The following is a 72,089-nucleotide window of genomic DNA, read 5'->3' as shown; positions in this document are numbered from 1 at the left end:
AATTTGCATAGAATTACGCATAGTAAATGGTAAACAAGTGATTGAATTAGATAGGCTTGACACGAGATCCATGCCTTGTATTTAATCGGGACATTGTAGGGTAGAAGGAGTTTATTGTACGGTAACTATTCACTGAATAGGTTCTTGGTATTCTAAGCAGTGAATTCATATTATCCGGATAGTCGCGATATGCTGAGAAGTATCCCTCACGATGTAGAATAAATATGATTAATTAATTAATCATATTTAATAAATTAGAGAATTTATATAAATAATGATAAAATAGTTTTATTATTATTTATTTCTACTACCGGCTTAATATTGAACCTAAAGGGTCACACCATAAAAAGAGAATGATTTAAAGGTGGAGGAATTAATTAATAATGGCTAATAATTATTTATTTGTGAAATAAATAATTAATTGGAAAATTTAATAATTGATTAAATGAGATTTAATTGATTATAAATTAATTAAGAAAAGTTCTTAATATTATTAATTAAGGATTTAATTTTTGGAAATTAAATCAAGAGAGAGAATTATTTCTAAAGTGTTTAGAAAAAGGATTAATAATTAAAAGATGTTTTAATTATTAATGAGAATAATAAATGGGATAATAATAATAATATTTATGGGAAAATTTCAGCTGAAAATTTTGCCTATAAATACACTATTATAGACCCTATTTTTATTTGAACTCCATAAACTCAAAAAGTTTGAAAAACCCAATTCTTTCCACCTCCTTCCTCCTCCTTAACATCGTTTTCTTGGTGGATACCGGTGGAGTGCTTCACACTTGAGGAGCAACTGCTAAGGATCTCTGATCGTTATCTCCAAATTATTTTAAAGGTTAGATTCGATCCCCGAATTTTTATTCATAATTTGTATGCTTTTAATTGGATTTTAAAAGGTGATCTTCTTTAATCAGTTGATTCTCATAGGGGGGGGGGAAGCAAGAGAGATATGGGCTTCTCAACAGGAAATGTGGTTGTACAAATGAAGATGGAACTACTTGAAGATATGTTCAGTCTAGAGGAACATCTACTTGGAATCTGGAAAATGTTAAATCTAGTCCAGAACTTTTCTACTATTTACTTTGTATTTCTTTTTATATCTTTTTCTTATTTGTTAGTTGAGTTATCCTCTAGGTATTTGTGTGTTATTGTCTAACAAACAAATAGGGGGAGATTGTAAGTCATATGTCATAGCCTATTTGTATATTCGAGGATTCAACTCAACTCAAATAAGAATGTAATAAGTAAATAGTGGATCTACCGTCAGAGAGATCTCGCAAAGTAACATCTGTCAGAGGATTCAGAAACAAAGTTCATCTACAGACTTGAGGAGTTAATTCACTGGAAGAAGTTCAAGAAATTGATCAAGCCTCAGTGTTATAAATCAAGATCCTGGATTTAATCAAGTGACAGAGATCTCTTCAGAGTATCAAATAATTACAAGGATTTAATCTGAAAAAAATCAATTATCAAAGTCAAGACATGAAGAAACGTCACGGAAGTTAGTCACTCATGAACCAGACAGTACATCGAGTGTCAATGTTGAAGTGGTGGAATTGATTCATAATTCTCAGTGATTTTCAGAAGATATTCAGAAGATTGGTTGCTGCTCGGGGTTAGTATTAATTCTCTATTAATTAATTAAGTCATATAATTTAATTAAGAAAATAAATTATATTTGCAAAGATTAATTGATTTGATTAATTAAATTTATTGATTAATTAATTCAGAATTAATATTAAGGTTTTTCAGAATTTAAATTGGATTAAAATTCATTTAAATTCAGCAAGTCAAACTGATTGTACTAGTATGACAATCGGTATGACAATCAATAGTCATGCCGAAAGTCATGCTAGTACAAACAATTGTCTTGCCGAAAGTTACACTGGAAGAGAATTGTCTTGCTAGTTCAATCAGATTGTCTTGCTAGTACAAACAATTGTCATACCGAAAGTCTCTCCAGTTCAACAGATTGTCTTGCTAGTACAATTGGATTGTCTCACCGATTGTCATTGCAGTTCATTCTATTCTGTTGTTTGATTAAAAGAAGCAGAAGCAGAACACAATCAATCATCCAACAAAAACAGAATTCGAGAACAAAAGAAAAAGAAGCAGAACAATATTTCATCTCATCTGCAAACTTCATGATCAATTTCTAGATTGTAAAGTTAAATCCAATCAACTAGAAATCTTTATCTTGTTCTTGTGTAACAATCTAGCGGATCAAAATCCCTAGAACTTAATCTCAAATCGCGTTTAGCATTTGATTCTAATTATTGCAAAAATAGAAAAAGTTCATGTCGAATTTATTCTAAATTTGTGATAATTAATTTGAGATTAATTCCTTATAATCGATACAGTTGTTGTAACACCTTTCAAGTTTAATAATATTCTTATTTAACTTGAATTTTGTTTCACACTTTTTTATCCCGCATTTATTCGATTATTCGGTACCGTTTATATTCAACCCCCCTTCTACAAACGCATTGGGACCTAACAAGTTGATAGCGAGCTTTCCCGGTTCAATGAACGAGCTAGGACCCCAGATTGAGTTGGATCGAGCTAGCAGGAGTTTATTGCAGTAGTGAGATAGTACGATTGTAAGAATAATTCCATTATCAGTTGTAAATTAAATTAGTTGGGATCTGGTGCGTTGTAATAAAAGTTAAGATTGTGGCTTGTTTTCATACTTTAACCTGTTGCGATCCATGGTTATGTAAAACAGGGTCATTCCAAATAATATTTCTTATACAGGTTTTTATATGGTGTATTTGTTGTGGACCCCAAACCTCTGACCCAGATTTGGAGGGCGCCACACTTAGTATTGGGGACCCAAAGGTTAACATTTTTCTAAACTGGGAGGCGATGTTCCCGAGTAAATTATATATATATATATAAATAGTTTTCAAAACTATTAATTGAATAATGTTTATTCGATAGTTTTATATTATAAGTGAATATTATTTTTTGAATATTCATTTAATATTCCTATTGCGATCAAAGACTAGTTTAATTATTGAATAGAGTTTCTAGTTATGAAACTTATTTTATTTCTATTAATAACTGAATATTAGTCTGAATATTTATTCGAGGACTTATGACTCTGCTTATTTTATTTAATGAATATTAGTCTGAATATTCATTCGAGGACTTATGACTCCGCTTATTTTATTTAATGAATATTATTTTGAATATTCATTTGAGGACTTATGACCCCGCTTATTTTATTTAATAAATATTATTTTGAATATTCATTCGAGGACTTATGACTCCGCTTATTTTATTAAATAATATTTTTTATTTTCCTAAAGAATAATGTTTCGACATTTGCCAAGTATTCGGAAAATAATTGATACTTTCTAATCATTCTTACTTTAAATCTTTCCAGAGATTATCTTCAAATTTTATCAAAACTATTTTTGGAAAGTTAGAGCGGATCCCAAAACTCGTTTTCAAATTTAAGATCTTCCTTTCGAAAGGGATTTAAATACTGGCTCAAAAATCTGAGAGATCCGGCTCTGTGATGTATTTTTATATTCGCAACAAGGTTTTGTTTTGATAAAAGAGTTTTTGATTACTTACCCAACACTCGGGAAGTAAAATTCTTGGAATAAGTTAATCTATTAACAGGCATCGCCTGGGAAATATTGGTGAGTTTTCATTTCCATCTAGATACGACTTCTTGGTGGAGCCGTATCAACAAGTTTCTACTTGGGGAAAGGGGGACGAGCTTTACGTTTCAAAGTCATGGATTTCATCTAAACTAGGAGTGGCGTAAGTGGTCAAGTGGCGCCGGCCCAGCCTTATTATATTGGCCAAAATGTCCCGGAAGTTTCGCTAAGACGGTCCATTCCTTAGGAGTCCAACGTTCGGTCGACAAGTAAATCTGACTGTTCTCCTCTACATGAAGAAAATGGTGGGGTTGCACTACTGCGACTGATCATCGTGAGTGGTCTTCCTGGCGCGGTGAACTCCCGTAATGAGTTCATCATCCAGTTGGATATTTTTGCAATACTACCCAGAGCACTTCGATAAAAAGGCTACGGCTGGGCGATTGTTGAGTGTTGGCAGGGTCGAGTTTTCAAAATGATGTTTTCATTAAATGAAGTATCTCGTAACTTTATTTTATTTTGATGATATTTTAAAGATTGATTCTATACAAGTTTTGTCTTGTAGCTTCATCTATGTAATAAACTATTTATACCTTGAACGGTGGTAGTGCAAGTAGTATTCAGATAAAGATATAAGTATATTGGAGTATCTTGTAACTTCATCTTTTCAACTTATATCTAGTAAATGATTATCTTATGCATGACAAAGATTTTCAGAAAAACGTTGAGACAAGGTTAGATATATGAGATCACCTTACAACGATATTTTTATACAGTTATAAACTTGAACTCTGTGTATAATATACATGTCAGAGGATTTCAAAGGTTTTGAAAAGTATATATGTATATATATGCTGAATATTTTGCGACTTCGTCACATTAAGATATCAAACTTGGTTCATATATGCTTGACCAAGACTTTCATGAGTACTATGAGAAGGCTCATATATTGTTAATTATAATACATGTTATTTTGGTGGGCTTGTTTCTCACCCTTGCTTTTTTCTTTCATCACACAACAACAGATAGACAAGATGGATAGGACCAAGCTCCCAATTCACGAGCGGATAGGAAATGTTCTACAGTTTCCTGTAGGTGTTATGGCCATTGTAGCTGAGGTAGGAACTACCAATAGGCTAGGATTTCAAATTTTGATATACCAGACTTATGTATATTATGAATTGTAATAATGGCAAAGAAATGTAAATTTATTCAGAAACCCTTTTTGAGGTGTAATGACTTATAATTGTGGAATAAAATGACTTGTGTTATTTTGGTATTCATCTCTGAGACTATAACTTGTGGTGTGTGTGTTTATTGTGGGGTCACAGTACCCAGTAGTTGGTTGTTTATTAAGATTGGGTGTTATTAAGGGAAATAGAACTCGTGGCAACCCGGATCCCCGACCCCGGATTGGGGGGTGTTACAATACAGAGGTGGCTTGAGTGGTCATCTCAGATTTCTTACTCTTCTTTGATCTCTTGACCAATGGTGACTCGGGTTCTTTTTGGTCCTCACCACTCTCAGTCAAAACAGTTAAGGTTACCTCATTTCTCTTCCTTTTACTCACCTCATCCTTTTGAGAAGATAAGGTGGTTGGTTTCCTAGCTACTAAAGATTTTGAAGGAACAGGCTCAATATGGGTCTGTGTTTGTGCTTCCACAAGCTCAGGAACCATTATTGCACTAAGTTGACTTGCACTAGTTCTCATGTCTGGCATAGAATAAAAGTAAGTCTTAAATATTTCAAGTCATGAAAGGTGTTAACTTAAGACTTACTGGAACCTTATTCTTAGTAAGAACTGATCCAAATAGAATTTTAGATACTTGCTTACAGTTGCCAATTAATGACCTGTTTACTCCTTCTAGCATATGTATGTCATTGACTTTATAGTTTAAAGATGACATAATAAATCTAGGTAGGAAAATTTCCTTACCTCTTGATTCCAATGGCATTGTTAGCCTGGTGCTCAATTCCTCCAGTATGTAGTGTCCTGCATTAATCTGTTTGTTGGTGGCCATTGAGTAAACCAGCTTCTGGACAACACTAGATATGTTGTCAAACCCTGACTTCCTGCAGGTGAATTCCCTTATTACTGAGTCAAAAAGAAAGGACCATTCCCTCCTTAGATGCTTCTTATTCATGCTGGCCAGGTTGATCTTCTCGGAATAATTGATGAAGTCCATGAATTCATACAGTTCATCCTGATTTGGAGCCTCCACCAGCTTGTCAGTAGGAATACCCAGTGCCAGATTTACATCATTTTCAGAGATCTCGACCTGTTGTTTCTTGATTGTGTAGTTTATCACAATTGTTGCAGCTTGGTTCTCATGCACAATTGTCCTTGTTGTAGTTGTGTTCCAAAAGTCCCCTAACACATCCAAATACAACACAGGATTAGCAGTGAGAGCACCTACAAAGTAGGTCTCAGATAAGAACTTGACAAAGCATTGGAAAATCTCAGACGCTTGGTTTGCATCCAGAAATGCAAGGAAGTTGGTCTCCTTGGGGATGAAGGGTACAATATTGTTGGCTGCCATTGATATGAGTATGAAGTTTAGTGGGTAAAAGAAATTAGTGAGAAAATAGTGAAAATGAGAGAGAAATTTGTTTGAAGTGAAAAGCTAGGTCACTTGAGATCTCGAAAGTTGTAAGTATATATATGTATCGAGATGTCTGGGTATTTATAGTAAAAGCAAATGACTTGTCGAAAACTCAAAAATAGATATTTGGGATTTGTCTATCGAGAAGTTATTTTGAGAAATGAAAAATATATCGATAAGTCATTTTATTTATTCTTGTAGAGAACTAAAAAATAAGCTTATCGAGATGTCAAATAAGTTTAAATGGACTAAATTTGATTCCAATTTTTATTTGAATAAATTCAAAGTAAAATCAGAATAATTTTTCCAAAAGTATTTTACCAAAATAATTTATTGAATTAAATTATTTCAGTTTTGAGATATTTATAAGTCTAAAAATATACTTGTAGAGAACTTTGTAAGTTTACACTACTAGAGAACTCTATCGAGAAGTCATAATAATACTTATCGAGAAGTCAGTAAATTGACTTATCGAGAACTCACTCGAGAAGTCTTAGAATGACTTGTCGATAAGTCAGTTAGACTTATCAAGAACTCAGTTCTCTATATACTTTTGATCATTTTTAAGTCCGTCTTGTGTTAATTTTACATATTAATGATGTAAATTAATAACTAAGCAGTTTACTTAGAATTTGAAAATTTCCAAGTTCAATTTTTGTTTTTGAAAAATAAATATGTAGAGATTTCTGAAATATTTATAATTCATATTTCAGTTAATTTCTAATTAAATCAAATTAATTTTAATTTACTAGAAATTAATCTGCTGCAACACATTAGCTGAGTTCTTGCCTTAGGATGAAGAATTAAACATTCCAATTTCACCTACAAGTCTAGTGAAAGTTGCTTCATCCAAAGGTTTAGTAAAAATGTCAACTTATTATTTTTCTGTTGGAACAAAAATGAGCTCAATGGTACCATTTGTAGTATGTTCTCTAATAAAATGATACCTTACATCAATGTTCTTTGTTCTAGAATGGTTAACTGGATTAGCTACTATAGATATAGAACTAGTATTGTCACACATAATAGGAATTTTGTGTAACTCTAGGCCAAAATTCATTAGCTGATTTCTAATCCGAAGCACTTGAGCACAATAACTTTCTGCAGCTATGTATTCAGCCCCTGCTATAGAAGTTGATACAGATTATTGTTTCTTGCTATACCAGGATACAAGTCTTTGTCCAAGAAATTGACAGCTTCCCCTAGTACTTTTTCTATCAACCCTGCATCCAGCAAAATCTGCATCTGTGTAGCCAACAGCTTCAAAACCAGTTCCCTTAGGATACCACAATCCCAAGTTTGGAGTCCCCTTCAAGTATCTGAAAATCCTCTTTACAGTCATCAAATGTGATTCTTTTGGATTGGCTTGAAATCTTGCACATAGACATGTTGCAAACATGATGTCTGGTCTACTTGCAATTAAGTAAAGCAATGATCCAATCATTCCTCTATAGCTTGAAATATCTACACTTTTGCCCTTTCTATCTTCATCCAACTTTGTTGCAGTAGACATAGGTGTAGACGCAGGTGAACAATCAACCATGCCAAACTTTTTCAATAAGTCTTTGACATACTTAGTTTGGCTGATGAAGATCCCATCACTTCTTTGACTAACTTGAAGTCCAAGATAGTAACTTAATTCTCCCATCATACTCATTTCATATTCACTTTGCATAAGCATAGAAAATCTTTGGCAAAGCTTTTCATTTGTAGAACCAAAGATGACATCATCCACATAGATCTGAACTAGGATCATATCTTCACCATGTTTCTTGTAGAAGAGAGTCTTGTCTATAGTACCTCTAGTGTAATATCCGGGATATCGCGTGTAATTATTTTATCAATAAATGATTATTATATAATTATTATGTGAATTTTTGGTGAATTATCTGTTGATTGATATTGATAAATAGATGTATATATGTCATTAAATGTGAGTATGTTAATTTTAATATGTCCGGAATAAAATATAGATAATTGTGATATTTTTCTGGTAATTTTTGGATCGTTATATGATTTTATAATGATTTACAGATTCAATAATTATTTTCCGAATAATTACAAAATTATTTTATAAAGCTGGGAATTGTCCAACCTCAACCATTTTTACGTTTTTACAACCTGAAACTCTTTTGAAAACTCCTTTCTAACCTAATCTGGTAATTCCGGACATATTCCGTGTTTTGACTTTTTCGATCCGGATTACGATTTGACTCGTACGCGTCCTGGCGTACAATTTTCGATATGATAATTATTTCGATATATCAATAAAACCCGTATTTTTGAAAGATGAAATAATATTACATTGTTTTCATATAAAGTGTTTTATAAAAAGTCCAGTTGGATAATTATCCAATAAGGGTATTAAATCGGATCATTTTTGCAGTTACTTAGCGGCTAAGTAACTAATTTATCGATCTAGAATTATCTAACACGAACCAATATTCCATAAATATATATAGCCTTTTTATTATTACATTTTATTCGTAAAATCATAATCGATCAGTAAACATATAAGAAATACAGAGAAAACCCTAAAAACGTTACGTTTTTTAGAATCAAACGTACGAACGAAGATGTTATCGAACTCTGATTCAGGCGTGCAGTATATCAAAACGAAGTTCTCGAAACCTCTTTCTGAATCCACCATCTATTTTTTACCAGAAATCAAGGTATTTTTCTGATTTAATTATTTTAATTCAAACTATTTATGGATTAAATTATGATTTTTGTTCTTGATGTTCCTGATATGATTTGATAGCATAGTCATGTAGATCTTTTTTTCCTAATCATTTTGGTATATTATATGTCAAAAACCGAGTTCAATAACATGTCTAAATTGTGGTTTGATTCTCGGATTCATATATAAGGGTTTTAATAATTTGAATGTTCTAAATTGAAAATTGGGTATTTCTGGGTTAAGGATTATTGTTTAAAATTGATGGTACCATCGTGTAGACCGTTGAAAGATGATTTGATTGATATATGGGTAGTGATCGGACGATAGCCGGAAGGGCTTCGTCGGAAAATTTTTCCAGGCGGCGGCGGAAAATTTCGATGAATTTTTCGGCCGTTTTATTGATAGTATGAATGATTGGTGATTGGAGACGTGATTCTGGGAAGCTGGGAAACATTTTCTGAGTAGCTGGAGTCGAATGGGGTTAAAACCAGGTCGCCAGAAAAACTTCCCGCTGGCGACCATGGTTTCCGGTGGCCGGGAAGACGAAAGGGGTATCAAATTGCTATTTGGCCCCTGAAGTTTCCCCTGGCTTGCAAAACTAGTACCATAGTTTTAGAAATTTAAAAATTTCGGATTTCTGTTTATAAAATTTATAAAAACTATATTTTTATTTATATATTATTTTCAAAAAATTGTTTTAATTATTTAAAATTCCCAAAAATTCATTATTTAATTTCTGATTTTTTTAATTTAAAAATAAATCTTAATTATTTAATTAATTAATTTTAGTTGATATTTAATTAGTCAATTAATTTAAATATTAATTGATTAATTAATTTAATTAGTTATTAATTAATTTTAATTGATTTAATAATTAGATTTAATTATTTAAAATTGATTTAAAAATCCTGAAAAATAGTTTCGAGCTTTAAAATACTATTTTAAATTATTTTCAAAGCTCAATAATTATTATAAAATTATTTTCAAGTCAGATTCGGGTGTTCGAACCCTATTATTTAATTATAAAATGATTCAGAGACCCGTTTTAATTCCGAAAAATGTTCAAAAATTCGTAATAAATATCTGGAAAATCATTTTAACCCATAATCTTCTTTGAATAATTATTTTAATTGAATATCTTAGGTGCTAATTTTTTATATGTTACCTGATTGATGCGTAATATGATTTTACGTGCATTATTTGACTGTTTTATTCATAACTTTCAATCCGTACGTCGGATTTGGGTGAAACTGTAATATCCGTATTTTTATTTTAATTATTATCTATTTAATATTTGTATTAGTTAGAAATAGATTAGAATTAGTAATAATAGTAATTTTTAATACAATTTGATTTGGAATAGAATTAGTAATTATATTATTAATTAGATTAGGGATAGGATTCTATTAATTGTGGGCTTGTGGGCCTATAAATATATATATATACAAGTTATGTCCTATTCTATGTCTTTTTAATTGGAGCCGCTCTTAGAGGCTAGGGTTTGAGAAGACAAGAAGATCTTAGAAGTTTATTCTTGTGTTATTCGATTGATCAAGGTACGAGAATCGATCTTTTCTTCTTCATAATCATATCATGTTCATCTTCTTATTTGTTTGTGCTGAAATTCGTATGTGATAAAATCAGCATCTCGTATCTGTTGTAAAATCCATAACTTATTCGTTTGTACACGGAATTCATTGATTCTTGATTTTCTGGAAAGCTTGTTTCGATACCTACAACTTCCATGTTTACATATTTTGTGGAATCAGCCTCTAACTATGTGCAAATATCCATTCTTTGTGACCCTTCAGATTTATGACGTGAACAGTTTTTCATACCTTCTAAAATTCGTTATAAATCGATCTTATGTCGGAAAATTACTCATGATATCAATCTGGAAAGCTTATGAAATTCTCTTTCATTATATGGTATACCCATTATATATTTAAATCTTTTAAATTGCCTAAATTGCCTTACAAATATTCTGGTCTGTTTATACTTATCAGCATAGTTGTTTCATGTTCAAAAATTCATATCTTCTTCATTATTCGTCATAAAATTATGATCTTTATAAATTATGAAACCTCTGAGAATTCTCTTTCATTGTCTAGTTATAGTCGAAGTGAGATCAGATTGTCTTTATTGTCTAAATTTGCCTTCTTTGTAATCTGTTCCTGAATAATTTCTGCTGTGATACCTGAACTTCAAAAATTCATAACTAATTCGTTATCAGTGCGTTTTTGATGAATCTTATCATTTTGGAATCCTTGTTAAATCTACTTTATTTCTCCAGTTGACCATTATTTCAAATCCTTAACTTATCTGCTGTTAAAATTCGAATTAGTATAAGTTGTTCACTTTCAATCGTATTTCAACAATCCGATTTAATGGTCCATCAGATGAGGTACGGATTTCGTCCCCTTTCTTTCAGTGCTACTCCTTTTATTATTAAATATATCTGATTCTTTCCCTTCATATTTTTATTCATTCCGTTCTTATTCGTTTGATCTCTGAAAATTATTTTAAATCTGTTCTGGAAGTTTTAAATATTTAATCTTGCGAGCTTTAAAATTATGTTTGTTAAATATCTGTTTAGAATATTTGAAATATCTGTTGCAAGTGATTCTTAAAATTGTGAAAATTATTTTATTTGAACCCTTAGAGTGAAATAGGGTATACCGAGTTAACCAGCTGTAGGGGTACTACAGCCATGTCATTGCGGCACCATTGGCATGACACTTCCATGGCAGTGTGATTGGTCATGGCGTATCCTTTTGATAGCTCAGGAGGAGAGCTTTGGCCATTGTGATATTTGTTTCAGGATACGTGGGTGCACCCAGAGTTTGATTTGTGATTTGATTCGACAGTGACGTTGTATATGCCGTACTCGTTAACTGGTTTGTTGCACACATTAGGTACCCTATGATGTGTGTATTTGTTATTTGTTTTGCTCTCGGTATGAAATATCTTAGCCCTCGTTGTTTCAGCCTGTTTTATTTAAACTTGCTGTTTTATATTAAACTGTCAAATGTTCATCTTGTTTTATGTTTTATAAATTTATTCCAATCCGTACTGGGCATTTGGCTCATGCCGTATTCTTCTTCTGGCAGGTACTTAGGGGGACTTTTGGGGCTGTGTGATGGAGAGCTACCCTTTATTTCGTTTTTAGGATTTCAGACTTCTATCATTATTTAGACTTAATTTCTTATTAGAGATTTCAGCATTTATATTTTTGGTTTAGATATTTTGAAGATTTAATATTATTTTTTTTTGAGATTTTAGACTGTTTAATTATTGTTAGAAATATATTAGTGCTCTGTTTGCAGGTTTTGGATTTTAAGTAATATTTCCCTTCTATTTTAAGAAGGGGGTGTTACAGAAACGAAGGGTAGTTAGAAGCTTGTAACGAATAAAATATGATGAGAAGTAGTATTGATAAGTACATGTGATGTTTAACAGAGGAAGTTAGATGTAGAAAAGGAAAGCAGATATTCAGTGAGTGGGAACCACTTGACAAGTACTAGTAAAGTGAAAGCGAATTGATAAGGCAAGTATTTCTATTCTTCTGGATAATATTGCAAGTATTTTGAACCCCCTTCATTATGTTGCAATTATTCCAAACAGTTCTTATTCTACATTGCAAGTACTTTGAAGTACTTAACCCAACCCCCGATTCTTATTGATATTGAGCCATAAGCCTAATTTCATAAGACCATTGATTTTCGAATTCTCAAATACAAACCACACTATACGATACTACTCCACATATACATATCTACCACATACTGATTCTCGATACGAGATTCCTTAACATACCAGCCATTATATCTTGTGTAACAGAAGACCAATTCTTGTAACCCTTGAACCCTCGGTTTTTCTGCTTTCTGATTATTTCCTTGATTGAAACCCAATCTTTATGATTTCCTTGTTATTTCATGGAATTACAGATCATCCTATACTTCAAGATATATGTTGTTTATGATTCAACTATTGATTTACATTGCTTATCATATTGTGGTTCTAGAATTGGATTATTTTTAAATATCGACCAGATTCGTGGTCATAATAGGCAATGTGTGCCTTGGATCCAATATATAGAGCAAAGCTGGGAGCCTTGCTCGGGGTTAGTGCGTGACTGATCAGCAACCTAACCTTGGTTTTTAAAATGAAATTGAATATCCAATTCTAATCATTGCTTATCAATAAACTTGATTTCTTATATAATTTCAACTGATCATGGTTAATCGCAGTTATTGTCATCACGACTTGCTGAGCTAGTTAGCTCACTCTTGCAAATCTGTTTATATTCTTTTCCAGTAATAAAGGAAACTGGTGGTAGCGAGAATCCCCAGACAAGTGTGCGAGCTAGGTATCCATGTTGAGGTGGAGTAAGCTAGCAGATGATATTTGGCTTAGTTTTTGTTGATAGTTTATAGTAAAGTTTAAACTTCCGTTGTAAGATAAATAAACTGGGATTTGGTACGTTTGTGTAATAAATAAGATTATGGACATACTTTAAACTGCGTCGATCCGTGGATTATGGTAAGTAGGGTCATTTCATGTATATTAGTATATTCATAAACAGGTTAAAATATGGTGTATATGTGTGTGTGTATGTGTGTTGTGGGCCCCAAACTTCTGACACGGGTTTGGAGGGTGTTACAGGTTTGGCATCAGAGCTACGGTTTAAAGTCACTGCCACAAGCCTAGATTGTCGGGAAGGGGTAGAGGGTTAAGATTAGTATTAGGAAATAAAGAAATAGAGCATCAAGAAGTTGAATACGACTGAATAGTAGGTTTAAGTATGATTTGTGCCGAGATTCGAGATTCTTATCTAACAACATGATTTTTAGATAGCAGCGATGGCAGATTCTTTTATTTCGATATCATCTGATTACTCAGAGCTTTTCATCGTAGGACCGTCATCTGATCCACGTCCTACTCTTCCTCCGGTGTCAGCCATAATACCTGTTGCGACGGATGCACCAATGTGAACTATTCTACCTCCAAATGTGAGACCACCTATTTAAGGACCTCCACCTGCTGATTCTGACTCTACCAGACATTCGGCTGCGGGTGCGTCTTAGGATTCTGTTAATCCCATTATAAATCAGATTCTCTCCTTCCCTATTTATGAATTTTTCTCTTTAAACATTGTTTCTTTTCTCAGTGATTCTATTGGACGATTGGGGCAGACAATGCATATGCGTTGACTATTTTTCTGTGTGACAAAAGGGTCTGGTGGGATGCTACCGAATTATATGTTGTGAACTATGCAGTACTAAGACTGGCCATCTTATGTACTTATATGGTTGCTCTTAGTCATACTTACATCTTTTTCACTATTCCTTCTCATTCGATTTCCTTGATTTTGAAATTTCATTTGGTATTCTATGATAATGAATTTCTTCAGTAATCTCTAGTATAAGGCTATTCTTTTGGAGCGAGAAGCCCTGTAGGGCACAGATCCGGGAACTAACACACGTTATCAGGACTATAGATGTCGACAGGAATGTGAAGGAATTTCAGAATGAGATTCAGGTTACCCGAGGAATACTTGAAAATAGATGACAGAAATGATGTGACAGTTGATATATGTATAATAACGTGTGATATGTAAGATCAGACTTTTGGTGGGAATATAAATAAATAAGACTTGCTTACTAATGGATAGGCCTATTATACCTTTGCCTTCAATAAAACGTTTCGCGCTTGTACCACCATACCTTTCCTTTTTCCAGCATTGTCATTACTTTACCTGTTTTATCTTACTGCACCATCTATAAACTTTTGTGATAACATGTACCCTTTTTCCCTTAACTGTTTATATTCTGTAAAGAAGCATGCAATTTACTTAGTTCAACTATTAAAAATGTTTTTAAAAAGGGATATTTTTGTTTTACAAAAAAATCTTTTCAAAAAAAGGGATTTGATTTAAAGGCTAAATAAGTTGTTTGATTCTTTACAAAAAATGCCTCTTAGAAGAAACACCCGTGCTACCAACCAAAATGAAGAAACCAACAACAACAACAATACCCAAGACAACAATAACTAGAATGTGAATCCAGGTCCCATAGACCCAACTGTAGCTCAGATTCTTCAGATTCTTCAGATCTTGGCTCAACAGACAATCCAACTGACTCAACAACAGCAGAGGTAGACTAACCCTCAGGTAACCAATAAGACCTTTCAGGCGGTGAATCCACCAGAGTTTAATGGTTCTGTAGATCCGATTGAGGCAAGGGTCTGGCTGAAAGAGATTGAGAAGGCATTTCCCTTAGTCAAGGTGAGGGAGGAACATAAGACTGAGTTTGCAAGTTATTATCTGAAGAATGAAGACACCTATTGGTGGGAAACGGTTAAAGTGTTGGAAGGTACCGATGATGTTGCATGGGATATATTCAAGGAGTTGTTTCGAGAAAAGTATTTCCCTCAGTTTGTTCAAGATCAAATGGAATTGAAATTTCTGGAGATCAAGCAAGGGAATATATCAGTGGCAGATTATGAAAGCAAGTTTGAGGAATTGTCTAGGTTTGTGCCATCCTATATGGACACTGATAGGAAGAAGGCTAAGAGGTTTCAGCAAGGACTCAAGCCATGGATCTGAGGGAAGGTGGCCATATTTGAATTGGACATGTATGCGAGAGTTGTGCAGAAAGCTATGATTGCGGAGACAGAAAGTGAAATGTCTCAGAAAGAGAAGGAAGGTAAGAAAAGGAAGTTTGAAGGGAGTGAAGAACAGTTTCAAGTAGGGAAGTTTCCAAATTTGAATAAGAGGAAAGGTAAGTTCCAACCCGGAAGATATTTCAACAGACAGAATGCCTGCAACGGAGGACAGGGTAACCGTCCTGCCACTGGGAACCAGCCAACCCAGTTGAGGCCAGCTCTACCAGATTGCCAAGTTTATGGAAAGAAACATGGTGGAGTTTGCAACAAGTTGAATGTGGTCTGCTACAGATACAACCAGATGGGGCACTATTCAAGGGAGTGCCGTAATTAGCTAGCCAGGGAGCCAGCCAACAAGGATCAGCCTACCAGGAATCAGGCAGGAAAAGTTCCAGCAATTGGGTATACCTGTTTCAAGTATGGAAAGCCAGGACTCATAGCAAGGGATTACAAGGCACCAGTTCCAGTCAATAATATACTGTGAATCATGGGAGCCCCTCCAGTAGTGAATGAACCTCCCAGATCTAGAGTTTATGACATGTATGTGAAAGATGCTATCATGGACACTGATGTTGTGGCAGGTACGCTTATTGTGAATTTTTTATGTGCTAAAGTGCTAGTAGATTCAGGAGCAACTCGATCATTTATTTCTCAAGATACTGTTGATAAGCTGAATTATCCAATTGAATTATTAAGTGAGATTATGACGGTAAAATTAGCAAATCAGGAGCGTGTATTTGTGAACCAAGTATGTAAGAACTGTGAGATTGAGATTTCTGGAAATAAGTTTGATGCTGACTTGATACCATTTAAGTTAGGAGAGTTTGACGTTATCCTAGGAATGGACAAGCTATCTAAGCATGATGCTTAGATAGACTGTCGTAACAAGAAGGTAATCTTGAAGACGCTAGACGAGAAAGTGGTGACGTTTAAAGGCCTGGAGCAAGCAAATAAGTTCTTGACGATAATTCAAGCCCAACAAGGGTGTGAACACTTCATTGCGTACGTTATAGATAAAAGTCGAGAGCCAGCAAAATTGGAAGGCATTCCAGTTGTAAATGAATTTCCAGACGTGTTTCCAGATGAATTACCAGGGCTTCCTCCATATAGAGAAATTGAATTTACGATCGACTTAGCACCCGGAACGGAACCGGTATCTAAGGCCCCGTACAGAATGGCGCCTGTTGAAATGAAGGAATTGGCAAAGCAATTGCAAGAGTTATTAGAAAAAAGAGTGATTCGACCCAGTGTATCCCCATGGGGTGCACCGGTATTATTTGTTAAGAAAAAAGATGGAAGTATGAGGCTATGCATCGATTATCGAGAAATCAATAAGCATACGATCAAGGACAAGTATCCATTGCCTCGAATCGATGATTTGTTTGACCAGCTGAAAGGAGCCAAGTATTTTTCTAAGATTGATTTGAGATCCGGATATCATCAATTAAAGATCAAACCTGAAGATATACCGAAGACAGCTTTCAGAACAAGATATGGTCATTACGAATTCTTAGTGATGCCTTTTGGATTGACCAATGCCCCAGCAGAATTTATGGACTTGATGAATAGAATTTTCAAGGAATATTTGGACAAGTATGTAATTGTGTTTATTGATGATATTTTGATCCACTCCAAGTCGGCGGAAGAGCACGCAGAACATCTAAGGACAGCTTTAGAAATTCTGAGAAAGAAGAAGTTGTATTGCAAGTTTTCAAAGTGTGAATTTTTGTTACAAGAAGTTCAATTTTTAGGACACGTGGTAAGCAATGAAGGAATCAAAGTGGACCTAGCGAAGATTAAAGCTATTACGAATTGGGAAAGGCCAAAAACACCAACAGAGGTGAGAAGTTTCTTGGGATTAGCGGGATATTATCGATGATTTGTTCAAGATTTCTCGAAGATTGCGACGCCTTTGACAAAGCTTACCAGGAAGAGTGAGAAGTTTATATGGAACGAGAAGTGTGAAGAAAGTTTTCAAGAATTAAAAAAGAGATTGATCACGATACCTATTTTGTCACTTCCAGATGATCAAGGGAACTTCGTAATTGATAGTGATGCTTCTCATAAGGGATAAGGTTGTGTTTTGATGCAACATGATAGGGTCATTACATACGCGTCTAGATAACTGAAACCTCATGAGCAGAAGTATTTTACTCATGACTTGGAACTAGCAGCAATAGTATTCGCCTTAAAGATTTGGAGACATTATCTATATGGAGAAAAATGCGAGATATATACGGATCATAAAAGTTTGAAGTACATATTCACGCAAAAAGAGCTCAACATGAGACAAAGAAGATGGTTGGAGTTGATTAAGGACTATGATTGCACGATTAACCATCATCCAGGAAAAGCGAATATGGTAGCTGATGCGTTAAACAGAAATGAAAGACTGAACGTGTTGACAGTACCCGAGGAATTATACAAGGAATTTCAGAAATTGGAACTGGAATTCAGAATTTGCAAGCCTAATGAAGCGAGGATGTATAGTATGACTTTTCAACCAGAATTGCTAGAAAATATAAGAAGATGCAAGGAGGAAATAATGGATCAAGATATCAATCATTTGGTTGGACAAGAGTTATGCACTTAGAAGGATGATCAGGGTATTCTTATATTTTCATCCAGAATTTGGATTCCACTAGTGATAGAATTGAAGAATGAAATTCTACAAGAAGCTCACAACTCAAGGTATTCCATCCATCCAGGAACTACCAAGATGTACAAAGATTAAAAGAGAATTATTGGTGGCCAGATATGAAAAGAGAAATTGCGGAATGGGTTAGCATATGTTACACGTGTCAAAGAGTTAAAGCAGAGCATCAGAGACCAAGTGGATTACTATAACCTTTAGAGATTCCAGAGTGGAACTTGGAGCATATGGCTATGGACTTCATAGTTGGCTTACCAAGGACGAAAGCGAACCACGATGCTATTTGGGTCATAATAGACAGACTAACCAAATCAGCTCCTTTCTTGCCTATTAATGAAAGATTCTCGTTGGACAAGTTGGTTCACATGTATTTGAAAGAAGTAGTAGTGCGTCATGGAGTCCCTGTGTCTATTGTATCTGATCGAGATCCACGATTCAATTCAAGATTCTGGAGAAGTTTTCAAGAATGCTTGGGAACTAAGTTGAATATGAGTACGGCTTATCATCCGCAGACGGACGGCCAAAGCGAGAGAACGATCCAAACAATTGAAGATATGTTGTGTGTTTGTGCCATTGATTTCAAAGGAAATTGGGATGAGCATTTACCCTTAGTGGAATTTTCTTATAATAACAGTTATCATGCTAGCATCAGAATGCCTCCTTATGAAGCTCTTTATGGACGCAAATATCGATCACCGGTATATTGGGAAGAAGTTGGAGAAAGTAAAATGCTTGGACCCGAGTTGGTGCAACAAACAAAAGAAGACATGAAAGTCATCCAGAAAAGGCTAATTGCAGCACAAGATCATCAAAGAAAGTATGCAGACCAATCAAGAAAGGATATGGAATTCAAAAACGGAGATCTAGTGTTGCTAAAAGTGTCACCATGGAAAGGATTGTTGAGGTTCGGAAAGAAAGGAAATCTGAGTCCTAGATACGTTGGACCTTTTGAAATTTTGAAACGTGTCGGTAAGGTAGCTTACGAATTGGCGTTACCCCCGCATATGGAGCACATTCATAATGTTTTTCACGTATCAATGCTTAAGAAGTATAATCCAGATTCTAGGCATGTAATCGAGTATGAGCCGATAGAACTCTAGAAAGATTTATCGTATGTAGAGAATCCAATAGAGATTCTAGAAAAGAGAGAAAAGGTATTGAGAAATAAATTTGTGAATTTAGTAAAAGTATTGTGGAGAAACCCAAAGGTTGAAGAGTCAACCTGGGAACTAGAAAGTGATATGCGAGAAAAGTACCCTCAGTTGTTTACTTAGCAGATTCTGAGGACAGAATCCTTTTAAGGGGGGAAGGATGTAATATCCGGGATATCGCGTGTAATTATTTTATCAATAAATGATTATTATATGATTATTATGTGATTTTTTGGTGAATTATCTGTTGATTGATATTGATAAATAGATGTATATATGTGATTAAATGTGAGTATGTTAATTTTAATATGTCCAGAATAAAATATAGATAATTGTGATATTTTTTATGGTAATTTTTGGATCGTTATATGATTTTATAATGATTTACACTTTAAATAATTATTTTCCGAATAATTACAAAACTATTTTATAAAGCCGAGAATCATCCAACCTCAAATGTTTTTACGTTTTTACAACCCGAAACTCTTCTAAAAACTCCTTCCTAACCTAATCTGGTAATTCCGGATACTTTTCGTGTTTTAACATTTTCGATCCAAATTACGGTGTGACCCGTACGCGTCCCGGCGTACAATTTTTGATACGATAATTATTTCGATATATCAACAAAACCCGTATTTTCGAAAGATGAAATAATATTACATTATTTTCATATAAAATGTTTTATAAAAAGCCCAGTTGAGATAATTATCCAATACGGGTATTAAATCGGATCATTTTTGCAGTTACTTAGCGATTAAGTAACTAATTTATCGATCCAGAACGATCCAACACGAACCAATATTCCGTAAATATATATAGCCCTTTTATTATTTCATTTTATTCGTAAAATCATAATTGATCAGTAAACATATAAGAAATACATAGAAAACCCTAAAAACGTTACGTTTTTTAGAATCAAACGTACGAACGAAGACGTTATCGAACTCCGATTCGGGTGTGCAATATATCAAAACGAAGATTTCGAAAACCTCTTTCTGAATCCACCATCTATTTTTGTGCAGAAATCAAGGTATTTTTCTGATTTAATTATTTTAATTCCAATTATTTATGGATTAAATTAGGAATTTTTGTTCTTGATGTTGTTGATATGATTTGATGACATAATCATGTAGAACTTTTCTTCCTGATCATTTTGGTATATTATATGTCAAAAACCGAGTTTAATAACATGTCTAAATTGTGGTTTGATTCTCGGATTCATAAATTAGGGTTTTAATACTTTGAATGTTCTAAATTGAAAATTTGGTATTTTTGAGTTAAGGATTATTGTTTAAAATTGACGTTACCATCATGTAGATGGTTGAAACACGATTTGATTGATATATGGGTAGTGATCGGATGATAGCCGGAAGGTCTTCGTCGGAAAATATTTCCAGGCAGCGGCAAAAAATTTGATGAATTTTCCGGCCGTTTTATTGATCGTATGAATGATTGGCGATTGGAGACGTGATTCTGGGAAGCTTGGAAACATTTTCTGAGTAACTGGAGTCGATTTGGGTTAAAACCAGGTCATCGGAAAAGCTTCCCGCCGGCGACCATGGTTTCTAGTGGCCGGGGAAGATGACAGGGGTGTCAAGTTGCTATTTGGCCCCTGGAGTTTCCCCTTTCTTGCGAAACTAGTACCATAGTTTTAAAAATTTACAAATTTTGGATTTTTGTTTATAAAATTTATAAAAACTATATTCATGTTTATATATTATTCTCAGATATTTTTTTAATTATTTAAAAATCCCAAAAATTCATTATTTAATTTTTCAAAATTATTTTTAATTTAAAAATAAATCTTAATTATTTAATTAATTAATTTTAATTGATAATTAATTATTTAATTATTCAATTAATTTAAATATTAATTGATTAATTATTTAATTAGTTATTAATTAATTTTAATTGATTTAATAATTAGATTTAATTATTTAAAATTGATTTAAAAATCCTAAAAAATAGTTTAGAGCATTAAAATAATATTTTAAATTATTTTTAAAGCTCGATAATTATTATAAAATTATTTTAAAGTCATATTCGGTGTTCGAACCCTATTATTTAATTATAAAATGATTCGGAGACTCATTTTAATTCCGAAAAATGTTCAAAAACTGGTAATAAATATATGTAAAATTATTTTAACCCCAAATCTTTTTTGATTAATTATTTTAATTGAATATCTTAGGTGCTACGTGTTATATGTGACCTGATTGATGCGTAATATGATTGTACGTGCATTGTTTGACTGTTTAATTCATAACTTTCAATCCGTACGTCGGATTTGGGTGAAACGAAGGGTAGTTAGAAGCTTGTAACGAATAAAATGTGATGAGAAGTAGTATTGATAAGTACATGTGATGTTTAACAGAGGAAGCGAGATGTAGAAAAGGAAAGCAGGTAGTCAGTGAGTGGGAACTACTTGACAAGTACTAGTAAAGTGAAAGCGAATTGATAAGGCAATTATTTCCATTCTTCTTGATTATATTACAAGTATTTTGAACCTCCTTCATTATGTTGCAATTATTCCATATAGTTCGTATTCTATATTGCAAGTACTTTGAAGTACGTAACCCAAACACCGATTCTTATTGATCTTGAGACATAAGCTTGATTCTTTAAAAAACCATCGATTGTTGAATTCTCAAATACAAACCACACCTATACGATACAACTCCATAAATACATATCTACCACCTACTGATTCTCGATATGAGATTTCTTAACATACCAGCACTTATATCTTGTGTAATAGAAGACCAATTCTTGTAACTCTTGAACCCTTGGGTCTTCTACTTTCTGATTCTTTCCTTGATTGAAACCCAACCTTTATGATTTCCTTGTTATTTCATGGAATTACAGATCATCCTACACTTCAAGATAAATGTTGTTTATGATTCAACTTTTAATTTACAATGCTTATCATATTGTGATTCTGGAATTGGATTGTTTTAAATATGGACCAGATTCGTGGTCAGAATAGGCCAATGTGTGCCTCGGATCTAGTATATAGAGCAAAGCTGGGAGCCTTGCTCGGGGTTAGTGTGTGACTGATCAGCATCCTACCTTGGTTTTTAAAATGAAAATGAATATCCAATTCTAATCATTACTTATCAGTAAACTTGATTTGTTATATCATTTCAATTGATCATGGTTAATCTCAGTTACTGTCATCGTGACTTGCTGAGCTAGTTAGCTCACTCTTGCAAATTTGTTTATATTCTTTTCCAGTGAAAAAGAAAACTGGTGGTTGCGAGGATCCCAGACAAGTATGCGAGCTAGGTATCCAGGTGGATGTGGAGTAAGCTAGCAGATGATGTTTGGCTTAGTTTGTGTTGATAGTTTGTAATAAAGTTTAAACTTCTGTTATAAGATAAATAATCTAGGATTTGGTACGTTTGTGTAATAAATAAGATTATGGCCTGTGGACATACTTTAAACTGCGTCGATCTGTGGATTATGGTAAGTAGGGTCATTTCATGTATATTATTATATTCATAAACAGGTTTAAATATGGGGTGTGTGTGTGTGTTGTGGGCCCCAAACTTCTGACCCGGGTTTGGAGGGCGTTATATCTAGTAAAACCATGTTTCGGTAGGAATTCTGACAATGTATCATACCAAGCTCTAGGTGCCTGCTTTAGTCCATATAGAGCCTTGAGTAACTTGTAAACAAAATTTAGAAATTCTGGATCTTCAAATCTAGGTGGCTATTGCACATTAACCTCTTCTTCTAACTCACCATTTAGGAAGGCACTCTTGACATCCATTTGATACACTTTAAAATTTGAATGTGCACCAAATACTTGAAAAATCCTTATTGCATCAAGTCTTGTAACTGGAGCAAAAGTTTCATCATAATCAATTCCTTCTTCTTGTGAGTAGTATTTTGCAACCAACCTTGCCTTGTTTCTGGTAACTATACCATTTTCATCCATCTTGTTCCTTAACACCCATTTTGTTCCAATAATGCTTCTATTATTTGGTGCAGGAACTAACACCCAACTTTGTTTCTTTCAAACTGATTGAGCTATTCTTGCATTGCAGATATCGAATCAGGATCCATTAGAGCTTCTTCAATTTTCTTGGGCTCTATTTGAGATAGAAAGCATGCATGTAGGCACTCATTAACAGTTGCATTTCTAGTCCTCCCACCGACAGTAGGATCACCAATAATTGCTTCTTTAGTGTGAACTATATCCCACTTCCTTGTATGAGTTTGTTGACTTGAGCCTTCATCATTTTCTTCATTATTGGTATGACTGCTAGATAATTCTTCTCTTTCTCCCACTGAGTTGTGCTATCAAGTTTAGGTGTTTGAGATGGGCTTCCATTCCCATGAGTTTCCTGTTCAGTAGACTCTTCATTCAACATCTGTTGTGCATTGACTTCATCTTCATCATCATAATCACTATCAATATTGAGGTTTTCAAATGTAAGGGGTCCAACTTCATTTTCATCAAGACATTCCAAGCCTAGACACTTGTCATCATCAAAAGTCATATATGTGCTTTCCATAATCTTCTTTTGATCAATCACATAGACCTTGTAGGCAGTTCTCTCCAATGATTATCCTAGAAAAATTGCTTCAAAAACTTTTGAGTCAAATTTTCCCACATATTCAGAGTTGTCTTTTAAAATGTAACACTTTTTCCAAATACATGAAGATGCTTTACAATAGGCTTTCTCTTAGACATGATTAAGTAAGGTGATTTTCCATAAGCCTTGTTAATGAGATATCTGTTTTGAGTATAGCATGTAGTTTTAACAGCCTCTTCCCGGAAACTTGTTGGCAACTTGGCATCTTGCAGCATTGTTCTAGCAGCTTCAACTAACGTTTTATTCTTTCTCTCAAATACTCCATTTTGTTGAGGTGTTCTAGCAGCTGAAAATTCTTGTACAATGCCTTTGTTTTTGCAGAATTCACTCAATGTTGCATTCCTGAATTCTGTTCCATTATCACTTCTCAATCTCTTTACACAATTATGATCTTCAGCCTGTTTCTCTACCTTCTTGATGTGCTCAATTATGATGTGTGGAGTCTCATCTTTAGAGTGTATGAACTCTACCCAAGTGTATCTTGAGAAATCATCCACCATCACAAGTGCATATTTATTCCTTGAAATTAATAAGACATTTACTGGTCCAAACAAGTCCATGTGAATAAGTTGCAATGATGCACTTATAGAATTCACAGTTTTTGACTTGTGTCTTGATCTTTTCATTTTTCCTTTCTGACAAGCTTCACAAACTTCAACTTGAGCAAACTCCAGATTAGGCATGTATCTTACTAACTCCTTTTTGACCAAGGTATTGATTGCCTTGAAATTCAAGTGAGACAGCTTTTTATGCCATAGCTTGCTTTGTTCTTCTGATGCCTTGGAGTAGAAGCAACAAATACCATCCTTATTTGTTGAGTCCAAGTCTGCAGCAAACAAGCTTCCTTTTCTTGCTCCCTTCAGAGCAACCTCACCAGTTTTCTTGCTGATAAAAGTGCATTCTTCTTTGTTAAATAAAACTTCAAAGCCTTTATCTGCAAACTGGCTAACACTAAGAAGATTCACTTCAAGACCAGCTACTAGTGCTACATCATCAATGACAACATTTCTAGAAACAATCTTGCCATATCCCATTGTGAATCCTTTGTTGTTGTCTCCAAAGGTTACCAAAGGGCCAGCCTTCTCCTCAAAATGTGATAACAGGGCCTTATCACCTGTCATATGTCTGGAACACCCACTGTCTATGATCCATATGACCTTCTTCATTTTGCCCTATACATAATGAGTTTTAAGTGTGTTTAGCAACCCAAGCAGTGTTGGGTACTTTCTTCTTGTTAACTGATTTAGCAGAAGTAGAATTAGTTGTTTCAGATAAAATAGAATTCAATGACTGTTGTGCATTTTCCCTATCTGACGTAGACCCAATTTTTGTTTTTTAAGGTCTACTCTCAGTTTGTGGCAACTTTTCATCACTTTTAAGTTGCAAGGGATGCAATCAAACTTGTCACAGAATGAGTAGGGATCTTGTGCATCTGTTTCATTACATTTGCATGCTCCTTTAGTGGCTTACTAACAACCTTTCAACAAAGGTAAGTTAGGTGATTCATAGAGTCATATTTTTCACATTTCTTTCTTGGATCATCTACAACATAAGCAAAATTATTGCTTTTGTTTATCCCAATTTTCCCGTTTCTATTTTTCTTTTTCTCTCTTGCATCTTCAGTTTTGGTTTCTTTGACAAGTATCTTGGAACCTTGGTTATCCATGAGCTTCTCTTTAGCTTGAAAGATCGAGTTGCTTCTGCATCTTTCTTCTCATTGTCTTCATCAGCAATTTCTTGCTTGATAATCAACACTTCTTCACTGAAGTTAACTTCACATGACTTGAACATAGGTGAATCAACCTTTTTCAAAATTGTTGGAACATTTTTATTTTCTGTTGTTTTTCCTTTGTCACCTATATTTTTCTTCTTGTTGTTCAAGGTATCATAGTCAAGACCAATAGCAATATTTGCACATGGTTTGTTTTTCTCATGGTATTGTCCAACCAGCTCAGATGCATTCCTGAAGGACTTCAACTTCATCTCATTCTTTTCCAGCTTCTTCCTTAACACTGCTTCAATCTCACTCGCACACTTAAGCTTATTCTTTAGATATGCATTCTCTTGTCTTACAGCTTCAAGCGCCACCAACAACAATTCAGCTTTTTGTTTCTCATTTTCAAGCTTCTCATTTATCTTTGTCAGTCTATTAACTTCTTCATTAGAAGCAACCATACTTGTATGTATGTGAAACATTTTTGTGCTCATCTTCTCTACAGTTTCATTATACTGACTAACATTTAAATTAATGGTAGTGAGAGTTGGTACCCGTGATTTTTATGAGGATGATTTTCCTTGTTCCAAGGCCATTAGTGCATAATTTCCAACTTCCTCATCTTCATCATTATCAGAATCATCCCAACTTTTTCCCACTGCAATATAAGCTTTGCTTTTGCTGTTTCTTCAAAAGAGCTTCATACTTTGCTTCCAGTTCAAGATAAGCTTTATCTTTCTTTGCTTTCTTGGGTTTCCTTCATTCTGTAGCAAAATGGCCTAGTTCATCACAGTTGAAACACTTTGTCTTTGATCTGTCAACATATCCAGTTTTGTAACCATTTTTGCTATAAGATGTGTACTTACCCTTTCCTTTTCAGCTGCTGTCTTTGTTGAATGATTGTCCTTTACCCTTGAAGAATCTTGGCTTCTTTACTTTAATGTTAGAGAACTTTCTTGCCAGATAGGCCATTGACTGATTAAGCTCATCAAGTACATCTAGGGTGTAAAACTCATCTTCTTCCAATTCTAGAATGACTTGTTCCTGTGAATCATTGGTTCTTTGCTCACTTGTTGAGGTAACTAGAGTCTAGGATCTTAGCTCATCATTAGAGGTCTGGCTTTCATTGACAATTAGAGTACTTGAACCATCTACAACATGCCCTTGACCAGCTCTTAATGATTTTCTTTGAATCATTTCTAATTTATATATTTTTAACATTCCATAAAGAACTTCCAGTGTTATCCTGCTTAGATCTCTCCCTTCTCTAATTGTAGAAATTTTCTGTTCCAAATGGTCAGGAAGTGTAAGCAAAAATTTCAGATTCACTTCTTCAGCTTTATAGTATTTTTCATGGAGCTGCAAGTCATTTATCAGCTTATTGAACCTTTCAAACACATCAGTGATACTTTCTTTTGGCTTGGCCATGAAACCCTCATATTTTGAAATTAGTATCCTTCTTTGATTAGATCTAACTTCCTCAGTTCCCTCACAGAGTATTTCAATCTTTTCCCAGAGATGCCTGGCACTGTCACAGTTAATGTTATTATACATTACATTGTCAAGTGACTCTATCAAAATCAGCTGCATGCCACCATTTATAGATTCCTCAACTCTAACCATAGGAGTGAAGGGCCCATTTTTGAGAATCTGACTGTAGAGTGGATTGGCCATCCTGATAAACAACAATATTTTCTTTTTCCAAATAGTGTAGTTAGCTTTGTCAAAAGTATGAATTTTTATGCTACTGAATTTTTGTGTATTCATTCTTCCAAGATCTTGAATCTGTTTTCTTTCAGATTTTGCTCCGATACCACTTGTTAGGTAATGAATTACACACAAGGGGTGAATGTGTTTTATTATTTTTATGCTTTTCTTGAACTGTTTTGGTTTTGAACAAAGTAAATCAAATCTTGTGGTAAGATGTGTTATAATAGGAATTAAACATGCAGCTATGAATAACACAAATCTTTCAAAACTCACTTAATTTTTTATTAAAATTAAGAATATTTTTCTACAAAATTTCTAGGCTCTTTGTTTTTAAAGAGCTTAGCTTCAATCTTGAGAGAATACAAGAATTTCTGATCTAATTGTTACAACTAGCAAAGGACCAGTGTTAACTTTATATCACAGTTAAGTTCTGGTTTACATAGTGTATAATAAGACATGCTTTTTACTTTAGTGAACTACCACTTATCATTTCCATTTTAGGAAAAGTATATCTTCCATTTCTGGCTTGGTATATCTTTGCATACTATGTTAAGTTTGATCTTCCCTTATCAGTTAATTTTCACCCTTGATCTTGCACACTCTTCAAGCTGCTTTTTGTAGACTTGTCAATCCAACTGGTTGGGTTGTTTGTTGATTGATAATCTTGGATATTGAACTGGTCTGCAATTTGTACTTTGAGATTTTCTCGAGATCTCCAGTTAGGCATATAGAGATCTTGACATCTCGATAAGTATAATGACTTATCAAGATCTCCAATACTCCATAATTGATTTGACTTGTAGAGGTCTCTGAGTTCTCTATAAAAGAATTTGGCTTATCGAGATCTCTAATCTTCATATCTTCACTTTGACTTTTTGATATCTATGAGTTCTCTAGTGACTTATTGACTTGTCGATAACTCAGAGTTCTCTAGTCAAATTTAACTTGTCGATAACTCAGAGTTCTCTAGTGAATTTTGGCTTGTCGATATCTCTAAGTTCTCTAGTGGAATTTGACTTATCAATAACTCAGAGTTCTCTAATCAATGTTGACTTGTCGATATCTCCAATCTTCATGTCTTCAATTTGACTTGTCGATATCTCTGAGTTCTCTAGTAGCTTTCCTGAGTTCCCTATAAGTCATTTGGAGTTCTCGAGTGACTTCTCTATAACACTAAATATGTGACTTGTAGAGATCTTGACTTAGAATATTTTTCTCAAAACAGATTTATTCAACTACAAGCTTCTTCATAATTCTTCTAAGGCATGATCTTTTTTATCTTATTTCAGATATAATTCTTAGGCTTGACACTGTTTACAGAAAAAGATTCCAATCTGCTCTTTTGACATTTTTACAGACTTTAAATGTTACAAGTACAACATACAAATTAAGATTACAATACAACTTACTTAGGGTTGTCAATTTGACTTAGTCTTGTTAAAGTACATGCATGTCTTGCAAAATATTAAGGAAGTAGTTGACAATGGGTTTTGATAGTTAGTCAATAAGAATTCAAATAATTATAGAAAGATTTTGTTACAGTATTGGCCACATAATGGCTTATGTAATAATAACCAAATCAGTACAATTAGAAAGAAGGAATCGCCTATGTTAAGAAGAGACAATGAGTCATGAGAATGGAGAACTTGATTAGAAAGGAAAGTGGAATCAAAAGGATGAAAAAGAAATTATATAAGATTGTCCAAGATATAAGAAAGTTATGAACGTCAGGGTGCTAGAGCTAATGTAAGGCATGGAGTCAGACGCCTATATTTGGAGATAGGAAATTCATTCTAAGACTGTGATTAAATATGGAAATTTAAACGAATATATTGATTGACATGGCATAAGAGTGGAAATAGACGAACATATAAGTAAATTTCATATTTATTGAAGAATCAAAGCCAGCATCAGAGGGTGAACCTATTACTGTAACCTTTTAAAAAATGAGTATAGCTCATTAAGAAGCGATATAGAGAATCACTTGAAAGCCAGAGATAAAGCAAATGTTATTTAAATTATTAAAAATATATTAACTAAACCTAACCATCCTTTTATTAACGAATACTTTACCTAAGGAATAAGTTGATATTGCTAAAAGGAGTTTGTGGTACGCTACCAGATTCAACTATGGATTGGAATTGATCGATATTATCACTTAATCTAATACTTTTGGACAGCAATAAAGTGAAGAATTTGATAAAACAATTGTAAATTGAGATAGAGAATACATCCCAGGAATACGATTAAGTACCGAGGGCTAAAAGAAATATCTAGTGACCAGACATGAAGAGAAAATAGGGGAATGTTGCCCAGTAATAATACAATTGTATAAGGGGGTTGGATATAATTGTATAAATGTTTCGAACAAGTATTGAAAATATAATAGTTCTTTATATTTCTGATAAAAACTGTTACAAACTCTCTCAAGAAATACTGATGTTCTTGAGAGCTTCTAAGTCGTACAATGCTTGAGTTAATCACTATGTGATGACCTAAACTGTGTTTATATAATACACAGCTGCTATAAATCAGTCTAAGATATGTATTATCAATTACTAACAGAAAATGATACATATCTGTAACTAAATATACAAATTCCTATCACTCAAAACATAACAAATATCCATCCCTCAAAATAAGGAACATAATCAATCTTTACAACAGAATGCCTTCAGATACCGATGATCTACAGATAATGATGATGCATCAAATCCTAACGACACATCAAATACTGATGACATCTAAACACAGTCAGATCCTGAGCTCCTCCTGATCATTGAGAATCAGCACGTAACAATCTCCCCCAATTTATGCTTAATGTAATGAAGCACAAATTCCATTCTCAATGATGCCAAAACCAATTACAAAATGTACAAGGAATAAAGCTTACTTTAGTATCCTAAGATAACTGATAGTTGTTTCCAGAAAGTTGTTCAACATTTCTTCCTCCTTGTCTTAAAGGATTTTGATAAGCTTTTTCTTTAACTCTCTCTTCTCTTCAATATCTTCTCCAAGCTGATAAATGGTTGATCTTAATTTAGAAATCAAACTTTTAGTTATTTAAAGATCACCAATCAACATAAAGCTTAAGCTAACATCTTCATGATCAGGACTGAAAGATAACTGAGGATTGTTGAGAAAAACTTTTAGAATTGTAGCTCCCTTTCCCATCTTCATTTCTTGACCAGTATAAGTTCTGTACATAGGAACATAATTACCATTATATTTATCTTCTTTGTTCATGACTCTTCTTCTCATACTCTCAAGTATCATAGAAGACCAGTTTCTGGTGATATTGTCCTCAACTCTAAGAAGATAATGAATGTATTTTAACTCTGTCACAGTCTTCATCAAGAGTTGCTGTAGAGTAAACTTTTTACTTTACCATCTCTCAAGAAGTACAGAATCTCCTCTCTGACATCATCAAGATTTATCTTTCTATATACAATCTTTACAGCTTTAACCTTCTTAAGATGTGAATGAGTAACTCTTTCACCAAGATTGTCAGTCATAATTTCTATGTTCAGTAAATCAGTCCTCAAAGTCTCCATTGCAGAATGACCAATACATCCTCTAGTCCGAATTTGATAAGCTTAGCTTTTCATTATGTTCCCCCCAAGAAGGTTTCTTGATTGACTTATCAACATTTTCCTGTTCTGAAATAGGATCCCTTAGTCTTGCTGACATAAATTTAATATGCTTGAATCCTTTAGGATAATTGAAAGAATAAACATCTTTCCATCATTTATCTTTCTTGCTGAGAGGATCATAGTCTGTAGATAAATCATAAATCTTTCCTTTTGTTTTCTGCCATAGCTCTCTCTTTAAATTTAGAATTCTTTGCACATAATCACTGCAAGCTTGATTAACTTTCCTTTTCTCAATTCTTTCTTGTTCATCAACCTCTGAATTATGAGAAGTAACTATTATAGTAAAAATTGATTCATCCAATGCTTTGATCACCTTTTCATCGGTGTCAAAATCTGTTATTCCCTAACAATACAACAAGAATTACAGAATAGGGGGGTTGAATGTAATTCTGGCTTCTTTTCAAGATTTTAAAATAGTTCTAACTTAATACATATAACAGTGTTTGATTTGCTTTAGTGCGGAATACAAAGATAATGGAATTCAAATCACTAAGTAATAAAACACAAGCTTTAAAACTTTTTGGTGGATTAGAAAGTATCCACCAGATATATATATATATATATATCAGTTTGAGAACTCTGTGAAGCTTTTAATGGCTCACAACTGCTTTACAAATAGAACAAACAAACTACAGAGAAATCCTTACAGAATACATCTTGATATTTTTTCTCTGGAAAATGTATTTGCTTCGTTAGTCATTCTACTAGCTACACTTGGTTTATATATCACCGAGTTTACATGACAGTAGGACAAGATAATAAAACAAAACATATCTAGTCTAACTTCATGCTGCTTCACTACTCTATCCAACATCTTTGAATATTTTCACATTTTCATGGAAATGGTAATGCTTCTTTGTTCTCAAAATCCTGCTTAACAGACTGCCACATTCCTTTTGCAAACAACCAACGCATGTGACTGTGTTGCACTGTCAACAACTATTTTAAATTTGATCATCCACCGGGACTATGTTTGTCATCCATCGGGAACTTTGTTGATCATCCGTCGGGAGTCTTGTAGATCATCCATCGGGAGTCTATTTGCCACTTGACTCTATTTCACTTATACAGAATTATAGGACATCTCATATTTACAATTAGTCAACCTATTCTGCATATCAATCTAGTAGTCAATATGACTTATACACTCCTACAGAATCTACACATTGTTGCTTGCAGAAATGTGCTACAATCTCATTGTTACATAAGCTACACTCTCGATGGATGTCAAATTGTTATCCTTCGGGACTATAAAGTTCATCCGTCGGGATTATATTAGATCATCCGTCGAGAGCTACAAAATTTCACTAAGTTAAATCTATTAAGGTGTTTTGTTTAACTTATCATAAAGTTCACAATATATTCCTAACAAAATCAGCTATCAGGTTCGCAGTATCAAGATCTGCTTTTTCCTCAAGATTTGTGTCTGCTTCAAGAGACATATTTGCATTAGTTATATTAACTTGAGCAATGTTAGAGGTTGACTTCTTCTTCCTTTGGACAATCACCTCTTCAGTATTCTCAGCTTCTTCTGATAAATCATGTCCTTGTACAGGAACATAACCTTCTCTGGATAGAATATTTAGAAATGCAGAATCAATTGAGAGCATTTGACTTGGTTTAGGAATCCTTCCTCTTCCTCTTCTTCCTCTAGCTCTTGTAGATCTTCCACCTTTTTTTCCTCTTCCTTTAGAGGTGTTGGCTTCAACTTCAATTTGAGCCATTAACTCCTTTTATTGCATAACTGCCTCTTCAGTTGTTAGATCAGGGAATTCTTCAGTTATCAATCCAAGAGCACTCCTAGCATTCTTTTGCTCAAACCTTTTATCTTTGTAGTACAAAACAATCTCTTCACATGTTTCCTTGTTTCTGTAAGGAAAGAATAACCCTTTAGCATCTGCTAAGTTAGAGATTGTAACATCACCAGTTTCAGGATCATCAACATTAGTCTTGTGCTTGTCTTCATGCGCACCAGTACACTTTCCTTGTCCTGAAGAACCAGATATTTTAGAGTATTGAGGTTGTTGAGCAGTAGGAGCAATTGAAACATTTGCAACTGGATTTTTAACACCATCACCATCAGTATCTTTAACTTTCAACTGAATAGAGTTAGGTGTACATTTTGCAGCAACTATCTTCTCCTCCTTTTTGGCATCAGTATTTAAAAGAAGAGAAAACATAGCATCTAGTGTAGTAGCCATAGAAGATACTTTATCTTCCAAAGAGGAAAGGCGAGAATCCATGCTTTGCTGAGATTGAACTACACCTTTAATAACAGTTCTCACATTAGTGAGTTCAGCAGAAGTAGGTGTATTAATCATGAATGCATCAATCTTATCCTTGACCGTAGCATGAGATTTCTTTATTTCAGCAAGTTCAGAATGAATTCCTTTGACAGAAATGGTAGAGGCCTTAAGATGCAATTTTAGATCAGGATTATAAATTTCATCATAGGCCCTGTAAACATGTTGCATACCAACAGCAGAGGAAATAGAAGTATGTGCATCTCGCCATGCAAAATCCCATTCAGTCTTTCGAAAATTCACAGCATCAACATTATAATAAGAAGGAATTGCATTGAAATGTGAAGAAGAACCAACATTGGACTTCTTAGATGCATCAATAGCAGTCTTAAGCTGAGGTTTGTCAGAATCAACATGATCATTATCATCATCGATATCAGAATTAGACAGACCCTTAGAAGAATGTGTAGAGCTAGGCAGAATTGCTTTGCCTTTACGAGGATCTTTAGCAATATGTGTCTGTTCCTGATGAGATCCTGAAACATAAAACAAGGTAACACCTAAATCTATCTTTTCTTTTCAAGTGATCTCATCACTTAAGAGGAATATGTTTCTCATATAAGAAAGTTTATAAGTAAAGAAATACTTATAAAATTCTTTTCTCAAAGCTACCTCTCCTTTTGCCAGTACAGGAGACTGCCACTCAAAATGTAATTTTCTCACATAGTATTTATACACAATCTCATAGAAAGGCACATGCACACATTTTGTAAGGAAATAAGAGATGGCTGAGAGGAGTAGTATGCTTGTCATATAAATAGAGGTAACCTCAACCAAGAGACTATTTATAATCATACAAATGTTAAATACAACATAGGAAAATAAGCAATACCTGAAGGTGAGTCCTCAAGTGGAAGTGATGATAGTGGAGGAACAAACAACACATCAGGATGCTTTAACAAGCTAGTCAGCAGCAAGGAATCATCAGTAGATGTTGCTTGAATGGATATTTGATCAACACCGGGATTTGTTGTAGCATCAGGATTTGGTTTTTCAGGAGAATGAACTAGGCCAGCATCAGTTCTTTGAACTGATGGTTCTTGTGGGACCTGAGGAATATGAGCTAGTTCAGCAAGTATTGGTGAAGGTTCTTGTGTACTCTCCTCAAACATAAGATCATTAATAATTACATCAACCTTTGACAATACATCCTGATGAGCCTTCTTTTCTTGCAGCAGTTGTTCAGAATCAGCTAGAAGATCATTTTGAGCAAAATCAACAATAATTTGTGCAGCCTCTTCGTCTCCACTTCCCTTTTGAGAAGATGGTTCTTGTGTGACTGGATGTATCTCAGTTGCTAAATCCCGTTGAGACTTAGGTTCTTGTGGACTGACATTCATCGCAGAGGACTGAGCCATTTTCTTCTTTCTAATGTACCTAACGATATCTTCAGCTTTTCTTTTCAACTTGCTCTTGTCAGCTGTCTTGGGCACAACTATTTCTTTGATCACTAGACACTTTTTGATCAGAGCACTAGCATCAGTAGTTGGCTCATTGGTTCCAGTTGTGTCAACAGAGTCATCAGGAATTACAACTGTTGATTTCTTTATCTTCATCCTTGGCCCAATGGGCATCTGATCATCAGAGTTAGAATCATATTGTTTGATCAGCCTTCTCTTTTGAACTGGAAAACATTCTTCTTTCTTCTCACTCTCACTCGGTGAGGCCTGTTGAGCTCTCTGTTCAGATTGAACAGATTTCTTAACCAGCCTTTTTTTTGGTACAACGGATGCCTTTTGGGAGACACCAGATGAGGCTAATTTAGGAGCTGGACTGGATTTCTGTTTGGGAGAAGGAATGCTTGGATAAGAAACAAGATGGGTAGTGTCTTGTTCCACAGCATCAGGAAATGTTACAGAGGTGCCAGCATCAGGATTTGCAGGCACTTGTGAAGGAGTAGGTCTATTTCTCAACATAAATTGCCTGACCTCCTGGGACAAGAAAGGAGGTCCTGAAAACTTATTCTTTTCATCTCTTTTAATATGATCAGTGATAGCCTTCTTAGAAATTTGAAATACAAGAAGCAATTCATCATTAGCAAATTCAGCATTAGGGCATAGAAAATTAAAAATCAGTTGAAGAAATCTAGTATACCCTATTACTCATGATGTATCTGTTCTCCTAGCAATTATGAATTGAATAATGGTGTTACCATAGTCAAAATTACCAGAGTAGAGAAGAGAGTACCCAATTTTCAGAGAAGTAGACGGAAAAGCATCAAAATTTGTTATCTTATTCAAGAAACATCTGCTGATGCAGTCAAAGAAGAAATTCCATTCTCTATTTAATTTTGTCCTTTTCAATTTTCCAATTGTTTTGATGTCACCTTTATAGCTCAGAGTTTTTAGCATATCACACAGCTACTCAGTTGCATAATTATCAGGAACACCATCACAAATAGGCGATCTCAATGCTTGAACTAGAACATCAGCATCAACCTCATACCTGCGTCCCTTATATTCAAAAGAGAAAGCAATATTTGTTTCATTAACTAGAGCTGTGTTCCATACCTGCATTACAGCCCTGTATGATACCTTAGTAGGATTTGTGAGAGTGTACCCAATTGGACATTGGAGTAAGAAATCCTGTATATCATGAAAATATTGAGGAACCTGCTGATGTGAAAGCGGAGCCAAGTAATTATTGGTTCCAAAAGTGTTGGCATGAATAATAGTGGTTTGGATGAAGAGAGGTGGAACCTCAGAAGATGACATAATGTTTGTAGGCATTGAGGAAAGATATTCATTAGATGTGAATAGTGAGGCTGTGTGTATGATGATTTGTGTCACAGAATTTCTTGTGCAAATATAATTTTACAAAGCTTAGTTGTATGTAACACACATGAAGAAGGAAGCTTTGTGAATTAGACTTCTAATTACTGAAGAATAGTAGTGGAAAGTGGAGTAATATGTGGAATTAGCAACAAAATATGCACAACTCTTTCAATAAACTACTGTGTGAATTTGTTCAACAATTTATCCACTATTAAACAGTAATTAAAATAAGAAATTTAATTGGAGCACTAAACAATTTCGAAATCATTTTTCAATAATATTCTAAATGAAAACATGTTGACCTGTCGTTAGTATTTGGAACCTCTTATCTATCAGGATTTGACGTCAGGATTTGGCGATTCAAATTCATCAGTATTTGTCAAAACAACTCAAGCTTATCAGAAAACCACAATTTTAATCTCAAGAATCATCAAAAGATACATGTTAAGTGAATGATTTAGAGATTAACAGGCTACAATTAAGAACAAGCAATGCATACACAACTAAAGAACAGATAGTAGAACTTGTAAGAAAAAATAAACAAAATTTCATTAATAGTTCAAGAGAGTACATTTCATGAAATTTTAATTTACATGCATAGGTGATTACAAGAAAATCCTAGTCTAATAGACAAAGATTAGCGACAACAACCTTGGTCTGAGAAGCCTGACAAGGATGATGGTGAAGAGAACCAGGTAGAAGATGATAATGACTTGGTCTTGCTTTCAACAAAGAGAACAGCAAGACGAATAATTTCTCTTACTGACGAAGGTTGTGTAGATGAAGTTCTTTCTGAAATCCAAGAAAGTCATTTTTGGTGACTTCTGAAAGTTGAATCCAAATTTCATATGGGATGGCGTTGATATGCCACTAAAGTTGTACTCCAGCTCGAAAGAGTTTTACCAAATTTGTGCCATAACAGTAGAACCAGCCGAAATTCTCCATTGTTTCAGAAAGGAAGAAAATGTGAAAAATGAAGAAGATTTGAGAGTTAAGTGTTTGAAAGATATGACTAGACAAGATGATGAGTGATGGTTTAAATAACCAAGAGAGAGAGGGAATATCAAGGGACTAGGGGTTTGATTAATTATTAAGTGCAGAGTAAACTTAATGACTTAACCAAAAAATATATTATTGAAGCACATCTTCATAGACTGATTTGCAATGATGACAATGATATATATTCATACATGAACATTTAGCAAATAAATTTACTTAATTTATCATGCATATAATAAAATACATCAAAAATTCCCAACGTAATATTTTCAACAGCATTTAGCACATATCAGGATTTGATCAATATACATCAGGATTTGATCAAATATTAAAAGAAAATTATTTGTCCCAACTAACCATACCAAGTTCATTGAAAAGCTTTGTAAATGTTGCTTCAGGTAATGGTTTCATGAAAATATCATCCAGCTGCTAATCAGTGGGAACAAAATGAAGCTCAATTGTCCCTTCCATAACATGCTCTCTTATAAAGTGATATCTGATGCTGATATGTTTAGTAAGAGATTGTTGCACTAGGTTTCCTGTCATAGCAATAGAACTTTGATTATTTACAGTAAATAGGAATGTTAGAAAATGATAATCCATAGTCCATGAGCTGATTCCTCATCCATAACAACTGAGCACAGCAACTCTCAGCTGCAATATATTCAGCTTCAGCAGTTGAAGTAGAAATGGATTTCTGCTTCTTACTGAACCATGAAACTAATCTTCATCCCAAAAACTAACAGCTCCCAGATGTACTCTTCCTGTCTATCTTGCATCTAGCAAAGTCAGTATCCGAATAACCACATAATCCAATATCAGCTTCCCTCGCATACCAAAGACCAAGTGATACAGTACCCTTGAGGTATCTTAAAATTCTCTTCACTGCAATACGATGTGGCTCCCTAGGATTTGCTTGAAATCTTACACACAAACAGGTGGCAAACATAATTTCTGGCCTACTAGACATTAGGTACATAAGAGAACCAATCAAACCTCTACAGTTTGTGACATCAACTGTTGTACCTTCATGAGGATCAAGCTTTGTAGCAGTTGCCACTGGAGTAGTTGCAGTTGCACTTTTTGCATATTAAACCTCTTCAGCAAATTCTTTTTGTACTTTGACTGATTAATGTAGATTCCATTATCAGTCTGGTTAATTTACAACCCCAAGACATAGCTTAACTCACCCATCATACTCATTTGATATCTTGATTACATCAACTTTGAGACATTATCACACAGTTTTTGATTAGTTGATCCAAAAATGATATCATCCACATAAATTTGAACTAAAAGCAGATCTTTGCCTTGAGTCAGATAAAATAAGGTTTTATCGATTGTACCTCTTTTGAATCCATTTTCAAGCAGAAACTGAGCAAGGGTCTCATACCATGCTCTAGGTGCTTGCTTTAGTCCATAGAGTGCTTTATCAAGTCTATAAACATAGTCAGGATGTTTAGAATCCACAAAACCTGGTGGTTGTTCAACATAGACTTCTTCTTCAAGTTCTCCATTGAGAAATGCACTCTTGACATCCATCTGAAAGACTTTGAATTTCTTATGTGCTGCATATGCCAAGAAAATTCTGATTACTTCCAGCCTTGCAACAGGAGCAAATGTTTCATCATAGTCAATGCCTTCCTGTTGAGAATATCCTTTAGCCACCAATCTTGCCTTGTTTCTGACAATAGTTCCATCAAAATCAGTCTTGTTTCTGAAGACCCATTTTGTGCCTACAATTGACCTGTTTTTAGGTCTAGGCACCAGCTTCCAAACTTTATTTCTTTTGAACTCGTTCAACTCTTCTTGCATAGCTATGACCCAATCTGCATCCTTGACTGCATCTTCCACTTTCTTTGGCTCTTCTTTTGAAAGTATATTGTGATACAAACATTCATTTTAAGTTGCACTCATTATCTTTACACCTTCATCAGGATTTCCAATGATCAGATCAGGAGTATGATCTTTAGTCCATTTTCTGGCACTAGAAAATATCCTTCTGGAGCTAGATGCTCCCCCTGAATTGTATGCCTCATTAAATGCATTTGAGGCTCCCCCTGAATCAGTGTTGTTATCACCCAATGAAGTTTTGGGACTCGACTCATGTCCATCTGATATTGAATCAGCATTGAATTCTGAATGGCCAGATTGAGAAGAACCTTGAGTTGATTCTTCAGTGTTAGTACTATTAGTTGAACCTTGCTGTTGCTCCCCCTCAACATGTGCAGGTTCAATAGTACAATGATCATCTTCAAAATCCGAAGGAGTATCAGGATTTGGATCATCAGTAATTAACAGTTCCTTTGAGTTTGATGCAGATTCCAATAGTGCATTTTCATTTGCAAAGATTAGACTTTCATGAGAGTCTTCTTCAAAAATAGGATTCTTCTTATCATCGAAAGATACATTGATGGAGATAACTACAATATTTATTCTCAGATTGAACACCCCTTATGCTCTTGATGGTGAATAACCAACAAAGATTCCTTCATCAGCTTTTGATTCAAATTTTCCTAGCTGATCCGTATGAGTTCTCAGAACAAAGCACTTGCATCCAAATACATGAAGATGTTTGAGACTAGGCTTCTTTTCTTTCATTATTTGATAAGGAGTGATACCATGTCTATTTATCAGTGTAATATTCCGAGTATAGCAGGTTGTGTTTACTGCTTCAGCCCAGAAGTAAGTGGGTAGTTTGGCTTTTTCCAGCAGAGTCCTGCCAGCTTCAATCAGGGTTCTGTTCTTTCTCTCAATAATACCATTTTGTTGGGGTGTTCCAGGAGTTGAGAATTGTTATTGTATGCCTTTATACTTGCAGACTTCCTCCATTTTTGAGTTCTTGAACTCAGTGCCATTATCACTTCTCAGTATCTTCACTTTGAAGGTGGATCCATTCTCAATTTGCCTTATATGATCCAGAAGAATTTCTGGAGTTTCATCCTTCATGTGTAGAAAATAAACCCAAGTGTATCTAGTGAAATCATCAATAATTACAAATGTGTACCTTTTCTTGTTGATAGACATTATGTTTACTGGTCCAAAGAGATCCAAGTGTAACATGTGATATGGCTCAATGATAGAGAATTCTATTTTACTTTTAAAAGATACTCTTATTTGCTTGGACTTTTGACAAACATCACAAAGACCATCAGATGAGTATAGCATATTTGGTTATCCTCTTACTAGATCCTTCTTGGCAAGTTCATTGATTGAATTGAAGTTGAGATGTGAGAGCTTGTTGTGCCATTTCCAGCTCTCATCTACTGATGCCTTTGAGATAAGGCAAGTAGCTTCTTGCTCAAGACTTTCATGCACTCTTGCTTCATTATATATTGCCATGTCTGTATCCCATCAAGACAATCTTCTTTGACTTGTTGTGAACAACTTCACAGTGAGAGTCATAGAACACCATATGATAACCTCTGTCAGTGATTTGACCGATTCTTAGAAGATTATGCTCCAGTCTTTCCACCGGAGCTATATTCTCTATTGATACCTTTCCAATTATCAAGTTGCCATATCCTAGAGTGTGTCCTATATTTTCATCTCCATAAGATACGTCTGGGCCAGCCTTCTTCTCAAATTCTGACAACAGGGATTTATTTCCAATCATGTATCCTGAACATCCACTATCCAAGACAAGTGTATTTTTCTTGTTACCCTGCAGTCAGAAGAGTAATTAATTAGAAGGATTTTTAAGGACCCACACTTGTTGGGCCCTCTTTTTGTACAACTTAAGCCATTGTGATTCAGGAATACTTCTGACAGTTTTTCCCTTGTCAGGATTATTTTATCAAAAGTAGATTTAGTAGAACTAGAAGAATTGAGCACATAAGCAGTTTTATTGAATTTAGGCAAAGGTTCATAATAGTTGTGATACAGTTTATAATAAGAACTACAAGTATAAATTGAATTCCAGGTACTACCACAATGAAAACAAGGATTTTGTGATTTATAAAATACTGATCTACACCTAACATCAGACTCAGAAATAGTAGTTTTCATTTTCTTACTCCTCCTGCAATCAATAGCAAGATGATTAGTATTACCACAATTAAAGCAAATTTTTCTAGGAGCATTGGGAACAAACTTATAATTAGAATCCTTAGACATACCTTGCTTACCATTCCTGTTTCTTTTAGGACTTTCTACTTGAGGTTTGTCAGTAACCTCGGATAATTTCTTTTTCAATTGTCTTTTAGACAAAAGTCCTATGTTCTTTTCTTTCTTAACAGTCTTAATGGTTTCCTTGTTTTCCTTTCTTTGATATTTATCACTTACTGACTTATCTTGGGATGCTGAGGTTGAACTATTTTCAAAGATAGATTTGGGTTCATTAACTTCTGAAGAGATAAACTTAACAAGAATCTTAAGGGTCGTTTTATTTTCAGTGTCAACATCCTTAACTCCATATACATAACCAAAACATTCTTTCCAGTTTTTCTTAGAAATCATCTCATGAATCTTTTTTCATGGCACAGTCTAGGCTTTAAGAGTTTTCCTCTTATTTTCTAATTCTTCCTCTAATATACTATACTTAGCCTCTAGTATCTTTGCTGTATGTTTAGCTTTCTTACATTCTTTCTGAATTTTAATTTGATTTACTAAGTCAGATTCCAACTAATTATTTCTAGATTTTAAGATTTCATTTTCAGTTAACAGTCTATTGTTCTCTAGATTCTTATTTTAAAATTTTCGTGAAGAGACTTAAGAATAGATTTCAGTTCAGATATATCTTCGGTATCAAAAGAGAAGAAAGAATTTGATACCTTAGAGTTAGAGGAAATAGGAGCATCAAAGCTAGCCATCAGTGCATAGCATGTTTCTTCATCTTCAGAATCAGTGGAGTCCATCAAATCCTTGGTTGATGTAATCAAGGCTTTATTCTTCTCTTTGTCATGCTTTGTCTTTTTGCACTCAGTAGAAAAGTGACCAGGTTCATCACAGTTGTAGCACTTGATTTTTGACCTCTCGACTTTTCCAGCTTGTTATTCCCAAGCAATGCAACAAGAATTATAGAAGGGGGGGGGGTTGAATGTAATTCTGGCTCCTTTTTTGAATTTTAAGACTGTTCTTACTTAATATATAACAATGTTTGATTTTGCAAGAAGTGCAGAATGAAACTTGAATTGAAATCAAAACACAAAGTAATAAAACACAAAGCTTTAAAACTTTTTGGTGGATTTGAACTTATCCACCAGAGATATATATTAGTATGGAAACTCTGTGATGCTTGAATAGCACACAGCTTCTTACAAGTGAACATACAAACTTCCAGAGAAATTCTTAATAGATACAATTTATTTATCTCTCTAAAAATAATGCTTACTTAGTTAGTTGTTCTACTTGCTACACTTGGTTTATATATTACCAAGTTACATGATAGTAAGAAAAGATAATAAAACAAAATTATATCTAGTCTAACTTCATGCTGCTACATTACTCTACCCAGCATCTTTGAATATCTTCATATTTGCATGGAAATGGTAATGCTTCTTTGTTCTCTAAATCCTGTAATTAGGCTGTCACATTCCATTTGCAAAAACCCGACACATGTCACTGTGTTGTCATTATCAACTGCTATTTTGAATATTATCATCTGTCGGGATTATGTTGATCATCCATCGGGAGCCTTGTTGATTATCCGTCGGGAGCCTTTGTAGATCATCCATCGTGAGTCTTTCTGTCACTTGATTTTATTTCACTTATGCAGAATTACAAGACATCTTATATTTACAATTAGCCAACCTATTCTGCTTATCAATATAGAAGTCAACATGACTTAAAGAATCCTACAGAGTCTACTCAACTAATACATTATTGTTTGCAGAAATGTGCTACAAGACTTATTGTTACATAAGCTACACTCTCGATGGATGTCAAATTGTCATCCGTCGGGACTATAAAGTTCATCCATCGGGACTATATTAAAACATCCGCCGAGAGCTATAAAAACACTAAGTTAAATTTACTAAGATGTTTTTTTCAACTTATCATCAAGTTCACAATATATTTCTAACACAGCTTTAGAGTCCTTTCCTTCTCTTCTTCCAGATGGCTTCCTTTCTCCTCCAGTGAACTTCTTCCTGAAGCTTCTATTCTTCTGAGACTTCCTGAATTGCATCCTCTTAAAACCCTTAACTAGTAATGCAGCCATTTGCATGACATCAGAATCTGTCACGTTCTCATCAGTTTCAGAATCAGTATCATAATCAGGATTTGATGATGAATCATCAGTATATGATTCTGGAAGATTGTTCTTTTTCCTTGCAGCTTCAACAAACCTTTCTTTTGAAGCTTTAGCATTCACTTTCAAAGCAACTGATTTTCCCTTGTTGTTTTTCCTCTCTTTCCTTTGCTAAACTTCCAAATCATGAGTTCTTAGCATGCCATAGACTTCATCCAGAGAGACCATTTCCAAATCATATTGATGTCGTATGATTGAAGTCCGAGTCTCCCATTCCTCATTCAAGGCTCTCAGAAACTTGGTGTTTGAATCCTTACGATCATACACCTTTCCCACCAAATATAGATTATTAAGCATTGTGAGAAACCTGTCATAGATATTAGTGAGACTTTCATCAGACTTAGCCTCAAATTGTTCATATTCTTGAATTTGAACAGCCCTTATGTTCTTCTTGATGGCCATGGTTCCTTGATATTGGGTTTCAAGGGCATCCAAGATCTCCTTGGCAGTCTTGTAGACTATAACCCTGTTTGACATCACAGAGTCAAGACTGTTATGCAAAATATTTCTTACCTTTGCATCATTTAGCACAACTACTTTCTCTTCTGGTATTCACTCATTTTTTGCCTTCAACTAAAGGTGTTCAGCAACAATAGGAGTTGTAGGCACCAGTTTTGTTGGCTTGTAAGGTCCATAATTGGTTACGTCGAGATAGTCTGGATCTGTAGCTTCCAGGTGCATGAGCATCTTCACCTTCCATGTAGGATATTCAGTCTTTTTCAGAATGGGGATTTTAATACTTTTATACTTATTCAGAGATCACTTCTGATTGTAAGTTTATCAGTGAGCTCTGATACCAATTGTTGCCCAGTAATAATACAATTGTTTAAGGGGGGTTGTATACAATTGTATAAATGTTTCGAACAAGTATTGAAAATATAACAGTTCTTTATATTCCTGATAAAAACTGTTACAAACTCTCTCAAGAAATACTGATGTTCTTGAGAGCTGCTAGGTCGTATAATGCTCGAGTTAATCACTATGTGATGACCTAAACTGTGTTTATATAATACATAGTTGCTATAAATCAATCTAAGATATGCATTATCAATTACTAACAGAAAATGATACATATCTTTAACTGAATATACAAAGTCCTATCACTCAGAATATAACAGATATCCATCCCTCAAAATAAGGAACATAATCAATCTTCACAATAGACTACCTTCAGCAGCTGATAATCTGCAGATACTGATGATGCATCAAATCATGACGACACATCAAATACTGATGACATCTAAACACAGTCAGATCCTGACCACCTCCTGATTATTGAGAATCAGCATGTAACAGGGAAAGTGTCAGTTGAATCATTATTGATAGGTTATCCCAAACCTAGTCATTCTCTTTTATTAATGAATAGCTTGTCCAATAAGTGGATTAATTGCTGTTTGAAGAAATGGTGGTACGTCATCAGATCCAGGAATTGATTCTAAATGATCAATACTATTTAATTGGAGATTTGACAGAAATATTTAGAATACGATGAATTATGTCAAACCAAAATAGTATATACCACTCCTAGATGAACTAACATTAAGTAAGGCAAAACTAAAAGAGAGGAATTTGGGTAATCATCATAAACTCAAGGGATTCAAGCTACTCCAAGAATATGATACAAGATGACTTTCTGATAATAAGACATACAGAAAAGAATAAACGTTATATGTGACTAGATGTCAAGGGAGAGCATTACAGTTAAGTTTCGTATGAGAACTCTTTGGAACCAAAATAAATGATAATATGGGTTAGAATATGCGGGTGATACCTCCACGTTAGTAAATTTTCTTTACTCGATTGTGATTCAAGGAAATTAAGGTATGATGATAAGTTTGTGCGTCAATCATATCCAGTCGAGATTTTCTCATTAATTCTTAATTCTAGAGTAATTTCAAAAATGTTAGAAATCGAATACGCCATGGTTTCAGTATATCATTCGCAGATGGACAAGAAGATTAAAGGAACGATTAAAGAGTTTCGAATGCGATTGGAAGCGATTACAAACTAGGTTAATTGAATAAATAAACATATGGGAATGAGGTTCAACAACCAGTAACTGTTGGAAACGTTCATGAGAACGAATTACTAGAGTTAGAAAGAAAAGAGAATTAATATGCGTTGTGCTGGTCCTTTTGAGACGGTAAAAAAATAGGCAGGATAAGTAAAAGTGAGTTGGCTTCACCGCCACCCGTACAACAGGTTAATAAAATATTTATATGTGTATACTCAGGTGGAATAATTTAACTCCATTATATATAAAATGGAGACTTGAGTGGAGTTATATGAGAAACTAATAGGATAGGATGTCAGCAAGAGGCTGTTGAGTAATGATTAATGTGGCGAGTTAATTTTATGAAAAGTTATAAGATTGCAATATCAACTTGAGAAAATGGAAGTAAGATACTTGAATATATCATTATTTGATCCTTAGTGTGATTCTGAGGACAAAATACTTTTAAGGGGGGAAGGATGTAATATCCGGGACATAGCGTGTAATTATTTTTATCAATAAATAACTATTAGGTTATTATTATGTGATTTTTGGTGAATTATCTAATGATTGGTGTTGATATGTGGATGTTTATGTGGTACAGTACAAGTATATTAATTTTGTTATGTCTAGAATAAAATAAAGACAATTATGGTATTTTTCTGGTAATTTTGGAGTGTTATATGATTTTATATTGATTTATGAATTTATTAATTATTTTCTGAATAATTACAAAACTATTTTATAAAGCCGGGAATCGCCCAACTTCAACCGTTTTTATGTTTTACAACCCGAAACTCTTCCGAAATCTCCATCTTAACCTAATCTGGTAATTCTAGACATTTTTCGTGTTTTAACTTTTTCAATCCAAAATGATCGAACATGAACCAATATTCCATAAATATAAATAGCCCTTTTCTTATTTCATTTTATTCGTATAATCATAATCAATCAGTAAAAATATAGAAATTACAGAGAAAAATCTAATTATTCGTTACATTCTTGAGAATCAAATCACAAACGAAGGCATTATCGAACTTCGATTCGGGCGTGCCATATATCAACTCGAAGCTCTCGAAAAGTTCTGTCTGAATCAATCAACCATTTTAGTGCAGAAATCAAGGTAATTTTCTTGTTTTTTTATATTTTATTTCGAATTATTTAATAATTAAAATATAAATTTCTGTTCTTGATGTTATTTGTGTGATTTGATGCTGGAATCATGTAGATATTTTCTTCCTAGTCATTTTGGTATATTATATGACTAATTTGGAGTTCAATAACATGTTCAAATTGTTGTTTGATTCTCGAAATTAAAAACTAGGGTTTATGTGTTTGAATGTTCTTAATTGAAAATTATGTGTTTCTTTGTGAGGGGTTATCTGTATATTTGTTTTAATATACAGGTTTATATTATTTAAAATTATTTATTGACACCCAATCCAGACCCCGGATTTGAGGATGTTACAATAAAACTGTTCTATGAAAAATGTTCTAAGTCAAGATATAGACAAGTCACAAATCAAGTTATATCAAGAAGTCATTTGAGAAGTCCAGAATGACTTATCGAGAAGTCCAAAATGGCTTATAGAGAAGTCTCTGAAATATCAATAAGTCAAATGAAGATGTAGAGAACTAGAGATATTGACAAGTCATTTCTACATGTAGAGAACTCAGAGGTATTGACAAGTCAAATGAAGATATGAAGAATTGGAGATATTGACAAGTCAATTTCTCATATAGAGATCTCATAGATATCAACAAGTCAAAATGTATATAGAAATCTCAGAGAAATCGACAAGTCGTTTCTAGATGTAGAGATCTTGGACATATCGACAAGTCATTTCACAAGCAGGGATCTAAAGACCTCGACAAGTCAAGTATACCTATAGAGAACTCAGAGATCTCAATAAGTCATTATGTTTATCGAGATGTCACTTCTCTATATAATAAACTGGAGATCTCGACATGCCTCTCAAGTACAGAATGCAGATAAGTTAAAGATTCAAGATTATCAGTCAACAAATGATATATTAACTAGATTAAAAATCTACAAAGTAGCTGGAAGAATCTAAGATCAAGGGTCAAGATTAACTAGACAAAGGATGGTCACAGACCTGCAAGATTCTGCACAGATTTGCTAAGATAGAAATGGAAATAGAAAAAGGTTGCTTTAGAAAGTAGTTAAGTACATTTTAGTACAAGTCTTGTAAACTCGTGTTGCTAGTCTATAAAGCATGCACTGATCCTTAGTTCATAAGTAACAAAACAGATCAATTTCTTTTTGTATTCTCTCAAGATAGAAGCTGTGTTCTTATTATCTTAAAAACCCAGAATTTGTAGCAAGATAAACTTAATTAATACATATTAAGTGAGTTTTGAAATACTGTGCTTGTTGATTTATTTCTCTAACATAATATCTCTGCAAATATAAACTGCTTTGTTCACACAATATCCAAATAAGATTAAAAAGGCTAAAAATCCAAGAAACACATTCACCCCCTTGTGTTGCATTCAATATCTAACACCTGCTTCTAGTTGCAGTAGTAGAGCAACCATGTTCCTGTGTTGTTTAATTTTTATTTTTCAATTATGTGATAATTTAGATGTTTAATCATAAAAGGCATCTCTTCTAGTTTTAGCGGACATTAGTAACTTGTATGTTACTTTTTTTTGGGTAACTGAGCTTTGCAGGATGTTCTACTATTATTTATCCCTCTCACCGATGATGTATTAATTTTCCCTATTATTTTTATAATCTTACCAATGATTTATTCAGTAATCTAATTTTTGGCATGAAGTTACTAGATTAGTGGTCCACCTACTTGTCACTGCAGTGGTAGTGGAACCATGATTATTTTAGTGCCAGGTGGATACTAGGCTCTCTGAAGGAGACATCGTTTTTGTCAAGAACCATGATTGAATTGTGTGTATATAATTTGCAAGGAACCGCGAGGATTTGATCTTATACAATTTATAGATCCCGATGATGCTCAAGAAGCTAAATATCATATATATGGATGGTCAGGTTCTTCTTGGTCGACAACTTACTACCTTATTTGTTGAGGATAACAGGAAAAAGCCAACTGATATGAGGCACATGGAACACAAGTAAGTTTTATATTTTAACATAAACATTTTGTTGGAAATCCTTATTATTATTTTGTTTGTATCATTCATAGGTTCTAAAGATCTGAATATTGGATGGGGTTAAAAGGTTAAAAGTTATTGTGACGCCCTCCAAACCCGGGTCAGAAGTTTGGGGTCCACAATACACATATCATATTTAAACCTGTTTATGAATATAATAATATATATGCAATGACCCTACTTATCATTATCTAAGGATAGAAGCAGTTTAAAGTATGCCCACAAGCCACAACCTTATTTATATTACAATCGTTCCAAATCCCAGTTTATTTATCTTATAACAAAAGTAAACTTTATTACAAACTATCAACACAAACTATGCCAAACATCATCTGCTAGCTTATCCTATTTCAACCCGGATACCTAGCTCGCACGCTTGTTTGGGGATCCTCGCTACCACCAGTTTCCTTTTTCACTGGATAAGAATATAAACAGATTTACAATAGTGAACTAACTAGCTCAACAAGTCATAATGACAGTCACGGAGATTAACAATGATCAATTGAAATGATATAGAAATCAAGTTTCTAATAAGCAATAATTAGAATTGGATATTCACTTTCATTTTAAAAACCAAGGTTAGGCTACTGATCAGTCACGCACTAACCCCGAGCAAGGCTCCAAGCTTTGCTCTATATACTGGATCCAAGACACACATTGTCCTATTATGACCACGAATCTGGTCCGACCACGAATCTGGTCCATATTTAAAAACAATCCAATTCTAGAATAACAATATAATAAACAATGTAAATCAATAAGCTGAATCATAAAAACATTTATCTCGAAGCATAGGGTGATTCATAATTCGATGAAGGTATAACGGGAAAATTTTAAAGATTGGCTTTCAATCAAAAAAAGAATCAGAAAGTAGAAGACCAAGGGTTCAAGGGTTACAAGGATTGGTCTTCTGTTATACAAGACATAAGGGTTGGTAAGTTAAGAAATCTCATTTCAAGAATCAGTATGTGGTAGATATGTATTTATGGAGTAGTATCGTATAGGTCTGGTTCGTATTCAAGAATTCAGCAATCAATGGTTTACTTACGGCTCAAGATCAATAAGAATCAGGGTTTAGGGTTAAGTACTTCAAAGTACTTGCAATATAGAACAAGAACTAATTGGAATAGCATAATGAAGAGAGTTCAAAGGTGCTTGCAATACATCACAAGAAAGAGAAGAAACACTTGCCGTATCAATTCGCTTTTACTTTACTCGTACTTGTCAATTGGTTACCACTCACTCACTGCTTGCTTTCCCTTTCTACGTCTCGCTTCCTCTGTTAAACATTACATGTATGCATCAATATTAATTCACATTTCATTCCTTACATTACAAGCTTCTATCTACCCTTCGTTTCACCCAAATCTGACGTACGAATTGAAAGTTATGATAAAAACCGTCAAAAAATGCACAAACAGTCATATTATATATCAATCAGATCACATATAACATGTAGCACGTAAGATATTCAATTAAAATAATTATTCGAAGAAGATTCCGGGTTAAAATAATTTTCCAAGTTAATACGAATTTTTTAAACATTTTTTAGAATTAAAACGGGTCTCCGAATTATTTTTTAATTGATTAATAGGGTTCGAACACCCGAATATGACTTTAAAATAATTTTATAAAAATTATCGAGCCTTGAAAATAATTTAAAATAATATTTTAAAGCTCCAAACTATTTTTCAAAATTTCTAAATCAAATAAATAATTAAATCAATTAAAATTAATTAATAAATAATTAAATTAATTAATTAATTAATATCAGATTAATTGATTAATTAAATTAATTAAAATTAATTAATAAAATAAATCAGATTTAATTTTAAATAAATAATTAATTAAAAACAATTTTCTGAATTTAAAATAATTAAATAAATATTTTGGAATTAAATTAATTATTAAAAGAAATTTCAGAATAAAAGAAATTACATTTTTGATTTATTTTTAAAACAAAAATCAGAAACAAGTTTTAAGTAATCAAATTTGGTTTTTACTGATCAAAACCGGGTCTGTTAATTCGAAAAACGGATAGGGAAGAGACTCTTAACCCGGCCGGATGACCTGCAGAATCCGGGGCCGAGGAAATTTTCCGGCGAGCTCCGATTTCCCTCCAAACTTCGTGATTTTTCTCGTGTTTTAACAGGTTTTTGTTTAAAATCATAGCAGAAGTCTGGATATGGCCGAACTTGTAGCAGAATATCTTCAGAAGTGGAAGTCTGGCGAAATCGCCATTAACGCCGGCGAAGCTTCGAGCTTTTCCTGCGGGTCGATTCCGGCTTCCAACAGAGAAGTTAATTACATGAATCGACTTGTTTTCGAACGATCTATAAGCTGATACCATTCAATTAAGCCCAGAATTAAAGAAATTAAAAGTGCAAAATTTGATTAAGAACATTCAAACGATTTAAACCCTAATTTAACAATCCGAGAATTAAACCTCAATTTCTATATGTTATTGAACTCCAAATTTTATCATATAATATACCAAATTGACCAGGATAAAATTATCTACAAGATTAAGCCATCAAATCATATCAACAACATCAAGAACAAAAATTCATATTTAAATCAATAAATAATTCAAAATAAAATAATTAAGTAAGATTAAAACCTTGATTTCTGCACTAAAAGTGATGATTGGTTCCGAAAGAGCTTTTTGAGAGTTTTAATTTAATATATTACACGCTCGATTGCGAATTCGATAACGCCTTCATTTGTAAGTTTGATTATGAAAAACGCAACCTTTAATTAGGGTTTTCTCTGTATTTCACTGGATTTTACTGTCTGATTATGATTATACCAATAAAATGAAATAAGAAAAGGGCTATTTATATTTATGGAATATTGGTTCGTGTTTGATAGGGAATAAGATAAACCCTGATTGTGTAATTAATATCGCATTAATTATACTAGAATTGGGCTGACAGTTAAGCCCATTGGAAAGGGCCCTAAAACCCTGAATTTTAATTAATTTCGTAATTAATTAATAAGGGATAAATTAGCTGATAAATAAAGTCCAACTAAGGATACAGTTCCTTGGAGATTGACCTCCAAGAAATCTCATAGGATAAGGAATCAGTTTCCTACTTCCTAGGACTCCAAAGTCCGTTCTAATTCAAAAATTTGCCCACCAAGTCTCCCAAATTCCAGTCCAATTCAAGGATGCCCGACATCTAAATAAGGGACCTCACTCCACCAAATCGGAACTACGTTTTTGAATTGATCCTTGGTAGACAGCAAGGTACGTAGGCATCTTGTTAAGGCAGATTGAGTCACGAAACACAAGAGCAGTCAAATCGAGTCTCGAAGTTCACGAACCCTATTAGTAAATATAGTAATTAATACCTTAAGTTTTTTTATCCATAACATTTGGCGCCGTCTGTGGGAAAGCATAACAACAACCATGGCGAGAACACGGAGTGGAAACAGCCCCTCTGAAGGAACACCATCTAGAACAACTCAGACGATTTCGTCAACGGTGGAGATACCCTCACACTCTTCATATGCCTCTACCCAAGGAGGAACCCCGATAGGGGCAACCGAGCCTCAACCACAAGGGACGAATCCCCCAACTCTACAAGGGACGAATCCCCCGGCTCCTCAAGGGACGAATTCCCAATTTCAGCAACTAGATGCACCTGTGAATCCTCGACCCTTTGGGTATGAGCATTCTACTGTTGTGACCACTAACCCCCCATATGGGATTCCCCTATACCCTGAGGTTGGAGGAAGTGGACATGCTAATCGGAGTGAAGCACAAGGGAAGACGCCCCAATATATATGTGGTTTGGCTCTTATCCCGAAGGATCAAGAATTCTCTGTCCCTTACACTGAGAGAGATTCTGAATCTTCGGATGATGATATGGCCCCAAGAAGGAGGCGTGTTGGTAAAGAGCTGATGCCTGATGGTAATCGGCATCCTAGGAGCATCCGAGAAAGAATCCCCAAGAAGTGCAGGAGAGAATCAGGGCTCAGGAGGCTGAGATTCAAAGGCTGAAGTGTGACCTGGAGGCGCACCTGACCCCCAGTCCCCTACTACCACCGAGGAGGAGAAATCCTCCTCCAATCATAGACCTAGATGGTCCACAGCAAAGAAGGGTTGTTGTCCCAAGGGCTGATCCAAGTGATCTTCTGCCCCTAGGAGATCCTGATGATCCCACTCCACCATTTACTGAAGAGATAATGAATGTCCATATCTCAAGGAAGTTTAAGATGCCCACCATCAAAGCTTATGATGGCACTGGAGACCCCGCTAATCATGTCAGGACATTCTCTAATGCACTGTTGATGCAGCCCGTGAACGACGCTATTAAATGTCGGGCCTTTCCTCAAACCCTTTCGGGAATGGTTCAAAGATGGTATAGCCATTTGCCTCCGAAATTTATTGGGTCCTTCAGAGAGCTAAGTTAAGCTTTTATTAAGCAATTCATCAGTGGGAGAGTGCATGAGAAAAGTTCATCATCCCTCATGAGCATTGTGCAGGGAGCAAAAGAGTCCTTGAGAAACTATCTGAATCATTTTACCAAGGAAGCTTTGAAGGTCCCAGACCATGATGACAAGGTAGCTATTATGGCACTGCAACAGGGAACTAGGGACGAATTCTTCAAGATGTCATTAGCCAAGCGCCCCCCTGAAAGCATGTTGCAGCTCCAAGACAGGGCCTGGAAGTACATCAAAGTGGAAGAGAGCAGAAGGAAGACGGTAGTGAATAACGAGCCCGCTGGTGGCAAGAAACAAAAAACTGATTTGGAATATATTGCTAAGGACAAGTATCCTAGAACTGAGCAAAGCAATGATTCAACCCCGAGAAAGAGAGGACCTGGACAAAAGTTAACTGAATATGTTAAGTTGAATGCTCCTAGAAGTCATATTTTGATAGAAATTGAGAAGGATAGAGATGTTCATTGGCCTAGGCCTCTGAAGGCTGATCCTACCAAGCTAGATATGAGCAAATATTGCAGATTTCACAAGAATGCTGGTCATGACATCGATGAGTGTAGACAATTGAAGTATAAAATAGAATTCCTCATTAGAAAAGGAAGGTTGAGCAAGTATACTGGAGATGGAGGAGATAGGAATAGCAATCGAAGAAAGAATTTCGATGATCGTAGGAGCGATCAAGATGATCAGGGGTGAAATCCTCAGCCCATGGGCCAGTGATAAATACGATTTTTGGAGGACCAACTGCTGCAGGTTCATCCAAAAACTCGAGAAAAGCCTATACTAGAGAAGTTATGCATATTGTCGGGGAAGCCCCGAAGAGGGCTAGGACAGGAGTCACAATGACATTCGATGATTCTGATTTGGAAGGTTTTAAATTTCCACATGACGATCCTCTTATCATAACATCGATAATCGGGATGAGCCCAGTTAAGAGGGTCCTTGTAGACAATGGTTCCTCTGTGGACATTTTGCTTCATGATACCTTTATAAAGATGTGTTATAATGAATCTCAATTAACCCCAACTGATATGCCAATATATGGATTTACTGGAGTAGAATGCCCCATGGAAGGGATAATTAAGTTACCACTGACCATAGGTCAGGAACCAAGGCAAGCAACACAGATGTTAGACTTCATAGTGGTAAAGGCTGGATCAACTTACAATGCAATAATGGGAAGAATGGTAATACATGCTTTCAAGGCCCCTTCTTCTTACCATTCGGTGATGAAGTTTCCCACACGGAATGGGATTGGAGAAGAGAGAGGAGATCAAAAGATGGCAAGAAGTTGTTTTGTGGCCTCTCTTAGGGCTGATGGAGTTGGGGGGCAGGTTCTGCCTATTGAAGATCTGGATATCCGTGAGAATGATGAGAAAAGAGGGAAGCCAGGAGAAGACTTGGTTCCGATTCCTTTGGCTCCGAGGATCCTGAGAAAGTAACTTTCATTGGAGTGTCACTAGAGAAGCCCCTTAGAGGGAAGCTGGTGAAGTTTTTACAAGAGAATAGTGATGTATTTGCATGGCCAGCAGCTGATATGCCAGGAATAGACCCGGAGCTGATCACTCACAAGCTGAACATGGATCCAAATCGGAAGACTGTGAAACAAAAGAAAAGAAGTTTTGCTCCTGAGAGGCGGGAAGCTATTAAGCAAGAAGTGGAGAAGCTCTTAGAGGCCGGTTTCATTGAAGAGATATAATTTTTGGAATGGTTAGTAAATCATGTAATGGTAAAGAAGGCTAATGGAAAATGGAGAATGTGCGTGGACTTCACTGATCTAAATGATGCAAGCCCAAAGGATTGTTTCCTGTTGCCGAGAATAGATACATTGATAGATGCAACCGCTGGTCATGAGATGTTAGGTTTCATGAATGGATTTAGTGGATACAATCAGATCAAAATGCATAATGATGGCATCCCTAAGGTAACATTCATCACTGACTTTAGTGTTTTTTGTTATCTTATTATGGTGTTTGGTCTTAAGAATGCAGGCGCCACATATCATAGGTTGGTAAATAAGATTTTCAAGGGCCTTATTTTCAAAACCATGGAATTTTACGTTGATGATATGTTAGTCAAGAGCTTGGTAAAGACTGATCACATAACCCATTTGAGAGAAGCCTTTAAAATGCTGAGATATCACAAAATGATGCTGAATCCTGCAAAGTGTGCTTTCGTAGTGGGATCTGAAAAGTTTTTAGGTATGATGGTCTCTAAGAGGGGTATCGAGGCCAATCCTGATAAAATAAAGGCTATCCTGGATATGGAACCGCCGTGTTCCATAAAGGATGTTCAGAAACTCACTGAAAGAGTTGCAACTCTAGGACGTTTCATCTCCAAATCCGGACACAAGTGATTGCCATTCTTCAAATCCCTGAAGAAGGTTAAAGATTTCATATGGACGGAGGAAAGCCAAGAGACATTTGAAGGATAGAAAAAGTATATGGTTCAAGCACCGTTGTTGGCTAAGGATAGAAAAAGTACATGAAACTTTGTACTTATACTTGGCCATTTCAAAAAATGCATTGAGCGCTGTATCGAGCTGTCCTCCCTGCCACATCATACAACTCTTGTAGATGCATAAGGATAGTGTGAGCATTCATATGCTCATGTTGCTTCTGTAGCTCAATGTTCATGGAAGCTAGCATGATGCATTAAACAACATTTGCATCATCTATCCACTTACGATACACAACATGTTCATCATTATGTGCATCGCTAGCAGGTTCAGTAGGCTTAGGTGAGTCAACCACATATTCCAGCTTCTCAACCCTGAGAACAATTCTCAAGTTTCGAAGCAAGTCAGTAAAATTAGGACCAGTCAACTTGTGAGCATCTAGTATACTCCGGAGTGATAGTGTAGAAGATATAACATATATAGTAAATCTGTAAATGATGAACACATAACAACACTTAGCAAATATTCAATTTCATTTCAAAAACACTATATGAATCGGGTCTTTATTCATAAGTGGCTCCCACTAGTTTATCTAATTTATACAACCCCTAAGTGAAAATTAAGCATTCATAATGCTAGTGGGAATAGGGATCCTACATTCCATCACACAACATCGGCTGTAGCACGAAACGTCATGTGATGTTTAACAGGCAGACAACTCTTATCAATTACATCTTATGTTATTACCTAATAAAACTTTAGCCTCTTGAATAATTGAGTCACGGATGTAGCACGACAACCTCAATATTCTAAGTCAAGTCTAACCCAACATTTCATACAATTGAATCAGTTTCCAACGGCCCACGGCTGTAGCACGTAACGACCTTTAGATTCTAATTCAATGTACACATCTCTATGTAATAGACAAGTATTTCTTATTTCGAAATCAAAGCCCTCGGCTATAGCACAAAACAACAATGATTTAAAAATAAGAACTACTTTCTACCATATTGGAAGGCTTTGACCGACACAAGCCCGTTGCGTCATTGGCCAATTACTACTTGATATTATTTAATTTTAGAGGGATTATATTATGTTACAATCATAATCATATTATAAAGAGATTCTTCCTTTTAAATTAAATATTTTAAATTAATAATCGATAATCAGATGATTCCCAGATCGGGGGGAGCATTGTCAAGAGGCGTCACTTAATACCCCTTTCTTACAGATAGAAATCTATTGTTGACAGAATCATCCTTTCTCTCAATATTGAAAATTCATATTCAATTACGTGTTTCATAAACACACGAATCTCATGATTGTATTCATAATGTTTATATTAAGGTCATGAAACAATTTCACTATACTAGATTGTCTAACATACACCATATATAACGACTCGTGTATTCTTTTTAAATTATTTAATTATGCAATTATGGAAATTATTAAATAAATAAGATATATGTGTTGGTTTTGACCGCTATGTGTTGTTTGATTATTATCCATATATGATTTATAGTGTACCGAGTTGTCCGCGCGATTAATTATGGGATCGTATTGAATTGTTTTCACTTTCAAAAGTGGATTTAGTGCAAATTTATTTGCATAAATATTGGGAATGTTTCTAAAATTGTTTTTATGATTTTATTATTACAATAATTATTTTTAGGATTTTGTAAAATTGAGAAATCAATATTTCATTAGTTATTTATCTTTAAATGATTTTCTGAGTATGTTTAATGGTAAAATCCATATTTAATTCTAGAATTCTTCAAAAATTATGAAACTCATATTTATTTAAGTCGGGAATATTCTGGGAATTTTAAAATTATTTTGGAAATTTTTGGGATTAATTTCACCCGCGCGTTATTTTGTTTAATTGTTAAAGAGCGGGTATAAAGTGCACTTCAAAAATTGTTCAAAAATTTTGAAAATTACATTTTTATGAACTTCGGGATATTTGTAATATTTTAAAACCATTTTCGTAATTTTCTGAATTTGTTTTAAGTACAGCTCGGTTCGTTAATTGTGAAATACGGGTATAAGTTGCGTTTCAAAAATACTTTTAAAATTATGGAAAATTTATTTTTAATAACTTTGAATTATTTGTGATATTTTAGAATTAATTTGGAATTTTTCGGAGTTATTTTATTTATGCGATGGTTCATTAAATTTGAAAAAACGGGACAAAATAGGGCTGTGAGAATAGGAAAAGGGGCACGTGGCATAGTTTTAGTTAATCAACTGATTCGTGGCAGCATTTTAGAAAGTGGGGAATAAAATTAAAATTCTATCGGGTAAACACAATACCCACAAACACAGCAACACAGTAGTATTAATCTCTCATCCCTCTCAATTCCTATATCTCTCTATTATCGTTCTGTATTTCTTCCCTCTCCCTTTCACTTTCTTTTTCCGGCGAGTCCTTGTCACCATTGTGGTGCTCCATCTCCGACAAACTCTCCGTCGCACCTTGGTGTCCCCAAGTTGCTGCTGTTTCCCTCTGGTTTCGGTTGTGCCTGTATACACCTGTATGTATGCGTGCAAATATGATGTCTCTGTTGTTTTTCTTGTCGCCGCCGCCTCTCACGATTTTCCGGTGAGAATGGCGGCACGTGGCCGTTATATTGCTGTGGTTCGGTTCCTGCTCATTTTTTTTACCAGTTTTTGGGTTGCTGTTAATTGGGCTTTCTCTGTGGGCTCTAATTGGGCCAAGTATATGTGCAGTTGGATTCCTATTTTATAATTTTAATATTATCCCCTTTTTTTGTTTCAGGGAATTATTGAGTATATTCGTGAAATAAACTATTCGGTAGTTGCGGGATTTAATTTTAATTGATAGAATTTGCTTTGGAAACCCGAAATTGTTCGGGTACCCGCGAATTTTATCGCCGTCGGCGATGAGCTCGGTGAGCCGACGGTGGACGGTGATGAGCTAATTCTGAGTCCTAATACGAATAAAAATATAATATGCGAATAATAATAAGTAATCTAATAATATTGGTGATTGAGATTTGTGACGTGGAATTTCGGTTATGGTATCGGTTAAATTAGTCGTTGGGATGGTTGTTGTTGAATTGACGTCGATTAATGTTTCGACGGGTAGTCCGATAAACAAAAGAAACGCTGCCCGATTTTCGGAAACTGAATTATGTAAATACGGGAGCGTATCCGAGGATTATCGGGAAGTTGAGTGAGTTAAGTAAATATATATACGTATGTTTTATACAAAACCAGATTGTATGTTGTAGTGAAGCATTTTTCCGAAACAAATAACCCTAATTTCATATAATGACGAGTATACATATTTTCTGAAAACGAACATTGAACCGGTTTCGAGAAACGTGAACCCTAAGTGATACGTGTATTATTATATGAAGTATGTTATGAGTCAGATTTTGTTAACGTTCGGGTAGATTGTTAGCGAGGATATGTCAAGCATAATCAAATGTCTAAGTTAGGATGTTTCGACCTTGTAGGTTCTAGTCAGAATGCCCGAGAAATGGGAATTGGACAAAAGATAGTTGGTGGTGAGTCGAAAAGATCAGTAAGGTCCCAATCAAAGAACTTAATTGTTGAGGTCGAATCCAGAGTAATACAGTGGTTGGACGTAAAAGCCTAAGCGGCAGGGTTGGCCCAGAATTGATCAGTAATAGTTGTAAAGCCTTGTAAGGCAAGTACTTCCGAACTTTTCTTCAAGATATATTGCAATTATTTTCGAACTGTTTTATAACATGTCGCTATTATACAAAATAACTCATGTTTTATATTGTACGAGCTTCAAACCATTTAACTTTGAACCCTGATTTTCTTGATCTTGAGCCAAAAGCCTTATTCTTTATAATCCGTCCTTTGTTGATCCTCAGACACCAAACCATACAAATATAATACTACTTCCCAAAGGTATAACTACCAAACACCAAACACTGAAAGAGAATGATTTGAAAACACATAAACTTTTATACTCCAATCATTCTTAATAACATCAAAGAACCATATCTTGAAAAATCATTACTGGTCAAATACCTGACCCTTGTACAAACTGAAAATCGTTTCTTATACATACCCTGATATACCCTTGAGATATCGATAAGTTTCCTTACATTTTTATCCAAATGTTTAACCATCATTGATTATGATCTTGTTTATTGAATCATATTGTTATTGTATTGAACCGCTTTAGGATTGGATAGTTTTATATATGTGGACCAGATTCGTGGTCAGACCATACCAATGGTCAAGTTAGGCCAATATGTGCCTTGGATCCAGTAATTAGAGCAGTGTTGTGTGCTTGCTCGGGGTTAGTGCGTGACTGATCAGCAGCCTAACCTTGGTTTTTAAAACTTAAAATGAATATCCAAATCTAATGATTAGTTAAAAAGAAACTTGATTCCTTTGAATCATCTCATTTGATCATTGTTTAACTTCAGTTATCATTATCATGACTTGCTGAGCTAGTTAGCTCACTCTTGTGAATCTTTTTATATATGTTACAGTTAAAAAGGATATGAAAGATAGTAAAGTTCCTCAGTCCAAAGTGCGGGCTAAGGTTCCAGTTGAGTTGAATCGAGCTAGCAGAAGCTTCATGCGGTATAGAGATAGTCAGATTGTAAGAATGATTTTATTATCAAGTGTAAGTTAAATTAGTTGGGATTTGGTGCGTTGTAATAAAGGTTAAGATTGTGGCTTGTTTTCATACTTTAACCTGTTGCAATCGGTGGTTTTATGAAGCATGGTCATTATAAATAATATTTCTTATACAGGCTAATATAATGTGTTTTTGTTGTGGACCCCAAACTTCTGACCCGGGTTTGGAGGGCGCCACACCTTATGTTAATTAAGTTCACCTAAATTTATCATCGCATGGTAAACATAGGCATATATCTCATATATAAAATTAAATAAACAAGTAAATGTAAAGTGCGATAAAGTAAATATGTTTGGTTATGGCCCCATCCTATGTGATCTTTATCAAGCTCATGATAAAGATCAAGGTCAATCTAATATCGTGATGGAAATAAATACAACTACTTATTACAGAAGTCTTCTTCTTTGTTTAGACTTCTTGTATGCCTCGTCTTCTTCTTTGTATCACCTCCATTGGATAGCCTTCTTGAGTCTTCAATTACATTACATGATTGAAAGTAAAACTAATCTAATGTACTTACAAGAATAACTCGAGTTATATTCGAGATTTATGATTATAAAGATTGACGACATGCAAGTCGTATTTAAAACCAAAACCAAAACCATTACACTAAGGTCGAAAGGCCATAACCATCCACCATGATCATACAACACATAAAAGCATGTTAAAACACATAATCTGATCTTAACATATCATATTATCCATGATCTTATCATAAAAAAAATATGACAAAAATCAGAAAAATCAGAAAAACAAGAATCACTATTTACGGGCAGTAAACGACGTCAAACGCCTTACAGACCAGTCGTTGATAGCTTTGGCTATCAGTTTTGTTCAGAAACTCATTTACCTATGGAATAGGGTATTCGTTTGCATAAATCGAACACCAGACCCAGATTTCAGCAAATCTGCAGCAGTAGCTAATTCAGAATCCGTATCTAATATGATTCTTATAATTAGAACAAACATAAATCATGTATATATCAGTATATATACAGATTACATAATCATCTTAAAAAACAACTCACATGAATATCATATATTCAAAACCATACATATATAAGCATATTATATCAACATCAAATCATGGAGAATCACGTACATGCTCATATATCAAAAACAGTTAAACACATAAACGAATAAAACTTTTCGCAAGTAGCTCTGATGCCATTGAAGGGTTTTTAGCATATAAACGCAACGAAAACGTAAATTTAAATCTTAAAAAAAACCGAAACCCTCCGCAGGATCCATACGAAAAATAATATTTAATTCAGTAGTTTAGTATGTTTACCTTAAGAAGCTTTACGTTAATGGAAAGATGAAGGTCTTTAATAACGATCCAAGAACGACGAGCGGAGATCCCTAGCAGCTGCTCCTCAAGTGTGAAGCACTCCACCGGTATCCACCAAGAGATCAATGTAATGGAGGAGGAAGGGGTGGGAGAATTAGGGTTTTCATAACTTTTTGGTTGAGGCAAAATAAGGATTTATAATAGTATATTTATAGGCAAAATTTTCAGCTGAAAATTTTCCCATAAAATATTATTATTATTAACCCTTTATTCTTATTAACCTATTAACTAATAATTAAAACACCTTTTAATTATTAATCCTTTTTCTAAATACTTTAGAAATAATTCTCTCACTTGATTTAATTTCCAAAATTAAATTCTTAATTAATAATATTAAGAACTTTTTTTAATTAATTTATAATTAATTAAATCTCATTTAATCAATTATTAAATTTGCTAATTAATTATTTATTTCATAAATAAATAATTAGCAGCCATTATTAATTAATTCCTCTACCATTAAATCATTCTTTTTTATGGTGTGACCCTGTAGGTTCAATATTATGCCGGTAGTAGAAATAAATAATAATAAAACTATTTTATCATTATTTATATAAATTCTCTAATTCATTAAATATGATTAATTAATTAATTAATCATATTTATTCTACATCGTGAGGGATACTTCTCAGCATATCGCGACTATCCGGATAATACGAATTCACTGCTTAGAATACCAAGAACCCATTCAATGAGTAGTTATCGTACAATCAATTCCTTCCAATATCTTCACCATCTCCCAGCAATAGGTGGCCTCATTCTTCAAATAATAGCTTGCAAACTCAACCTTCTGTTCTTCATTTACTTTCACTAAGGCAAATGACTTCTTTATTTCCTTTAAACAAACATTTGCTTCAATCGGTTCTAAGGAAACCTTGAATTCTGGTGGGTTCACCGCCTGAAAAGTTTTGAAAGTTACCTAGGGATTGGTCTGTCTTTGTTGTTGTTGTGCCAGGTGAACTGTTTGTTGGGCCAAAATTTGGAGAATCTGGGCTATTGTTGGGTCTATGGGTCTTGGGTTTGCATTCTGGTTTGTATCATCTTGGTTGTTATTGTTGTTGTTGTTGTTGTTGGTTTCTTCATTCTGGGTTTTGGTGCGGGTATTTCTTCTGGGAGCCATTTTCTGTAAAGAATCAAACAACTTATTTAGCTTTTAAATCAAATCCTTTGCATAAAAGAAAAGTTTTGTAAAACAGAAATATCTCTTTTTGAAAACAGTTGTAACAGTTGAACTAAGTAAATTGCATGCTTCTTTACAGAATATAAATAGTTAAGGGAATAGGGTACATGGTATCACAGGGGTATAACTGATGCAATAAATAAGGTAAAGTAAAACAGGTGCAGTAAAATAAATGACAATGCTGGAAAAGAAAAGGTACTGGTATATATATATCAAAAGTTTTGGGTAGTACAAGCGTAAAGACGCTTCGGAAGTAAAAGCAAAAAGGTACAACAACCTACTCACTAGTCAGCAGCTCTAGTCTATAAGTACAACTCAAAAGTCTACTGATACATACTACACACTACTGTACATACTACACAACCATAACAACACTGATCAATATCTCTATCTCTGGGTCTCTGGCTCAACTCCAAGGAAACTCTAGTCCTCCCAGCCTCTTAAAGTCCTCCATCACCTCAGTAGCCCATCCCATCAGTGCATCAGGGCCTCTGCCAGGTAGTGTAGCTCCATGTAGCCTAGCCTCAAAAACCCTCCGTGTCACATGAATCTCCTCTCAAAGCTCCCTCACACCACGATCAACATCTGTAGTCCTGATGATATGTTGTAGCTCTCGGATCTGGGCCAACAAGGAATCACGCTCCCATAGAAGAGCCTCATACCGGTAATAAGGAACTAGGGGCAATGTAGACTAGAATGGGGCACCTGCAACTGAATGCCCAGTGGAATCTGAATCAGCTGGCGGGGGTCCTCTGATAGGTGGCCTCATGCTTGGGGGTGGAATAGCCTGCAGTGGTACGGGCTGCAACACAGGTGGAGGTAAAATAGCCAACACTGGTGGAACAACAGGACGTGGATCTGAAGATGGTACTCCAACTGAAGGCTCTGAGTGATCAGCTGATACGGGGATGAAAGAGTCGGCCATCGCTGCTATCTGAAATCATATCGCAGTATAAGAATCTCGAACCACGATGCGAATTATACTAATACCTATTATACCGTAGCACTCCACCTCTCGACGTTCTATCTTTTTATTTCTTACTTCTAATCCTAACCTTCTACCCATTTCCGTCAACCTAGGCTTGTGTCAGTGACTTATAACATGTAGCTCTGATACCAAACCTGTGGCGCCCTCCAAACCCGGGTCAAAAGTTTTGGGTCCACACATACCTTATTTATAACCTGCTTATAACAATAATAAAAATAATAATAATAATATGCAGTGACCCTACTTACCAGCTACCACAGACCGTAATAGGTCAAAGTATGCACACAAGCCAAACACACCTACTTATATTACAAACGTTCAAATCCCAACTATTCAAACTCAGAACTAAGTATTAAACATTATTACAAACTTTTACAAACTTAAATTTCTCCAAAAGGTTCCTACTAGCTTAACTTGATCAACCTGAACCCCTAGCTCTCGCGCTGGACTGGGGATCCTTGTTACCAACTGGTTCCTTCTTAACTAGAAAAGAACATAAACAATATCGCACAAATGAGCTAACTAGTTCAGCAAGTCACAATGACAAAACTAAGAATAATGATCATCAAATGGAAAGGGTTATGATATCGAGCGAATAATGAATTATGATTTAGAATTGGATATTATATTTTCATTTTAAAAACCAAGGTTAGGTTGTTGATCAGTCACGCACTAACCCCGAGCAAAGCACACAGCACTGCTCTAACTACTGGATCCAAGGCACATATTGGCCTAACTTGACCATTATATGGTCTGACCACGAATCTGGTCCATAATTTTATAAAAACAATCCAATTTTAACATACTAACAGAATAAATAGTAATAAGCAATAAACAGAATCATTAACAACATTAGACGTTCAATAATGAAATGGTTTCAATCTTCATAAGGATCAATATGGCATTTTCAAAGCTTGGATGTTAGGTAATGAAAGAATTGGATAACAAAGGAATCAATGTTTCAGGGTTATCAGGAATTGGTCTTTCAAATCATAAGGTACAATGGTTTGAGTATATAAGTAATTCGGTTCAGTGTTTGGTATTTAGTTTGGATGTATTTGTGGAGTAGTATCGTATATCTGTGGTTCGTATTTGGGTATACACCAATCAACGGTTTAGAAAGAATAAGGTTTACGGCTCAAGATCAGTAACTGGAATCAGGGTTTTGGGTTCAGTGCTTCAAAGCACTTGTAATATAAAACAGGACTATCAATCCACTACAATATATTTCGAGAAAGTTTAGAACACTTGCCTGGTATTAGCTTGCTATACTTCTCTAACTTTCAATCACAACCGTCTACTCCTCGACTATCTGTTTCCCTTTCCTATGCCTTGCCTCTTCTGCTCACATATTATAAGCATCTATCAATATTCAACTCATACGATTCTATTCGACAGATACTTCTATCTACCCTTCGTTTCACCCAAATCCAATTAACGGATTGAAAGTTATACTATAAATAGGTAAACATCGAATATATACCAACAGTCAACCAACAAGTCACATATAACACATAACATGTTAAACAATCAATGATATATCATTTATAAAGGAGTCTCGGGTCATAAATAGGCTTTCGGGTATTTAAAATGATTTTTAAAACATTTTTCGGAATTAAAACGGGTCGTTGGATCAATTTCGGAGTAATAAACAGGGTTCGGCTGGCCAAATCTGGCTTCAAAACAATTTTATAATAATTATCGAGCCTTGAAAACAATTTAAAATAATATTTTAAAGCTTGAAACTATTTTTCGGAATTTTTAAATCATTTTTAAATAATTAAATCTAATTAAATAATTAAGTAAAATCAATTAATAATTAATTAAATCAATTAATCAATTAATTTTTTAATTAATTGACCAATTAATCAATTAAATACTCATTGAAATTAATTAACTAATTAATTCAGAGTTATTTTTGAATTAAAAATAATTTTTGGAATTAAAATAATAATTTTTGGAATTTTTAGAAATTAAAAACGGATTTTTATAATTAAAATAAATAGAAAGTATGATTTTTAAATAATTTTAAAACAGGAATCCAAAATATGCAAATTCTGGAAAGTTCAGGGACTGAATTTCACCATCTTTAAAAGTACAGGGACTAAACTGCAATTTTGCAGTCCAGTCGCCGAAAAATACAGGGGTGGCCGGAGAACACGATTCCGGCATCCTCAACCAGGAACCAGGAACACAACCATGCAATCAAATCACATCAATAAACCCTGTCCTGGACGGAAAATGGCCAAGAACATCGTCGGTTTCCGGTGAATCGACGAAAACTTCAAAACACAACTCCCTTCGATTCAGACATCCTCTGTTAACGAGCTATATACTAATCGATTGCAAATTTCATAAGGAACACAACCCACTATAACACAACAGCTAATAATCCCTCAATCAAAAAGCCCCAAATTTCAATTAAAAACATTCATACGGGTTATAAACCCTAATTTTAAAATTCGAAGATTAAACTCAATTTTGAACATGTTATTGAACTCCAAATCAGTCATATGACATATGAAAATCATCAGGAAAACAAGCTCTACAACATGCAATCATCAAATCATTCAAACAATCATCCGAACAAAAATTCATATTTTTAATAAAAATAATTCGAAAATAAATAAATTTCCAGAAAATAAACCTTTGATTCTGCAGGTGTATGGATCACAGATTCTGGTAGAGCTCTTCAAGACCTTCAATTTGGTTACTCGAGCTTTCCAAACAAAGATCAATAACACCTTCAAAAGTTGGTTTGATTTTCAGAAGATTATATGAATATAAGTATTTTCTCTGGAAAATTATATAATTACTGACTGCAAATGATTTTTGATACGGAATAAATTACGATAAAGGCTATTTATATTTACGGAAAATTAGTATCCCGTTGGATCATTCCAGATACAAAATGGTACGTTTATTTATAAAAACTGATCCAAACGGTATCGGTTTTCGGGATAAATATCCAAATCAGTACAATTTGTACTGCGGTCTTGGTCTCAGCGCCTGGTTACACGTATTACGAGGTGATAATTGTGATAGTTTAATAAAAAGATCCCCTTTATCGAAAATACGAGTTTTATTGATTTACCGGAATGAATAATGTATCAAAAATGTTGTGTCGGGACCCGCGCAGGACAAACCGTACGCCGGATCGAAAAAGTCGAAACATGGAAAATGCTCGGAATATTGCAATTAGGTTAGGAAGGAGTTCTCGGAAGAGTTTCGGGTTATAAAAACGTAAAAAGGATGGCGTCGGTTGGTTCCCGTTTATATAAAATAGTTTTTAAATACTCGGGAAAAGATTTTATAAAATCCATATATTTCCTATAAAATCATAAATCAACATAAAAAAACTAGGAAGATATGACAATTATCTATATTTTATTTTGGACATATAAATTTAAAATACTCAATTAATATTATTTTTAAACATCCAAACACATTTAACACTTAACAAATAATTCACAAAATAGATACTGAACACATATAATGATTATTTATTAGCAAAATAATTACACGATATATCCCGGATATTACAATTTTCTTCAACCAGACTCTTGCCTCAATAGGATCTACAGAACCTTTAAATTATGGTGGATTCACCGCCTGAAAGGTCTTAAAGGTTACCTGAGGATTAGTCTGCCTCTGCTGTTGTTGAGTCAGGTGAACTGTCTGTTAGGCCAAGATCAGAAGAATCTGGGCTACAGTTGGGTCTATGGGACCAAGATTGGTATTCTAGTTATTGTTTTCTTGGGTATTGTTGTTGTTGTTGGTTTCTTCGTTCTGGTTGGTAGATAGGGTATTTCTTCTGGGAGGCATTTTCTATAAAGAATCAAACAACTTATTTAGCCTTTATAACAAAACCCTTTTTATGAAAAGTTTTTGTAAGACAGAAATATCTCTTTTTGAAAACATTTTCAATCGTTGAACTAAGTAAATTGCATGTTTCTTTATAGAATGTAAACAATTATGGAATGTTATCACAGGAGTTTATAACCGGTGTAATAAAATAAAATAGGTATAGTATAGTAATGATAATACTGGAAAAGGAAAGGTACTGATATATATATATATATATATATATATCAAAGTTTGGTGGTACAAGCGTACAACATGCCTATCCATTATTCAGCAAGTCTAGTTTATTTATTTATCCACTAAAAGTCTGATAATACATATCACACATTATTATACATATATCAGTTGTCGCATCAATTTCGTCATTTAAATTCAACGAAACTTTGGTCCACCAAGCCTATCAAAATCCTCCAATACCTCTCTGGCCCACCCCATAAGAGCATCTGGGGCTGCACACTCACAGGTAGCTCCATGAAGTCTAGCCTCAAGTATCCTCCGGGTCACCTGAATCTCATTCCGAAGCTCCTTCAGTTTCCTGTCAACATCTATAGTCCTGATAATATGTTGTAGCTCTTGGATCTGTGCCAACAGGGCTTCTCGCTCCATAAGAAGAGCCTTATACTTATGGTAAAGAATAGGGTGTGGATTAAACTGGAAAGATGCACCCGCTACCAAATGTCCGGTAGAGTTAGAATCAGCAGGTGGGGGTCCTCAAATAGGTGGTCTCACACCAGGAAGTGGAATAGCTTGCAGCGATGCAGCTGTCACAACTAGTATTATAGTTGTCGCTGGTGGAAGAGCAGGGCATAGATCAGATAACGATCCTCCGACAGAAGGTTCCGAATGATCAGATGATATCGAGATAAAAGATTCTGCCATCGCCGCTATCTGAAAATTATGCTGCTAGATAAGAATCTCGAGTCTCATCACGAATCATTCTAAGACCTACCATTTAGTCATACTCAACCTCTCAACGTTCTATTTTCTATTTATTAATTCTAATCTTAACCCTCTACCCATTCTTGACAATCTAGGATTGTGGCAGTGAACTTTAAACTGTGGCTCTGATACCAAACATGTGGCGCCCTCCAGACCCGGGTCAGAAGTTTGGGGTCCACAATACACACATACGCCATATTTAAACTTGTTTATGAATATAATAATATATATGTAATGACCGTACTTATCATTATCCACGGATCAAAGGAGTTTAAAGTATGTGCACAAGCTACAACCTTATTTATATTACAATCGTTCCAAATCCCAGTTTATTTATCTTACAACGTAAGTAAACTTTATTACAAACTATCAACACAAACTAAGCCAAACATCATCTTCTAGCTTATCCCATTTCAACCTGAATACTTAGCTCGCACGCTTGTCTAGGGATCCTCGCTACCACCAGTTTCCTTTTTCACTGGAAAAGAATATAAACAGATTTGCAAGAGTGAGCTAACTAGCTCAGCAAGTCATAATGACAGTCACTGAGATTAACAATGATCAATTAAAATGATATAAGAAAGCAAGTTTCTGATAAGCAATGATTATAATTGGATATTCACTCATTTTAAAAACCAAGGTTAGGCTGCTGATCAGTCAAGCACTAACCCCGAGAAAGGCTCCCAGCTTTGCTCTATATACTGGATCCAAGGCACACATTAGCCTACTATGATCACGAATCTGGTCCGACCACGAATCTGGTCCGACCACGAATCTGGTCCGACCACGAATCTGGTCCATATTTAAAAATAATATAATTCTAGAATAACAATATGATAAACAACGTAAATCAATAAGATGAATCATAAACAACATTTATCTCGAAGCATTGGGTGACTCACAATTCCATGAAGGTTTAACGGGGAAATCATAAAGATTGGCTTTCAATCAAGGAAAGAATCAGAAAGTAGAAGACCAAGGGTTCAAGGGTTACAAGGATTGGTCTTCTGTTATACAAGACATAAGGGTTGGTATGTTAAGCAATCTCATGTCAAGAATCATTATGTGGTAGATATGTATTTGTGGAGTAGTATCGTATAAATATGTGGTTCGTATTCAAGAATTCAGCAATCAATGGTTTACTTACGGCTCAAGATCAATAAGAATCAGGGTTTAGGGTTAAGTACTTCAAAGTACTTGCAATATAGAACAAGAACTATTTGGAATGGCATAATGAAGAGAGTTCAAAGGGGCTTGCAATACATCACAAGAAAAAGCAGAAACATTTGCCTTATCAATTCACTTTTACTTTACTCGTACTTGTCAATTGGTTCCCACTCACTGACTACTTGCTTTCCCTTTCTACGTCTCGCTTCCTCTGTTAAACATTACATGTATGCATCAATACTAATTCTCATTTTATTCCACACATTACAAGCTTCTATCTACTCTTCGTTTCACCCAAATCCGACGTACGGATTGAAAGTTATGATAAAAACCGTCAAACAATGCACAGATAGTCATATTATATATCAATCAGATCACATATAACATGTAGCACCTAATATATTCAATTAAAATAATTATTCGAAGAAGATTCGGGGTTAAAATAATTTTCCAAATATTTAATACGAATTTTTAAATATTTTTCGGAATTAAAATGGGTCTCCGAATCATTTCCTAATTGATTAATAGGGTTCGAACACCCGAATCTGACTTTAAAATAATTTAATAATAATTATCAAACCTTGAAAATAATTTAAAATAATATTTTAAAGCTCGAAATTATTTTTTGAAATTTTTAAATCAAATAAATAATTAAATCTAATTATTAAATTAATTAAAATTAATTAATAATTAATTAAATTATTTAATCTATTAATATCAGATTAATTAATTAATTAATTAAAATAATTAAAAACTAATTAAAATTAATTAATAAAATAAATCAGATTTACTTTTAAATAAATAATTAATTAAAAACAATTTTCTGAATTTAAAACAATTAAATAAACATTTTGGAATTAAATTAATAATTAAAATAAATTTCTAAATAAAAGAAATTAGATTTTTGATTTATTTTTAAAAAAAATTAGAAACAAGTTTTAAATAATCAGATTTGGTTTTTACAGATCAAAACCGGGTCTGTTAATTCGAAAAACGGGTCGGGAAGAGACCCATAACCCGGCCGGATGAACTGCAGAATTTGGCGGCCGGGGAAAATTTCCGGCGAGCTCCGATTTCCCTCGAAACTTCGTGATTTTGCTCGTGTTTTAACGGGGTTTTGTTTAAAATCATAACAGAAGTCTGGATATGGCCGAACCTGTAGCAAAACATCTTTAGAAGTGGAAGTCCGGCGAAATCACCATTAACGCCGGCGAAGCTTTGAGCTTTTGCGGCGAGTCGATTCCGGCTTCCAACAGAGAAGTTAATTACATGAATCGACTTGTTTTCGAACTATCTATAAGCTGATACCATTCAATTAAGCCCAGAATCAACGAAATTAAAAGTCCCAAATTTGATTAAGAACATTCAAACGAGTTAAACCCTAATTTAATAATCTAAGAATCAAACCTCAATTTATATATGTTATTGAACTCCAAACTCATCATATAATATACCAAAATGACTAGGATAAAATTATCTACAAGATTAAGCCATCAAATCATATCAACAACATCAAGAACAAAAATTCATATTTTAATCAATAAATAATTTGAAATAAAATAATTAAATAAGATCAAAACCTTGATTTATGCACCAAAGGTGATGATTGATTCCGAAAGAGCTTTTCGAGAGCTTCGATTTGATATATTGTACGCTCGATTCCGAATTCGATAACACCTTTATTTATAAGTTTGATTATGAAGAACGCAACATTTAATTAGGGTTTTCTCTGTATTTCACTGGATTTTACTGTCTGATTTTGATTATATGAATAAAATGAAATAAGCAAAGGGCTATTTATATTTATGGAATATTGGTTTGTGTAGGATCGTATTGTATCGATAAATAAGTTACTTAGCCGCTAAGTAACTGCATAAATGACCCATTTTGATACCCGTATTGGATAATTATCCAAACTGGGCATCTTATAAAATACTTTATACGAAAATAATGTAATAATATCCCATCTTTCGAGAATACGGGTTTGGTTGATTCATCGAAATGATTATCGTATCGAAAATTGTACGCCGGGACGCGTACGGGTCAAACCGTAATCCGGATTGAAAAAGTTAAAACACGGAAAATGTTCAAAATGATTAGATTAGGTTAAGTTTTCCGAAGAGTTTCAGGTTGTAAAAACGTAAAAACAGTTGAAGTTGAATGATTCCCAGTTTTATAAAATTATTTTGTAATTATTCAGAAAATAATTATTAAATCTGTAATTTATTTCAAAATCATATAACGATCCAAAAATTATTAGAAAAATATCACAACTATCTATATTTTATTCTGGACATTTTAAAATTAACACACTCACATTTTATCACATATATACATCTAAATATTAATATCAATCAATAGATAATACACCAGAAATCACGTAATAATCATTTATTGATAAAATAATTATACGCGATATCCTGGGTATTACAGTTATTGTCATTGGTCAAGAACAAGAAGACCAAGAAGACTAGCCCGCATCAAACAGGTTGACTTGAGTAATAGGAATATGGTTGATTTTACACATTGAGATTAGTTGTACTTATCACGGGAATAGTTTGTTTATAATGATTGATGTA

This window comes from Apium graveolens, chromosome 3 (assembly GCF_009905375.1).
Source record: "Apium graveolens cultivar Ventura chromosome 3, ASM990537v1, whole genome shotgun sequence".
Classification (NCBI taxonomy): domain Eukaryota; kingdom Viridiplantae; phylum Streptophyta; class Magnoliopsida; order Apiales; family Apiaceae; genus Apium; species Apium graveolens.
This window is presented reverse-complemented; position numbering follows the sequence as displayed.